Source organism: Cheilinus undulatus, linkage group 2 (genome assembly GCF_018320785.1).
Source record: "Cheilinus undulatus linkage group 2, ASM1832078v1, whole genome shotgun sequence".
NCBI classification, from domain to species: Eukaryota; Metazoa; Chordata; class Actinopteri; order Labriformes; family Labridae; genus Cheilinus; species Cheilinus undulatus.
In genome coordinates, this window is record NC_054866.1 from 11,169,887 (window position 1) to 11,241,975 (window position 72,089).

General features: G+C 39.7%; 5 protein-coding genes across 5 annotated transcripts in view; 3 read left to right on the forward strand and 2 right to left on the reverse strand.

Moving 5' to 3' along the window:
- Positions 1–10,168: 10,168 nt before the first annotated feature.
- On the reverse strand, positions 10,169–24,428 carry LOC121522267 (thymus-specific serine protease). The gene is made up of 13 exons (XM_041806440.1): positions 24,368–24,428; positions 21,774–21,940; positions 20,789–20,888; positions 18,337–18,466; positions 17,647–17,770; positions 17,478–17,555; positions 17,187–17,234; positions 16,982–17,101; positions 14,190–14,348; positions 13,373–13,514; positions 13,108–13,287; positions 11,091–11,245; positions 10,169–10,252 (listed from the first exon to the last, which is right to left on the reverse strand). Exons 1-13 carry the CDS (start codon positions 24,426–24,428, stop codon positions 10,169–10,171), a joined length of 1,548 nt encoding a protein of 515 aa, XP_041662374.1.
- Positions 24,429–28,960: 4,532 nt separating this feature from the next.
- LOC121526007 (lysophosphatidic acid receptor 6-like) lies at positions 28,961–30,058 on the forward strand. The gene has a single exon (XM_041812262.1). The coding sequence runs from the start codon at positions 28,964–28,966 to the stop codon at positions 29,804–29,806; it is 843 nt and encodes a 280-aa protein (XP_041668196.1). The 5' UTR covers positions 28,961–28,963; the 3' UTR covers positions 29,807–30,058.
- An 11,898-nt stretch (positions 30,059–41,956) lies between these two features.
- Positions 41,957–43,071, forward strand: LOC121525908 (lysophosphatidic acid receptor 6-like). Its single transcript, XM_041812121.1, has one exon. The coding sequence runs from the start codon at positions 41,967–41,969 to the stop codon at positions 42,807–42,809; it is 843 nt and encodes a 280-aa protein (XP_041668055.1). The 5' UTR covers positions 41,957–41,966; the 3' UTR covers positions 42,810–43,071.
- Positions 43,072–50,966: 7,895 nt separating this feature from the next.
- On the forward strand, positions 50,967–51,982 carry LOC121526659 (lysophosphatidic acid receptor 6-like). Its single transcript, XM_041813334.1, has one exon. The coding sequence runs from the start codon at positions 50,970–50,972 to the stop codon at positions 51,810–51,812; it is 843 nt and encodes a 280-aa protein (XP_041669268.1). The 5' UTR covers positions 50,967–50,969; the 3' UTR covers positions 51,813–51,982.
- A 10,150-nt stretch (positions 51,983–62,132) lies between these two features.
- Positions 62,133–72,089, reverse strand: part of LOC121516368 (integral membrane protein 2C-like) — a 13,179-nt gene continuing 3,222 nt past the window's right edge. The window contains exons 2-6 of the mRNA XM_041797632.1: positions 71,443–71,586; positions 67,102–67,290; positions 66,358–66,468; positions 63,404–63,554; positions 62,133–63,205 (exon numbers count right to left, since the gene is read on the reverse strand). Coding sequence (XP_041653566.1) covers positions 63,114–63,205; positions 63,404–63,554; positions 66,358–66,468; positions 67,102–67,290; positions 71,443–71,586 — 687 coding nt within the window. The 3' untranslated portion in view covers positions 62,133–63,113. The remainder of the gene's footprint in view (positions 63,206–63,403; positions 63,555–66,357; positions 66,469–67,101; positions 67,291–71,442; positions 71,587–72,089) is intronic.

Consider the following 72,089-nt stretch of genomic DNA (forward strand, 5'->3'; position numbering starts at 1 on the left):
ATAAATTAATCATTTAAACACCAATTTAAACCCAATAATAGCTTGCTATACTTTTCAGCTCTTAATGAGGTAAATGTTTGCCAGGATGCTAACACCAATGCTACTGATCCAACACACATACACTGATATCATCAATAAATCCAAACTGGGGGGGTCCCATTCTCTAGCCAGATCTGTGGGCAGGCCTAGTTACAGTACTTGCCATAAAGTTGTAATAACATGGTGTACAAATCCCCATGGCACACCGAGACTTGCCTAAAGGTACATCAGTGTGCCACACCATTTGAGAACCACTGGTATAATGATATAGATATGAAACAGTCATACCAATACTTTTAGTTACATTAAAATGTACTGAAGAAAATACTGACATTCCTTGAATGCTCTCTTTGTGCACCAAGTCTGGTTTTGTCATCCAAAATTTTCTAATGTAAAAAAAAAAAAGAAAAAAAGAAAAACTATTTCATGTTGTTCTGATCATCTTTGCACACTGAAGCCAAACTTCTCCATCATTATTTTTGTCAGAACAGGTAAATTTTTTTGTGCTAGTGCTGTTACTTGATTACAAAAATTAATCAAAATAATGACATCACTGTGCTGTGATTAATCATGATTAATCACAGCATTTTTTTTAGAACAGTTTAAGTATATTTTATGTTTCTAGATTTTTAAAGGTTGTTATTGTTAAATGTTTTATTTTTATTGTTTTATTTCTATGTACAGCACATTGAAAGTGCTGATCTGAGTCCTTATCAATACCACTATCTGTACTTTCTATGGTTTGGTGGAAAGACAAAATAAGGGCAAATATTTAGGCTACAAGTAGTTTTAGCTGAGTAGTGCTTGAGTTAAAAAGTTATGATTCAGTCTGTCACATCTATTGTATATCTCTCAAATATAAACACATATTCTTATTTTTTGAAGTTTCTCACCCAAAAACTGTATTATCTCATTTTTATGTGACATTTGAATACATCAAAAGTTATAGAATACAGTCATCTACTTTACTGAGGTTACCTGAATGCATCATATTTTCCATCTTCAGCTCATAAAGTTCGCTAATTAACTTCAACTTTGCCAATTCAACTGCAGATTTCTGCACTGGATTATTATTGTAAACAAACAGGACTCGCTCAAAGTTTTGGAGCACATTTCAGCATTTATCTAAGCAGCTGAAGAAGAAAACTGTCCTGAAGCACCTGAAGAGAGTGATATGACCATGGCTTGATCCCGTGTTGTTGTTAGCGTCTTTGCTAACATTAGCAAAGATGCGCTTTGCCAGAAGGTGGTATTTCAGACTCATGCTTCTGTGTAAAGACAGTTCATCACTGCAGCATGTACCCACAATTTTAGTTTTATCTTAACTAACATTCGCCAGCCTCTTAAAAAGAAAACTGCCATTAAGCAGACCTGGGTCTGTCTCCTCACTCATCACTGCTGGCTGTCTGACCCTTTCACCTCTTCATCCCCAGGCACGTAAACATCCGTGTTGGAGGACTGCGGGAGCAAACTGTGGTCAAACTTAGTCACATGATTAAATTGCATTATTTTTTAACCCGTTAAGGTTTCAAGATTAATCACAAGCGTTAACGCGTTAATGTTAACAGTCTTAGTTTTTTCACATCGAAGTCATTTCAATGGCTGATTGAAGATACAGAATGCCTCCTCTCACACTTTCTCATTTTAACTGACCTGAGGTGGAAAAAGTATCACACTACTGTACTCAAGTAAAAATAGAGTTACTGTGGTTATAATGTACTTGAGTAGAAGTGAAGTACTGGTCTATCACTTTACTCAAGTAAAATTTAAAGGTGAGCCATTTAAAATGAACCCAAAGTACTGAGTAGCTATTTTGACACCCAAGGGGCTTTCACAGAAATATGGCATGTCCTTAATGTGCAATAACATGAAAATATGGACCTCCAACCAGGTTATTTATTATAAGGTTTGATCTTAAGTTTTTTTGTGTTGACAGAAAGCTTGGACTTCCTTGTTGTGGCTTTCAGTGTTAATTTATTTACTCAGTGCTCAATGCTTTTTAAAATGTAATTAAGAACAATATCTCACTCAAAATTTACTTCAGTAAAAGTGAAAGCAGTGATTTAAAAAACTGTTAAAATAAAATAATAAAGAAAAAGCTACTCAGTTACAGTAATCTGAGTAAATTTAATTAATTACTCCCCCCATACTGACACTTCACTTTAAACTCTGTGAATTGCCCGTGTATTATGCGGATTTCAACTATTAAACATTACTGCTAGTGTGCTTAGTTTGTACTCACAGCCATGTAACAAAGACAGAATTAAAAAGTTGTTCTGTAGTGCAGGCTGGTGCCATATGAAGCTTTCAGTCAGGATGGATGGACCCTTTTAAAGGTCTTAGGCCCTGTCCACATGGAGATGAAATTCAGGAGTATACGCGAAAGTTTTTTGTCATATCAGCCTGCACATCCACACGGAAACGACGTTTTGGGTGACTGCAAACGATACTTTTTGAAAACGGGTCCCAGAGTGCATAAATCCATAAACAACTACCGTTTCGTCTCCGTGTGGACGGCTATCCGCATCTTTCTTGAAACGATTACGTCACACATAGCTTAGCTCTCTTAAGACGCCTGCATGGGTCCAACCAACACAACAATGGCCGATACATGGTTGTGTTTGTGATGCAGAAGCTACTGGGCTTGTTATGGCTTTTACAGTCAAATCTGATGCTCCTTTACCACCACCACAAAACGCACACACCAAATGATCTTTAATCCAATGCAGAGAGCAACCAGGAGGGCAACTAGAGGAAAGTTTGTGTCAGTTTTCTGTGATCTTCTTCTCTTGCTTGGTGCATTTCCATGGCAGCGTCACAGCGCCGAACAAGGCAAAGGACTCAGTGTGTAGGGTTTGAGTGCATGGCGTTTTTATCCTTTTACAGACTGAAGGGGGAAAAAAATCATCTGGAAATAACAGACTCAGTGTGCAAAGGCCTTTAGTCTCATCTTTATCATAGAAAATGTAAGTCTAATGAACATTTTAGTCGTAGTTTTTGTTGAATAAATTAACACTGCTGCCTTGTAGTCATAATGGCAGGGATATTGTTGCCAGAACTTCAACTTTACTCTGTCTCATAGTTTCTTCTCACAGCAGAAACTCTATAAATCTTTCACTTTACCATTTGGTTTGTTTGCATTCATGACTATTGCGTGTGCAGAGTTCACTGTGCTCTGATTGGCCAACTTCACTGACATGATGAACTAACTGTAAATCAAACATGCTGGACTTGGCTGTCTGTGAAGTGGCCTCGTGTGTCATTTAGTATGACATACTACATGGGATAAAATGGATAATTTTTGGAGCAGAAGGGCCCACAAAACCTACAGCTTCCATATGAGGCTATAATCATGCTTCAGACATGTCTGACCTCTGCATAAGAGCTGCATTTTAAATATAAATCTAACAATGTATGTACATTTATGTTTCTTTTTAAGTTATTTATTATTTCAGGGTACCACTAACAAAGATCACAGTCTTATGTGTCCTTCCTGTAAAAATATATCATACATTTATATATTTATGTATTAAAAATCAGCCTAAAGTGCCGTTGTGCTGCCGTGACCTGACTCATTTCAGATAGAGTGCTCCTCCACCCCCCTCCTCCTCTCCTTCTCAACCCTGCCACCATCACCCTCCCTCCCCCATGGCCTCCCCTCCATCCACCCGGGCCACATTTTTCATGGCCCAGCTGTCGGAGGGCCATGATTGGTTGGCTCTGCAGACAGATAGCCGATAGGCTCTGATTAATAGTTGAGGCCCAAGAACTTCCTCATTGATCAACAGGACAGGCTGAAGGAGGAGGAGGAGGAGGAGGAGGAGGGGAGAGAAAAAGCATGCCCTGTCGCTCTGCAAGTGCAGGCTGATAACCCTGATAGCAGCTCTCTGGTTGTGTGCGTGTGTTTGTGGGTGTGCTTGCCTTGTTTACAAAAGCAGAGGGATGAGCGGATGTTACAAACAGGATGAAATGAAGGCGCTGCAGTGAAAAAGTGTTGAAGGTTTAGCCACTTTCTTTACCTCTTCAAAGCTCTGTTGTGTTTGTGATAGCATCTGTGAGCCTTACATGAATAAGAAAGCTTGTGTGTTATCTAACTAAACACACTCACACAAACTGCCTACTTGGCTGGAAGCAAATGCTTGAGAATGCTTTAGGCATGTAATTGGCCCATAGTTGGCTCTGGTTGGTCCACTGGTCCACCAATGAGAGAGCCTCCTTTCTTGCGACCGTTGCTGGGCTACATCCAGGTAGACAAACTCTCACCTGGGTCAAGTCTTTACAGAACATCGCAGTTAAAATTTTACCTTAATTTTCTACTTCACCAAGGTTTAAAGGTGTTCTTTGGAGTGTCAATAAGCAACTGAACATACCCAAATTATAATTCAAGAGTATTTTTCATCCTATTTCCTATGCCGTAAGCTAATTGTGAAAAATACCCTCCTGGATTTGATTCTGTGGATGACCAGGCAGGTAAATTAACCAATCAACATTCACCACGCACACATGCCACACATGCTTGAAGGTAGGGAAAAAACATTGTTAATAGTGACTATGTTATGTTTTGGTATTGATGAGCAGGTAAAATCATATGTGATAGGGAACCTAAGTGCTACCTGGACATGATTAGTATTACCTAAGGACCTCTGATGATTTGTAATAAGCATGGGGGACGTCAGTGATTTTATTCTTGTGTGATTCGACCATGTCTGTAAACTGTAAAGCAAAACTTCCAGGACCAGTTATCCACCACATTTTATCACATACAGATGTCAACAGCTGGGACTGTCCTTGTTTTAAGAGACCTTTCCCAGCTTGTGTTTTCCCCAGAAATGCCCCGGATAAATTTGGGAAGAAAAGAGCTTCTTGTGAAAATGTTTGCAGTGAAGTACCAATGTTAAAATCAAGGACTTCCTGTAATCTAACATTCCTTCAAAATAAAGTCAACTTGCATTTTAAATGTTTTTAGTGGAAATGTTGAGTAGCGATAAGTTGATGTAGTGTGATCGCAGCTTTTTAACAGAAAATATTTTAACTGGCTCTTTAGTTCCAGTTTTTTTTTTTTAAATTGATGAATTCTTAACACAATACAGTCTCCAAATAAGGCTACAAAACTTTTGTCAAATACATGAAGCTTTAAGTGTTTCCATTTGGTATATTATCATGATAATATTTAGTGATTTTTGTCCCATTAATTGGAAACATCCTTAGTATTCACTTCATAAATCTCATCACCCTAGTCTACGGGTGATACTGATACTGTGCATAATGGCATATCAGTAATATGAGTTGGTAATTTTCTTTTTTTTTTAAGGTCCGAGGGATTTTTAGTGTAAAAAAAATACATAATAGAGGTTATGTTTGACATTAAAAACAAAGTGTTGAACGTCAAAGGCTTATTTGTTGTCTTTTGCTCTCATCTTCACAAATGACTTTAGGTCTCTAAATTTATTCATTTAAACTTCTTTATCCAAAGCATTATCCACACCTCTGCTCTCTTAATAGGCAGAGCATTTCCTCTGCATCCTACAGCTTTTTTTACTAATGCCTGATTTTATATCATTCATATTTAGCTTAACATTTCATGAATTACGTAACGTACCCCTCTGTATTAACTGGTCAAGCTACAACAGGTGATATGCGGGATAGTCGATGGTGCATAATGCAAAGTTTCAAGATAAGAGTGCAAAGCAACATCAGCCATATCAACTACAGAAAACAATGATGGAATAGGTTTATATTTATCCTGGCATATCTCACCTCTTTCACACAGGATGCTACAGCGCTGGTCTGTCTCTCTCTTTCTTTATGATCACCTGCAGTTAAACACAAGTGATGAACATAACCTCAAACTAGAGGGAAATAGTTATGCTAAGATTACAAGAATGTAAAAAAAAAGAAAAACTTTAGGTCATACTGTCTGTTTGAAACTCTGGTTATCAGCATGTGATGTCTCCATAAAGGAAATGCCACCAGCAAAACAGGATGTGACAGGGAGTCAAAAACAGTAATACCCCTTTTCACAGCTGCATCAAACACTTAACCTTGCAAAGCAGATGGATACGCCCATTTCTGTGTTTCTCTCTGGCAAATCCATCTTGCAAAGCTCCCGTCTGAACCGTTTGGGCCCGGTTAGAAAGTGACAGGACCAATCAGCATCGAGGGGCAGTAATTTTGGGCGCAGCGGAATCGTGACACAAGCAACAAGAGGCCGGTGCCGTTATGGCGGAAGACATTAGCATGGATGCTGCTAAAGCGCCAGTTTTATCAGAACTTGATGATATTTCTTTGTTTAAAGAAGAACGAAGAACAGCAGTGAGTTGTTTTTCTATCAAAAATGACAAAAGTCGTGTACTGACATGTCTACGGTTGTATATACATATCAAATTTACAAAACCACCTTGACAGCCCTTCAAATCAAAGATAAATAATGCTATGTTTCCTCTCAAAGTGATTAATCTGGGAGTATTTTATATCAAGCTAAGAAATGCATGACTCTTCCTAGCCTGTTGGCTAGTTAGCAGCTAGTTTGCTAACACAGGGGTTCTCAAACTTATCGGGGCTAAGGACCCCTTACAGGGCAGGAAATTATCCAAGGACTCCCAAATAACCCTCATGCTGATTAAACATATGTTAACTGCCATTTTCGTTGCTTTTTGTCAGAAAAATCTTTTGTTTTGTCTTTAAACTCTGCATGTTTTGTTGTCAGATGACGCTTTAGCTTAGTGGACTTCATGGCTTCATTTGCAAACACAGACACACAACACATTTTGGTCTTCCATCACTGTTTTCAATAAAAACCAAACTCCAGATAGCTGTCATCATATTCTCTCAGTTGAGCTGGTTTGGACCTAGCATGAATTTCTATCCATTGTTGCCAGCTGGACCTGCATACCAAATGTGTCCTGGCAAAGTGACTGATGTGTGATGAGTGATAGATTTAGGAGGTATGTCACAATCATATCTGAGTTTGTATTGGCCCAAAGCTGACTGATGTGGGAGTCATCGGTTTAGTACGATTTTTATATGGCGCTGTGGTCCCTATATGTATTTATTTGTTTTTTTAATGACATGGCAATACTTTAATAATTTATTTTGAATTAATTCACGGACCCCCAAACTTTCGCTCGTGGACCCCCAGGGGTCCTCGGACCCCTGTTTGAGAACCACTGTGCTAGCACACTGCCATATGGTCATTTATGAATTAGCATTTATTGCGGTTATTTATGTTTGGTGGTATGGCTGTTCTGGGATCCCCCTGCCCCTCAACAACCTACATGGACAGCAAGCAGGACCAGCACATGTTCCTGTTATTTCTATGCCAATAAGGAAAGCCTAAGGCAGGATCAGAAGCAGCATAAACCCAGAGTAGACCAGGCACCAAAGACAACAGAATGACATTGATTAAGTCAGGAGAAGAATGAAGGAGGTGCTGGGGTGGAGGAGGGTTGCAAGAGCAGCTTGCAGAGAGCGGCAGAGCATAGCCAGGCAAAAGCAGTTTTAATATTGCAGCATGAGAGCAATTAGCCAATAGTTTGAAGAGCAAATCAGCTGACCTTTAGTTGATGAGGGTGTGTGTGCCAGCTGATATCAGTTATGGCAGCGCTTAACTCGGTGGCATGCATGAACTAATGCAATATGCTTGATTTTTTCCAACATACTCACAGCACATTCTAGACCAAAATATGAAAGAGGGGAGGAGTTTTGCAGGCATGTTTGATCTCACAGAGCTTCCCTTAAGAATGAATGGACTTCTGGTTGGTTGGTCTATATGACCATAAATGGCGACCAGGTGTAAAGCACATCACATTTATTTTTACTTTTAAAAAACCTAACATGCCCCATTTTTGAACAGCCCCTGTAATAGTTTTTAGCCAGAGAAAATGCCAGAATGATGCACCATGCCTGCTACACTTTCTCTGTATTTGTCCTCATTTTTGTCCAGACTGTTGTAATTCAGCCAGTAGAAAAACATAACGAATGTACCGCACATCAAAGCTCACTTCTGATTAGTGGGTAGACTGGGTAGTGATGAATTTGCTTCATTTTTCATGCAGTTCAAGAGTATATTATTTTCAATATATTCCACCATACAGCGTAATATTAACTAGCAAACAAACACAGGATAAGAGCTGGAAATAACACTGTTGAGACCCACTTCAGCGAGGCAAATGCTGGTGAAATCTACCTTTAAAAGGGGAGAATCTTTGCATAGAATCTTAAGTTACATCACTTTACAGTTGGGACAGATAACATTCTGTGTAAAACTGATTTTTTTTTCTAAGTTCAAGACCATAAATTTTTGTGTTTTATGGTTCCGTTTAGGGCTGCACAGAAGCGCTGGGGTTAGCAAGAAGGTTCCTAGTTTGCTTCCCGGTCAGAGCTTTTGCATGTTCTTTTCATGCATGCAGGGGTTCTCTCCCGGTACTCAGTCTTCCTCCCACCACCAAAGACATGCTTGTCAGGTGAATTGTTGACTCTAAATTGGCCATAAGTGTGAGTGTGCCTGGTTGTTTGTCTCTTCAAGCCCTGCAATTGACTGGTGACCAGTCCAGGGTGTACCCCGCCTGTCGCCCAATGGCAGCTGGGATAGGCCCGAATGAGACAAGTGTTGTAGAAGATGGATGGATGTTTCAGTTGAAGTTAAAATGGCCACTATGTATTTCTAGGCCCACCTTGTTTCAGTAAAATAAGAATTTTTAAAAAGGTGGCTTATAGAATTGTCACAAGGCAAATCGCCAAACTCTTTTTAGAGAATAATTATTTAAGTACACAACCACAGTCTCTTTATATTGTTTCCTGGTGTTGTTTAGGCCTACAATTAACAAATAATTTTGGTTGATCTTGGGAGATGCTATTTCATCTGCTGAGGCACTTCTCATGATGTTAAACGGTGCACTGAAGAAAAATCACATTGTACCATGAGCTCATAATTGTGGGTTTGAGATAAAGTGTCCCTATAAATTTGGTCACCTTAAACCTACTTTATCTTTGTTCTTTCACTGAAGCTGAAGCTTGAGACAGATTGAAATCAGTTAGACACCTTATGTCCCGGTAAAAGTTGGTCAAATCATTGTATATTTTTTAATTGTTATAAATGAGAGGGAACCTGGCGACAAGAGATCATACCACAACCAAAGTAGTATTTGAGTTTATTCTAGCTAAAATATAAATATGATAATTGAATTCATTATATTAGGTGCAAATGGTCTTTTTTAGGATTTCATTTAAGTGTATTTGTTTCCCCATTTAAAGGCAGGGGGTGTGTGTGTGTGTGTGTGTGTGTGTGTGGGGGTGGGTGTGTGTGTGTTACAGTATCTATCTAGGTATGTGCGTGAGCGTGTTTCCCCTCCTGCTGCTCTGTCCAGCCCCCGGTTGATTGATGATCTCCACTCCCACAGGGTCAGAGGGGTCATGACCTCCCACTTTTGACCCCCTACCGAGAAGGTCACACACACTCTCTCTCTCTCTCCCTTGCACACACACATTGACATGAACACAGACACTAAGCAGAGGGCTCAGAAACAGATGGCCTTTGGACAACTGGAGCTTCGTCACCTCTCTCACACAAACACTCTCCATTTTGATTTCTTTTACTTTTATAAACACCACGGCACCGCAGCATCAGATAAATCAACACCTGCATTAAAGTAAAAGTCTAACTTTCTATGTTACATTATGGAAATCCATAACATTTAAAATAAAAAAACAAATTCAAGAAAGCACCTGTGCAGCAAACCACAAAAAAACAAACATTTGTTGGTGTTTCTTGGTCATCTCTATAAATATACACAAACATGACACACATGCATCACTAACGCCCCCTAGTGATATTACAAGGTTACAGCAAGTGTTAAATACTAAGGGCATCTACAGAACCATGCAATGGTGTATCTTTGTAAAATTATTAGTCCTTTAAACTCAAACCAAAGCGCACACACACTTGGATAAAGCCCAGATCTCCAGTGTGGGTCAGTTATAGATGGACGGATGGAGTGGAGGTGGAGAACAGGAAGGCCTCTCACAGGAAATGGAGGAAGATGAAGACAATGATGAAGCAGAGCAGTCAGGAACAGCGGCTTATTAACCACTGCTTATCAGTTTGGAGGAAAACTGATAAGGAATGATCAGGTTATAATGTGATCAGAGCCTTTTCTTTCTCAACCTGCTCCTGAGCAGCCGTCTTCAGCCAGCTGAACACATGTCGCTTTATCTCCTGAAAGACAAAAAGATGGGAAGCACTGCATTAAAGATCACCTGAATTAAACTGTTTTTGTCGTTAACACAAGAAGACATCTGTGTAGTTGTGAGGCTCCAGCTTGATCAGGAGGAGTAAAAAAAATTGTATTTACGTACACATTTAAGAATTATCCATGTTTTCATTGGAAGAGTCTTTAACTGAAATAAAACTATGCCTATGTGAGCCACAGAGTTGGCTTAACCCATTTTTATCCCTGTTTCCAACTATTTTCCCACATTTGTTTTCATGTTAATTTCATTTTTTGCTGCTTCTAACCCTTTTTACAGCTTAAGCTGCCCAGTTTTGCCCCAATCCACCACTATAACCCATTTTTAGCATCTTTTAACCACTTCTCACTACTTTCCCATGTCTCGACAATCATGGTCTAAGTCATAGTTTCAACATGACCACAAAGATTTTGTTCCTATTTTCATGTAAGAAACTTTTTTTGGTATTTGCTTTTTTTTATTCTTGCAGTGTTGCTATTTTGCTACAGTTGTAGATTTTCTTATTGGTCATATCCCTGCGTAATCCTTTCATGTTTTATTTGCCCCTTTTGGCAAACATTCTTCTTAAAATTGAAAAGGAGAATAAAAAAAGGGAGAATTCTTCCCCCGCTGCTGTCACAGCCATGGTCCACTTGTTACAGATAAAACACAACTGATGTTATTTGGAGATATGTCCAAAAAAAGTTTCCACAAAGTTTCATGTTAAGTGGGTTTTTCTGTTTGTTGTTTTTTTCACAGGTTTATGGTGTCTTATCTACCAATGTCTATGCAGATCATAGTTTCACATATTATCAAGAAAAGCAAACCTCTCTGGCTGTCCTGAGTGAGCAGCGGTCTGTGGCCCTGCTGTTCATCATGTCAGCACAGTGAGCCGTGTCCTTGATGAAAACAGTCTGAGCTTCATCCCCACTGCCTGTCCTGTCCCGGACCACTGACAGCTCTCTCCACGGGTCGACACCACCTGAAGCAACATGGACAAAAATGTTCAGGTTAGTTTGTGAAATATAGAAAGGTTATTTGGAATTCCCCTCTTATCACTCAGTACATTTACACGTGTAGTAAAGTTGAGCTACAGTTAGAGCTTATTTTAGACGGGCTTCTGTTCTTGTCCCAGGATATAGGCGCAGTGGGAGAATTAATTTATTGACAGCAGCGTGGTTTTACATTCCCCCATGCTTTACACACTATCCTTTGTGCTAATGGCGATATTCAGACACGGATGACAATTCTTCATCTGCTATTCTTATCAAACATCAACTTCCAGATCAAAGTCTAGAAAACTGAGAATGCTGAGGGTGCCCAGACCATTTTGGGTCTGACTGAGGTTTACACATGCATGAGTAAACCAATCTCCAATCTTATTATTCACGATGAGAAATTCGGTTTAGTATAATCTCAGAAATGGTTTGTGTGGCCTGATGTGGTTAATTAAGAAGAAGAATGTGCTCTTGGGCAGTGGTTCCCAGTGTGGGGTTGGGACCCTCTTAGGGTCACGTGACACTGAGAAGTGGGCATTCCAAAAAATTACTGTTTTTGATCATCAAAAAATGGTATATTCCAACCATTATTAAAAAAAAATATTAGGCCTTTCATATAATTAAAATGTTTAATTACAATTAATGTCAGAATTTCTGAGGTTAGTTGTGATCAATCAATTTTGAAATTCCACTATTTTGCAAAACTATGACCAAAACAATTTTGTTTCATTCTGAATATTAACACTGTAAGGATAATTAACTTCCTGGTTTGAAGGAAAATAAAAGAACTTCCAGTAGTTTAAAGATTATGACATTAACCTAAAAACAGAGAAAAAGGAACATGTTATGGAATGAAAAGGAAATATGGGAACAGTAAAATGTGAATGTTTCGATAACAGAAGGTTCAGATGAAGTTTGACTAGTCTACTGAGCTGTCTGTGACTTTTTAAAGTGAAATGAGACGTTACATAGCATTAGTGGAATTATTTTACATCAGGAAGACAATACAATTATGATTAATAAGATTTATGCACTAATGATGGACCTTAATTAATTGTGATTAATGCATTAAGGCTGACAGACCTAATAAAAACATTTACTTAGTTAAATTCAAAATAATCCTGACAGCATGTTTGAGTCAGATGTTCACTGGCATCACACACTCTTGCTGTCCATGTTGCATCCATTAAAAATGTAATTCTATGCCATGTAAATTTCACTTATCGCTTCTTAAAGATGTCACTTGGCCCTTTTATTTGAACGTGGACAAATAGAGGTATAGTGCTTTTTATGGAAGCTTTTAATGGCTGTGAGCTAAATAGTTTTGGCTTTATGTTGACACAAGTCAGTGCACAATGTTCACACAAAGATGTGGTATTATTGAGCTGACTAGCTTTGTTGAGTGGGAAAGTGAAAGAAAACCAAGAAAATAGTCCTCTCAGATACTCCAGATGCCTTGTCCATGTCTTTTGTTGTTCCTCACTGATCTCAGTGCAAATAAGGAAAATCGGAGCAGAGCAATACAGTAGGAATCAGTGCATTTAGGCTTTTTTTGTCACTGACACTTGCATCACATCCAGTTAGGATTCTGCTTTAACTACCCCTACTGACAGTTGGGGGTCTCCAGTCTCTGGCACCAATATTTTGGGGGTCATATGCTGAACATTTTGGGAACCCCTGCTCTAGGATACTGCTAACAGGAATCCTAACTAATAAACAAACTCATGTGTTCTTATGTCATATAAAAGTCCAGTTTCATATCAGATTAAAACAAAAACACTTCTTTTTCTAACCGTATGTCATGGTGATTTCCCCCCTCTTTTCTTTCACCGTTTCACTGACTCACCGTTGACATAGAGCACCCTGTGTGTTGGCAAATTGTTTCCTCCAAAGTACGTATTTGTGAAGGCAATGTGTCCAGGCAGGGAATGCTGGGAAATGCCAAACACCATGGGACAGACTTCAGTCAGGGTTTTCAGGGTCACCATCCCAGAGAACGGGCAAGTTGCATCCTCACAGGTCTGGTCTACACACAAAAATAAACACTGCCATCACATTTGGATCGAAAAATGGTGCTGATTAATTGCTGTTTGTGTGTGAGTGTTTGGTACAGAAGCCAAACTCAGAGCAGGTCTGGTAGGTCCACGCTCTCTCTCCTCTCCTGCTTAAGTGAAGGGATGTATTCATCAGGTCCTTTATTGATTTCTCATGAGAAATGTCCAGACATGGCTCCTCACTGGTCGAACGGTAGATCTGCAGAGATCACAAACACAACAAATCATATAAAACATCTGCCCCTCCAACTGCTGGCTACAGGATCAGGAAGCAAGGAAAACACTGAACGCTTGACCTCACAAACATGGCTCAATGGTGACATCTGGTGGCTGCAGTGAGGAACTACAATGGAAACTACGAGCACATGTTCAAAGGTAATCTGATTGGACTAAAAACATCAGATTGGATAAAATCCTGAAAATTGGTTGCTTAAGTCAGAATAATTACAACAATAATTCTAATCATTTTAAGCAGGATTGGATTTTATAAAAAACTAAAAATATGATTGCTGGATGTGCATCAGAAGATGTACAGTTTTTCCAGACTGTGAAGGTACGGCAGCGGGTAAAGAAGTTGTGGGTTCTGTGTTATTAGAATCAAATGCAAGCTAGTTTTTAGTTTAAGTGAGCTTAGGCACCACATGGACAAATATTTAATAAGATGCTTTGTGAAGAGCACAGGTAGCCAAGACTTGGATACTTTTAAAACTCTGTGTCTGTTTTTCTTTGAAAGAAGTAAACCAAACTACCTGATCCTCCTGCAAAAACTGCTAATTCACACGTTAGGATCATTGTTCCAATCCTCCAGATGAAACATGTGAAACAACAGGGCTAAGCAGGTGGCCCTCATACTTCCCAAGAGAGTTTTTCATACCTGTGCCAGTTTAACTAAGCGGCTGTAAGGCGCCAGATCCTCCTCATTTGTGTAATTGGTCATAACACTACAGAGCTCATTGATGGTCATGAGCACTCCTTCCTCATTGTACTGCACAGAGCCCATGAAAATGTCTGCCAGGTTTTGCATCAGCTCAATCTGAAAAGAAACCACGAAAGAGGGGTTAAACGAAGAGTTTTCACTTTTAAGTATTTGGGGGAAAAAAGTTAATGAAAAATTTGCAGAATGATGAGTGAAATGAACCTTCAGGAGGAATTTAGTTGCAGATCAATGAAACTACAGTAGTGGCTCAAGAAGAAGTGCTGGGGTTGTTTTTGTGGTATTATGATCGATAGAAATCTCACTTCTTTTATGTTGTAGGTTCATGTTATGTAAAAAAAACTTTGGATTGCAGCATTAGTTCAAAACATGGGGTCAAATTAATGCATAAAGAAATGACCAGTTCCCTCTAGGACCCAAAAGTGTCTCACTGAGCTGTTTCTAATGGTCATGAATTTGTGCCCTGGTAGAAAAAAAAAATTAACAATGGCAAAAAGCCTATGACGTATGGGCGTGCATTTTTATATTTTATTCTGTGTTACTGTGTTTACATGTAGGTTTCAGCTGTTTTGTCAAGATTTAAAATTATTCAGTTACTTCTCTAGGAACACCAAAGCTGGTCACAACATTCTGAGGTAAATCCTTGTGAGGTGACCAACGTTTTCTCTTTGGAAAAAAGAGAGAAATTACATGTATGCATGCACCACCTTCTGTAACAGTGCACTTTTTAAACTTTTGTCCTGTCTCTTTGTTTAATCATCCTGCAACATCTAAGATCCAAACTACAACATTTTTCATTAAAGAAATTTAAGGTTATTTTAAGGTTTTAATTTGGGTTGCAATTTCTCAGGAGGAGGCAGAGGTGGGTCCAGACACCACACAGTTGAGAACTGCTGCCTTAATCTCCAAGAGTAGAATAATGCCAAATTTGGCAAAATAACTTCGCAGTGCACTCTTACTCACAAGATTTGATGTTGACAGTGACCTTAATACTCAGGCCTGAACAACAAAAAAGTTACTTTGAACTTCTAAGAGACAAAAAGACCATATAAAAACATTACCATAAATTCAACATGTCATTGTATCAATGGACACAGTCCGGGACAGGTCGGTGATGAGCAGCAAAACTGATGAGTAGTTAAATTTTTCACAGTGTCTTATTTTTATAGAAAATCCCACTTGTTATGTTAAGGAACAAAAAAAAACATAAATTTTATATGACATACAATATTAATTTTTCTACTTTGAAAGTCTACCTTTCACCAGCTACAGTCTTGTGCTAAAAAAGAAAAACAAAAAAAAAATCAATAATGTTTTTTAGGATTTTATTCCTTACACAGTCCGGGACAGGTCACTGATGAACAGCAAAACTGATTTTGATGCGTAGTTAAATCTTTTCACAGTGTCCCTTTTTTTTGTTTTGTTTTTTTTTTTTTTTTTTTGTAAGATTTATTCTTTTGGCTTTTTTGTGCCTTTGTTGACAGAGCTGGAAACAGGGATGAGAGAGTGGGGGAAAGGGGCCACAAACTGACTTTGAATCCCAGGCCCCCCGCGTACCTGGGGCAAGCCTTAAACCACTAGGCCATCTGCACCCCTCAAAGTGTCTTATTTTGTTATAAAATCCCACTGGTTATGTTAAGGAACAAAAGAAGTCCACATAAAAAAAAAAAACACAAATTCATATTTACTCTACTTTTAAAGATTTATTTTTCTCCATCAGTTTCAGTTTTGTATATAAACCTAATTTTCTTTCTTTTTTTTTTTCAAAATGTTCTTTCTTTTAACCCTTAAAATGCCAATCTGGGGACTTTAATTTTAAAAAATGCACAAAGACTGTTTAATTTCCACATACTTAATGCTAGAAGTGAAATCTATTTATCAATCGATACATTCTCTTATGGTAAAATTGGCCTTTAGTAGTCTCAGAAATGCCCTGTAGTTACAAGTAAAATACCATGTATCTCTCTTATGGAGGAAAAAATGGTACCATCTGGTGAGAAACAGTAAAAACCGTTGAGCCTTAGCGTTGTATTAGAAGCTAAATATACCAGAGAAAATGATTTTTTGCCATAATATCAAGTTGGATCAATGGTGATGATTGATGTTGTGATGGAAGTTAACAGGACTTTTTGTCTTTAAAATTCAGAGTAGATTACACAGTATTGTAGGCATAATTTTAGGTTCAGTTTTCGAAATTTAGAGAAAAATCCACACCTTCACCACATGCCATGTCGTGCATATTAAGATGGCAACAATAATCCAAAACTGAAATAGACAAAGAAGTCCAGGGTGAGGCCTGAGGGTGAAGTCTGTACCTCTAAAATGTGTTCAGTTCATCCTTGGGTCAGAGCAAACATTTGCACAGAGTTTAAAGCCAATGCCTGTAAGTTCTTATTGTGTTCATATGAAAAAGATGAACAGTAGGCCAAAAAAATGACCTTAAGATTTGACCTTTGCCCTCCAAAATCTACTCAGTTCCAGTGAGTCACAGTGGGCATTTGTGGAAAGTTGCTAATGGTCTAAATGATTGGAATGGATAAGGAACTGAATGAATGCTAAAGCAACATAAAACCTAAACGGAAAAATAGTTAACTTACACACATTAATAATCCGATGATCTAAAACATTATTAAATCATTATAACACAACAGAGTTATTTGTCCCTCTAGGTTCACTCAAACTACCACTGCAGCATTTTTCATAAATCAGCTTATAAAAACTAAAGTTATCACCTTATCGCTCAGGTCCTTGGGGACCTGACAGCAGCCAAAGTCGACTGACACTTGGCTCACATTACCAGCCATCAGTGCAGCTTCTACTGCAGCAAACGCTCTCTGCACAGCAGCCAGGCACTACAGGAAGAGAAGAAGAGTGAAACTTTAACACAGGAAAGACTGTAGTTATGCCTGTTATCTGACAGGTAACTGACATTCACACCTTCTCTGAGCCTCCAACTGCCAAATTTGTAAGACTCAAGCCCACAGCCTGAAACAAAAACCACAAGAGAGAGAGTCTGGTTATCAAGGGACAAAAGAATGAAAAGGTTTGATAGCAGTATTTAGCAAATCTACATGTTTTATTTCAGAGTCATAGATTATACAGAGGATGGTAAAGTAGTATTGATATTTTACAGTTAAGGAGTGAAAACTGGTCTTAAAATCTCTCATTTTGCTACCTTGTACTTGTGCTGATACTGTGCTGATACAAACATTTAATGCTTTAGCTTACACTGCTGTACGCAGAAAAGTCCAGCCTTGCTATTACAGGAGCGGAGGAGGCCACGGCTCCAAACACCAGATGTGGAAACTGTGAAGGAAGTAGAATAATGTCCACATAAACATTTAAGAAAGGTCTCTGCATTAATTAAAGTCCCAGTCATGAAAAACAAGAAATGCACCTTTCCTCTGAACCAGGCAGACAGAGCTCCAGAGTACGAGCCTCCAAAGCTGATCCAGGTGTTCCTGTGGCTCAGGCCGAATCTTTGACTGATGAACTGGTGGAATACTGCCAAGTCAACTAGCCTGGATAGAAAATACACACCAAAAAATTAAGGTCTAACATCATTATGATCAAAGATTGTTAAATCTTTCACATAAACAAGCCATACAGACGCCTGATGGATGCAAGGATATTTATATTTATAAAAGGCATTCACAGGGAAAATGCCAAATCCTTACTTTTATTTGATTCTGTTGGAAAAAAAAAATCCCTTGGTATAAGATTTTTTGATTCAATATTTCTAAATATTTTTGATTATTTACTATATTATAATACTCTGTCCCCCCATAACAATGAGAGGGTCCTTGTAGTTTTTTCAGGGTTTTATCTTTTTATGTTTCAATTTCAGGAAAAAAAATGATGTTTTATTTTGTAATGACTCAGTAGATTCAGTCTTTTAACAAGATCTGGAGAAATTTGTCTTCTCTATTCTCTATGTACAGATGCATGTTGGCTCAAGGTTTCTGTAGTAGAAGGTGATCAGAGAGTCCAGTATTAATACTGGAAACCACAGAAGCCAGTGATTTGATGGTTGTAAATATAATGCATTGTAATGGAATAGAATTTTACACATAATTTCAACACTCACGCCTGCTGGCTGCTCAGGCACACCAGGTTCTCTGTTTTAAGGCCATCAGGGTTGATGCTGTCTCCATAGAAACGGTGCTCCAGAGTCAATATTAGAGCTCCATGTTCTTCAGCCATGTCGACATGGTGACCTGGGAAAGCATAGTTACATAAATACATGGTGTACCATGATCTAATAGATCTCTGAAGAAGAGAAGTGCAACAGCATAATCATTAAACATTTCAAGTGGCGTGTTTCTAGGAGTAATGACGCACGACTGCTTCATCCTCCTACAGGAGGTAAGAACCACTTGATCCTCATCATTAGGGTCCTAGACCCTATGAAAAGACATGATAGCTCTCAAAAAGTGAGGCCAGAACATTGTTGAGCACTTGCACACATGATTACTATGGCATCAGTAGCCACAGCAGTAATACCAGTGTTGTCATTTGGCTACTATATATTCTAGTCAACATCCAGCAATGAAAGTCTCCAGTAAACAGGGTCCCTCTTTTAACTATAATACTGTTATTTCTTAGTGTAAGCCTTAGCTATTCAGTGCTACTGTTGCAAACAAGACGTTGCGATGATAAAGCTGTTCTTTGTCTTATAGAATAATTTTCAGGTATCAAATACTGGCATTACTAGTTTTCTAAGCTTTCCGTCTATGAAATGTGCACTACACAGATAACTGCGTGATAACATAATTGCATAAAAGGCTGCAAGTGTTGTTGTAGTCATTTAAAGGTTTACAAAAATTCCTGCAGAAAGGCCTGTAAGTGCACAATAGTGTTACTGTTGCATTTTGCAGAAGTACTTTAATTTTCAAGAAAGGAAACATTTTTGTAAATGAGCTTATTTTGAAAGCAGTACTGTAAAATTTTCAGGTTTTGCATTTTTCATGCAACTTAATATTTGTTTATTTTGAGTCTAGAAATACACACTTCAAAACTGTCATTATTCACCGCATTTTCCTTGATAATCAAGCAAGTGGACTCCCAATACCAGTTATGTATTATATTATAATCATGATAGCAAATCACAGTCCAGTCCAGTCTGTCCAGTATAATTGTAATCACACATTATTACCAGATCATGCAGCATTAATCATGCTGATCAGCAGATGAAGTGCACTTCAAAGCAGATCAAAATACCACCTTTCTAGTCAGTCTGCAATTCCTCCACTCATGCACTGGTCTGGCTCTGGCATGTGCCAAAAGGGCCACCAGAGTCTGCTCTGCTCAAGATACCTGGATCCATGAGGCTATTTTAAGCAGAGCCCAATGCCAAAACAGGTTAACTCATGTTGAGAAGATCAACACAAAAAGGAACAAGAACACACAGAGCATTTGGTTGATTTTAAAACACAACACAGTGCTTGGACCCCTGAGTGGTCACAGAGGTAACACAATACCATGAATAGAAGCAGCTCATTTTCAGGTTAAAGATGACAGGATTTTATATGAAATGGCCCTTCCTTTCTGAAAATATAACCTTTTTAATTCCTGACTCACCCATGAAAGAAGTTAAAAGATTGGGAAAAATATAAGGATGAACAGCAAATCAACTTTCGAAAGACAAAGTAATCTATTGTTTAAATGCTACTCTCACAATGACCTTGATTGCCACCACATGATCCTGCATTTCCCCAAATGAACTTATAGTTCTCTTGTGATGATCTCCCATCACCAGATGCTCTGGGCCATGCCTCACTTCTGAAACAGATCCAGTGGGTGAGGGTGCCTGCCATTGGTCAGACTGAAACCATAGCAAGCATGCAATGCTGCAGACATGGAGTAAGTGGAATTTGTAAGTTACTAACATGCTTGTTTTGCTGTCTGGACTGGGTCTGGACAGATACTGTGAACAAATAGAAAGGGCTCTGCCTCCTCCAACAAAACACAATTATTTCAAGTGTGGCAACATGTTCTTTCACATCCTGCCTGCATGCACCCACACTAGTTACCCTGCATGTCCAATACATTTTTCTCAAACATGGTTTCTGTCTTTTCAGTCGGCTCTTGGATGGCTTTGCGAGGCTTTAATAGTTAGATTGACAGCTCTGTTGATGAATGCAGCTCATGCAGCGCTATGTTTGCTGGATTAGCAGGAGGATTTTAGCTTGTCTTTTGATCAACAGAAAGGAACTATGTGAACCTCAGCTTTAAACTGAAATTGCTGCTGCCTTACAAGAAATTTGAGAAAAGCCATTATTAAAAATCAAAGGTCAGCCAGTGACTCCATGGAGAGAATTATGAGCTAGGAGGTGGAGGGTGTAGAATTATGAGAAGCTGAACAGTACAGGGTAAGGAGCTTACAAGCAAGTGTCATCTTACTAACAACATGATGCTTCTTTCCACTTTCACTCCTTTGAATTTCTGTCAGCCAGTTGGATTCATAGATCATGCATTTTCTCTATTTTATGTCTATGTGCTGTTTAAAGACCTGCATAGATGAGAACATGTTAATCTACCTGCAAGAACATCAAACTCAAAGATGGGGCCTTCTCCTCCGATGAAGAGGAACACCGGACCGTCAGGATGCCGCCAAAACGCCTCATTCACAAAGAACCTCTGCAGAGAAAATGAATGTCTCATTTAAAGCAGCAGCACATTCAAAGCCTTTATTGAACTCTACAGTGGACTCATTTGCATATTGGCAGCCTGAAATCGTAGTGAGAGACAAATAAAGCTCTGCATTTCTGTTGGTTAACGCCATCCTGGCAGTGTTTGGTGGAGCAGGGGAGCCAAGCAGGTTCAGCCAGATTTTCTTCACATGAATGTCTTCATCAGTGCAGCTCTCAAAAACCTTTTTGTGTTGATTTTGGCAGCTGATTAACGTATACAAAAGCACTACACCTAGTATCATGAAGATCTTGACGTTATGTTGGGTGTGAATTTGCAAGGCCGCCCATAAGGAAGGCAAAAAAAGGAGGAACTTCTAGAGAAATCAGAGATAACGTTCCTTAGAAGCCATTACGAAACTGCATGTTCCTTTTACAGCTCGGTATCAGAAAGTGCATGCTGTTTTTTTCTTACGGCCTTGGCAGATAAAATCTGATGCAAAGAAGTTTGCATAAGTCATAATTGTCCAGAACCAGAAAAAAAAACTGATCTGCATGGAGGACATTTTCCTAAAAAGTCATCATTAACAGACGGTAAAACAGCAAATTAATCTTGATTCCTCAACATCATACAACAAACTCTGTCCTCTTTGGTGGCGTTAAACTTTATAGTATGGCTTCTGAGCCGACTGATCTCATATTACATCTAAATTATACAGCATAGGTCAGCTGTTATATTAGCTTTCCATAAGTTAGCCTAGCTGTTTCAGAACACTGAGCAATCCAAGAACATGAGTGGGCCTTTTCATGTTACTGCCCTCATGCACTCACTCTGCAGTGAGTTATAAAAGACTGTTATGAGAGAGTAATCACTGAGGCACTGCTCAGTGTCTACCTGTGAGAAGGTGCGGAGGTCTTGTCGGTTGAAGTGGTCGAGCCGCTGCTGAATCCGGCCCTCCTTCACATGTTGGAGACCTCTGGTTGTCTGCCTCAAGAGATGCTGCTTGGCTCTCTGCAGCTGCAGGTGACGTACACGCTCCTTTATCTTCCACAGTATTCCTCCTGGCATTAAAAAACAGAGAGGAAAAGGAAAAACGTGGATGAAATATTGAAAATAATGCAAACCTTAATTTTTCTACGGTTGTTTTGGTGGTTTTTTTGCAGGAAGTTCATGCCTTATATTCAGAAAAATAAGAGACGAACATAATTGCATACAGGCATCCTGTTAAAACTACAGAAAATAGTTGGTTATATTCTGAATATTTTATTTTTTATTTTCCAATAATTTTCAGTGATTGTTAACATGCAGAATTGTTTGCTTTTTCCCACTCAGTTGACTCCTTTAAAAATATTTGTTAGCATTTGTTCCATCAATTTGGGGCATTTAATTTCGGATCACTCACAGTCGCACTTTTTCCAAATCAAGGCTTCACAGAATGTTTCCAGACTTATCTTCAAAATGTGATAAATGTAACTGACAAATCTCCTCCACAGCTTTGTTCTGTGCCCCAGGATAGAGAGATACTGGATACAAATTTTTGAAGCCTTCACGGATATCTAATACTCATATTGAACCCAAGCCCGCTTTAATATTGATAGGAACCTTGGATAAAAAATCTGAGAATGAATTTTAAGCTTCTGGAAGAAAACAAGAGGCCGCCACCTTAAGAGTGTTGCCCAAAGAACTGACTTTGTGTCTCTAAAGGGACAAAGATTCACTACTTAACAAGAGTCTGTCACCCCTCGTCTGTTACCTAAAGAGCGATTCTTAATAGACTCAGTAAAGTTGACTGTCTGTTTATGGGGCTTTTTTATTTTTCATTGCAATTCCATCTTATTACTTAGTACCTGGGGGTCTGGACCACCCTGGGGGTTGTGACACAGTGAGAGGGGGTTGCCAGATGCCTTCTAAAACAAGGAATATTTCAAAAATTATTTCAAATTGTATATTTTATCCATTTTTAATAAAAATATATGCATGAAATTAGTTAAATTTAATATAAAACATGTTAATTTGGTGAGATTTATGCTGAAATCAAAATAATGTTTTTTAAAAAAAGTTAAAATGTAAGTCTGCACATGACTATGCCTCAACCACCTTCAGGCACAGTGGGGTCCCTGGTCTCTCGCACCTCTATTTTGGGGGTCACCGGTGAAAAGGTTGGGAACCTCTGACTTAGCACATTGCAGAAGGGGTGTGGGGTGTTGTGTTTATGTTTATGTTTTATTTTTATTTTTATGTTGAAATTGTTTGCTGTCTTTGTTTTTTGTTATTTTTTTTCCTAAATGAAAACTTAAATGGCGTTTTTCTGTCCAGCATTATTTACCCTGTCTTCAATAAGACCAGGCCCAGATTAAGAATACAGAGGCCCCTGGGCACAAAATCCTTACTTGTTTTCTCATTTTGAAATCCTATCCTGTTAAATAAATTGAAATAATTTTGTGGTTTTATGTAAATAAAAATAAGGGTTTGAACCTGGTAAAATTCTGGATTTCTGTGGTTAATTATCAATAATCTTCAATTTTAACACACTTTAAAATACCATTATTTTGGATTTAAAATAATTTTTGCTAAATTTTGGATTCTTTTACTGTCATAAACCAATAGTACTCTATTTGGATACACACCTGCTTTTATTTTGAAAGAAAATAAGGAACCAGGGTTCTTAAAGATGAACGTAACCACAGAAAGGAACTGATTTGTCCACTGAACCGTATATTTTGGGGGGGGTTGTTTGTTTTTTTTTCTTTTTGCTAAAATGAGACACTAAGGAGACGTGGTGGACTTGTGTGCTGAAAGGAGACATTCAGCATGGGATTTTTCCTTTATTTAAATGGATGCACTAATTATGGACCTTAATCGCATTGCAATTAATGCCTTCATGCAAAAAAAAAAAAAAAAAAAAAAAAAAGCTGGCGAACCAAATTTGATCTATTAACACACTGGGGTTTAAGTCCATATCACTGACAAGATGAGCTGACAGAAATATCAGAAACTCCATATCTTGGCACCAGTGGCCTGGTGGTTGTATCACATTCCCCATGTACAGAGGCTGTCGTTCTCGATGCAGGTGGCAAGGGTTCGAAGCCTGTGGTTCCTTTCTGCACATTCCCCTCTCTCTCTCTTCCCCTGACTCGATCTACAGTTCTGTCTGAATAAATGCAATTTTAAAGGTTTGAATTTCCTTGAATTAATTATTTAAAGCCACAGGCTCAGAATCTGTGATCTATTTCAGGAACAGTCAACACTCAACAATCTCTTGATATCTACTGTCATCATCGGGCACGTGAATCTGTTGCTCAGAAAGTCTTCCGGAAATCCCCATCAGAGAGTGTTTGATCACGTCAGTGCCACATATGTGCTGCTGGAAGTCTGACTTCAACTTTACAGAGCCATTACCCAAACACAACAGAAGCTATAAGACTCAAAAGTCAATTTTAAAACAATGAACAGATTAAAAATCAGGGTAAAACATATTTTTAACTTACCAGCATCAACAGAGTTTAAGAGCAGTAGGAGGATGAGACAGCGGGCTGGTGAGAAGATCATCTTTACTATCAGCTAAACTGACTGAGGAGGATGACCTCTCAGGGGCTCCCTTTAAACCCTCAGAAAGACGCTGGAGACCATGAAAAATGAGACAGTGTTTGATATTAGATATCTGTAGTGTGTTATAATCTCCATCCATCTTGTGAAGATAGCAGAGTAAGAAAAGCAGAAGACAGAGAGTGTTTGCATGTGTACGCAGAGTATATGACCACTCAGCAAAACAACATAGTGATGTAAAGATTTTTCTGCATGTGTTGGCTTTCTCAGACTCCTCTGGTTACAGAAGCATTTTTCATTCACAGCAACAACTGGATAAAGTTTTAAACATATGTATTAGTATCAAATTAAATTTAAGGTTCAAAATAAATATCATTTAGTTTCCTTCAAAGCCACATCCTGAGCTCAATAAGGGTCTGGAGTCATCTCAGTTTCCTGCAAACATTTGGAATATGTTATCAACATTTTAATTCGTGACAAAGTTCAGAAAATATGACTCATGTTTTTTCCACTTTTCTCAGTACAAACATTTTTAGATGCACAAAGCCTTGAGATGTTAAAGATATAATTGTTCATAAGAAAGCAGAGTTTAAAAAACAAATAAATAAAACACGGGTCACACTGATGCTGATCTAATACATCATTAAGTTGTTAATGTAAACCATTTACCCAGCAGCTTCCTTTGAAATTTCCAGGTGTGATTGAGAAGTATTAACACTTAGTGTTCATAAAAATGCAGCATTCAGCTTTTTAAAAGAAACCTGCATATTAAGGCATGTCACCTTGATCAAATTAACATTAATACCTTCTGTATGGATGTTGTGTACAAAAACACACTTAGTTTCTACATTCTGGGGAAATTTCAAGGACTAGATTCACCTGTAGGCTGCCATTTTTATGTAATGCATTCTGGGTAGTGATGTTATTGGGCAGATTTCTTATTCACATCTATTTGACATTTACTTTTTCCTCAAAGTCTTCTTTGCTAAGTCAAGTTCTTCACATCACACCACGTCTTTATAAACTTTGCTTTGTGCACTCGGGTACAGTCATGTTGGACCATCCCCAAACTGTTGCCAAAAAGTTGGAAGCATAGCATTGTCCAAAATGTCTTGGTATGCTGAAGCATTAAGATTGGCCTTCACTGGAGATAAGTAGCCTAGCCCAAACCCTGAAAAACAGCCTCAAACCATTATCCCTCTTCCTCTATGTATGTACTCTGCCAAGCTCTAGTGACATTCACACACCATGCACAGCTTCTACTTTTAGAAAGAGACAACCACATCCTGCTAGTTGTCCAAGATATCTGCACAAGCACTTCTGTAGCAGGCAAATATGTTGGTTCCTGTTGCGCCTGGTTCAAGTGACAACCAGACATGCATTCCAGATACTTTTAATGTTCTGTAAGTCAATGTGGCTGGTGGGCTGTGCAAACTTGCCCCCACACTTAGCAATGATCCTGTTGTTATTTGGCTGCTAATTTCCATTGAAGGTGCCTTACCTTGCAAAGCAGATGGATTTGCCAGACTGTCTGGCCAGTATCATTTGAGGAAAACGAGGCAGTAGCCAAGGTGGGGTTAAGATGTTCAGTGAACCAACAGCAATGGCTGCCTCCAGTGTAGCTGTTGGCTTGGATGTAGTTTAGTATAGTAGTGTCAAGACCACACTATCCAAGAACAAGACTTGCCCTAGACCAGAGTGCACAGAGACCAAGACAAGGCCAAGACTCTTGGGGGTCGAGACCGAGTCAAGACCGACACAAGACTAAGACCAAGACAAGACTAAGACCAGACCCGGCAGCATGGGCAGGCATTGGGGGCCGTGCCCCCAGCCGTGCCCCCAGCCATGCCCGCCCTGGGACTTGGAGCAGTCCATATTTGGGTTTTGTTTTTTCGTCGGAGTAGCCATCTTCTATCATTCCTATCTCGATTTGTCGAACCTACAATTCAACCAATCCGACCCAGGAATGAAGGCAACATTCTAACAAATAGAGGGGGCGGGTCGCTGAGTCATAGCGAGTCATATGTTCATGGCGTTCACCATCGCTAGTGCGCAGTGAACTGAACATGGATATCTGGAATTCTTTCCAAAAAATACAAAAGTACCAAGGACAAGTGACGATGCGGACAGGAGCGAGCAGGAAGCAGCGCCATACAGCTTCACTTCTATTGAAAACATAAGCACCAAAGTCGACAGCCGCACTGGAGTAAACATTCGTGGCAGGAGGGTTAGCTACAGCAGCTAGGGAGTATACGGAGCAGCACCAAGCAGCGTAACTCATCTGCATGGAAGAAACGTGAGTGACGACGTCAACAACAAAAACACCACCAAGGTTCACGGTAACATTACAGCCGTGAGGAACAGTAACATGCCATTGCAGTCTAGTGACCTTGACACAGAAAAGCCCCAAAGACCATTCATGCAGAGCTTTCCTCCACGCCTTTTCTCTGGGAAAAAGTCTGTGCTGGCCTGTTGCTGTTCCTCGCGGCTGTAATGTTACCATGAACCTCGGTGGTGTTGTTGTTGTTGACGTCGTCACTCACGTTTCTTCCATGCAGATGAGCTACGCTGCTTGTCGCTGCTCCTTGTGCTCCCTAGCTGCTGTAGCTAACCCTCCTAGCATGAATGTTTACCCCAGTGTGCAGTTTGACATCAGTGCTTATGTTTCTAATAGAAGTGAAGCTGTATGGTGCTGCTCTCTGCACGCTGCAGCCCTTGTTGCTGTACTTCTTGACATAAATGCTTGACTTTTGAGTTTTATAAATCGAATAAATAAAAATTGAATAAATGTTTTTTTAGATTATGGGATGAACTGCCCCTTTTTAGTGAGATAAAAATGATTTCTCAGCACTGTACTACTCAGCACTGCCACTATTTAGCCTGACGCAAATAAAATTTAGGTTGAAAAGGTGTGCCCCCCCCCCAAAAAATGTAATGCCCCCCCCTCTAATTTGTTTCTGCAGCCGGGTCTGACTAACACCATAAAAATAAATATTTCTTTAGACCATGACAAGGTTGAACAGTTGAAGAGCATTCTCTCTTTAATTTTAGTTTTCTTTTTGATGAATTTGACAGATAAAAACAAGGTGTCTGCAACTCTATCAAGGCAAAACATGCAAAAAATCTCAAATCTGAACAAATTTGTTCAACTTACTTCTTGCAAGAAAATAAATCCTTGCATGTAACTGACAAGTCTGTAATTATTTTAAATATCTGAAAAGGAGATGTGTATCTAGATTTATCAGTGTTCAGAGAGATTTCTGACTAGAAATCAGATGCTCTGATGTCCAAGTTTTTGCAGGTGTAGCTTTTTGTTGTTTTAGTAAGTGCTTCTCCTTATTATCACATTAATGAAGTCAAAAAATAGTAAATCAGCACGTCCCCATGGAAAATCCCAAGTCTGGCCAGTCCAAGACGGAGACAAGCTCAAGTAAAAATGCTCTTGAGTCTGTGACAAGACCAAGACAATCAAAATGTGGTCTTGAGACCGGTCTCAAGACCAAGACTGTTATCGAGTACTACAACACTAGGGCAGTTTTTTCAGAAATGAACCACATTTTATTATTAAAACAGCAGCAAAGAGCCACACTTAAAGCTTTAAATGAGAGAAAAAAATGTCTTTTTGGTGAGATTGCGTTTGGTACAGGCAGGGTTGAGTTACACTGTAAGCCAGTATACACAATGGCTACAACAATGGTAGCGATTAGCTTGGACGTAGCTGTAGAATAGTGGCAGTTTAATCAGACCTTGACCACATTTCTGTAATAAAACGAGCCACACTCAAAGCTCTCAGCAGAGAATTTTTTTCATGTCTCCTGATAGATTTCAGGCGTGAATTTTAGTAACAGATAAGTTCACTGTTCAAACACTAAGGTAGAGATAGCCTGGATAACGCCAGCTAGCATTGTAGCTGTGTGTGTCTACTACCTCATTTTGTCTTGTTGCTCTGATTGGCTCGTTATGAGTGTGACAGGCAGAACATTCATCCAATCACTAACACTTTAGACTGATAGGGTGATGCACTGTAATTCTCTGCCAGGATGCTCAAGGCCTGACTGAACTCCATGTCTTTGATTGTGACTAGGTTGAGGAAGTGTCTTCAACATGCTATGTGCCATTATTGAATTCAAACCCAAAGATAACAGCATTAAGGAAATGTCCATGTTTTAAATACAGTAGTCTATGGTTGAAGCTCATCTGCACTGTATATTCAAGAGAAGAAGCATAATTCAATGATCAACAATCAATTCAAATTTCAGCTATTGCCACAAAACAAAAATGTAATTTGTGTTGTAACAATTTCAAAGTTTTGCAATGCTTGAACTGGTGGAAAGCTCATGAACGTCACAGTGACAAGTATTTCTAGGCCAAGGGAACTAAGGCGGTGTGAGTTTCCTGTCTTATAATCTATCACCTCTATCTGTCCTTCTCTAACCTCAGACTTGTAAAGTTCAGGAAGAGGAAATTAAGCGCCGTGTATTTTATTGCCACATTTATTTCAGCGCACAGAAACGCTGCCATTCTCATTGTGTCGAGACATGAACGCCACACTGGAAGAGGGACCAGAGCCGGCTTATGCTGCGTTCTTTGGCTGTATTTTGGCTGTGGGTCTGCCTCTCAATGCTGTGTCACTGTGGATTCTGCTGAGACACCACAGTCTCAAATCCCCCAGTGCTGTCTACATGGTCAACCTGGCAATCTCAGACCTGCTGCTTGCTATATCTTTACCCTTGAGGGTCTACTTTTACGCCATGGGAACCTGGCCACTGAGCACTTTGGCCTGCCACTCCGTTTCGATGCTGTTTCGGAACAACATTCGCTCCAGCGCTTTATTCATCACCATCATCAGCGTGGACCGTCTGCTGGCTGTGGTTTATCCTCTGAGATCACGGCACCTTCGGACCTCGTCTAACGCCTGGAAAGCTGCAGCGCTCATTTGGCTGTTTGTGATTGTGACGAATGTTCCAGAGAGTGTTAAATACTTCATCTATTTAAACAATACAAATGAATCTTCCTGTTTCAAAGGTGAAAGAAATTCTAAATCAATAATGATTTATCTACAGCTGGCTCTCGTGCTCAGCATGCTGGCAGTCAACATTGTGTGCACTGCTCTGGTGTCCTGGACTCTAAACAGACACCTGAATGACTCTACAAGGATCAACAACAAGGTGAACGTCATGCTGATCTTTGTTATGAGCCTGGTGATGTTCATCGTATGTTTCTTACCTCTGTGTGTTGGTTTACTTGTAAAAACAACAAGTGAAGAGATAATACCTTTAGTATGTCTCACTAGTGTGAACTGCTGCCTGGATCCTCTGCTGTATTACTTTTCCTTTGATGCTTTCTGGAAGAAAAAAGACAATGCAGATCTTCCTGGATAACAGAAGTCAAAGGACATATTAGATTTATGTGTTGGCATCATGTCTGTAATGTAACAATGAATTTTTGCAGTTATGTGTGATGCTCATTTAGATCACAAACCTATCCTCTCATAAATGTCCTTAAATGTAAAGATTTAACATGAGGCCAGGCAAATATGTTCCTATTAAAATCTGCATAAATGTTCTCAAGTACATTCTACATATGCTGTGTGATTTACTGTTTTTAATTGTATATTGCTTGTCTTTTTGTTACAAAATACTGTTGTACATCCTGTCAGTAACTGATTAAAATTGTTCCAAAAACCCGTTTGAAAAAAAATTGCCTTTGAATATATATATAGCACAAATAAATTTAAGATATATAGATAGGTACAATGCCAATTCCAAAAAAGTTGGGATGTAAAATGTAAAAAAAAAAAACAGAGTACACAGCAACAACAGCAGTAGAGTTGATTTTACATTGATTTTTATGTTGCAGTCTGATGCTACAGTTGAAAAAAAAACAAACATTTTTATTCTCATTAATCTACACTCAGTAACCAATCATGACAAAATGTAAAACAGAATTTTAGAATTTTTGTAAATTTATAAAAATAAAAAAAATAGATATCACATTGACATAAGTGTTCAGACCCCTTGCAAAACCTCTTGAAATCTAGCTCCATTTCTCTGTATCTTTCTGAGATGTTTCTACACCTCGATTGCAGTCAACATGTCATAAATTAAATTAATCGGACATGATTTGTACAGGTCTCTCGAGGAGTCGTAACAACTGACAATGCATATAAGAGCAAAAATCAGGCTATAAGTTTAAAGGACAAAGTGGCCTCCATGATTCTCAAATGGAAAAAGCACAACCAGGACTCTACCAAGAGTTGGTCACCCAGCCAAACTGAGCAATCGGGGGAGAATGGCCGTAGTAAGAGAACATGATGGTCACTCTGACTAAGCACCAGAGATCCTGTGTAGAGGTGGGACATAGATCCAGAAGGACAGTCATTACTGCAGTCCTACACTCAGTGGCAGCTGGCCAATAGAGGGCGCTGGGGCACAGCCCCTCCTGAGCCGGACACACATAAAACAGTAAGTATGAATTAGAAAATATAATCCTTTAAATTAAAAAAGATCCATATGTGAGTACGTTATGATATAGACCCAGCAATATGTGATTTTAATGTAAAACAAGTCACCTACGTGGAGAAATCTGCATCTATTTAGTGTTTTCTTCTCTTTTCTGTATGCTTTTCCTGCTCTGGGGGAAAATTTCAAGTAGCCCCGAGGAGGCGGGTTTAAGACGCAGTTTCACCGATGACTCATTGACTATATATGTGAGTGACACACAGATTAACCAATCAGCACGCTTATAATGAATCCGTTTGGGGCAGTCCAGGGCAACTTTCAAGTAGCCCATCATTCAGTCGTTGGCTAAAGTCAAAAATGGTCTCTTCTCGCGTAATTGAACGGGAACTGGATGGTAATGAACTATAAACTTTCCTGGAGCGGCTGCCTCAGAAACTCTTCGAGACCGCGGTGAATGGAGACCTGACAGAGAAACCATAGGAAGCAGAGCTAGGTCTGGATCAACCTGGTTGTGACTGAACAGGCGGAAAAGGACAGTGCTATGTGCGGGGCTTCAGTAGCGGATTCACCCGCGAGGCTAGCGGGCTAATGTTGCTAATGCTAATGCTTTCCTGTTTACTGAGTCAGTGCGATCATATCAGCCTGTCAGAAACGGGACAGTGAATATGAAGCGCTCCTGAGAAAGTGAAGAGACTCCAAGATGCCTCTCAAGAAACGGGATAGACAGGGTTAGGGTGGTCGTCTGAATCAGGTAAATGAATATTAGTCTGTTTACAGTAAAATGGCTGTTTGATAACGTTAGTTATGACGGCGTCTTAAAACTTTATTGAGTCCTGTCATTTAGGTTGAAGCTGGTCAAAAGAAGATCATCACAGTTAAACCAGTTTTAGTATTTTAAGTACTAGATATCGATGATAAGGCTATCAGATATTGATGATAATCAATATGTTTTGTATTGTCAAATTGGAATCATTTCCAGTATGAGTAAACCCCAGGAAGAATAGCTGCTGCAATATAAGTTAATGAGGGTCTAAACAAATGTACAAAAAAGATAAATTGTTATTACTGAATGCAATGTTGAATATAAGGGGAATATTGTGGTGCCCATCAGATCCACCTGTGGGGACTAGTTGGTGTCTTAAACTTAGTTTTGCTATGGAGTATACACAGGATATTCACTGTAAAATGAAAGAATAATACATCTGCCTTTGAGTAAAATGAGAATATGTTCAAATGTTAAAATTTAACACAGTATAAAAAATAGAAGCATACTCATTATTTTGACAATATAACTGCACTTAAAAGATGAAAAGGCTACTTATGAATAAAAGTCAGTTGTGTTTTTTCTTCGAGTTAATTAAGTCAAGTAGTTTGATCACAAGATAGTCACTCTCCTCTGCTCTCTTCTTCTCTCTTCTCTTTGGGACAGTACATCTGAACAACAGCCAATCAGACTACAGAGGACACGAACACAAAATGATTGCTGTATGTTAAAATGCAAAGAAGAATGGTTGTCTTTTGACTTTTGACTTTAAAAAACAGACAATGTGCCCTGTAGTTGAACAGATTTAGGACAGCCCCACCAATGAAATTTTTCACCAGCCGCCACTGCCTACACTGATCTGGGCTTCATGGCAGTGTGGCTGGACGGAAGCCTCTCCTCAGTGAAAAACACATGAAACCCAGTGAGATTTTACAAAAAACTCCAAATGAAAGCCAAAAGTAGTATCAGTGGCCTCTGGTTTTGCACAGCTGATAAAGCAGGTGCCCGTTAACAGAGGCTACAGTCTTTGATTCAGTACTAGCAGGATCAATCCCCACTAAATGTATCGTGTTTGAAATTCAGCCACCAGGGGGCTCTCAACCAAAACAATATCACAACATGCTGAGCAAAGACCAGCGCTGCCTGATCATCTCTGCTGTTTTTTATACCGAGGACTGTTCAATAGAACAGGTCCTTAAAAGGCCTATTTACTCAACAGAAAACCCATGTTTTGTTTTCATTCATAAATTTCTCACTATGAGGGAAGCATGCACTTAAAAAAAGCCCTTCCAGGTTTGTGCTGGAAGCAGATATACACTATAGTGCCAAAAGTATTCACTCACCCATCCAACTAATTGAAATCAGGTGTTACAATCACTTCCATGGCCACAGGTGTATAAAATCAAGCACCTCGGCATGCAGACTGTTTCTACAAACATTTGTGAAAGAATGGGTCGTTCTCAGGAGCTCAAAGAATTCCAGCATGGTACTGTGATAGGATGCAACCTGTGCAACAAGTCCAGTCGTGAAATTTTCTCACTCCTAAATAATCCACAGTCAACTGTCAGTGGTATTATAACAAAGTGGAAGCAATTGGGAAAGACAGCAACTCAGCCACGAAGTGGAAGGCCACGTAAAATGAAAGAGAATGGTCAGTGGATGCTGAGGCACATAGTGCGCAGAGGTCACCATCTTTCTGAAGAGTCAATCACTACAGACCTCCAAATTTCATGTGGCCTTCAGATTAACTCAAGAAGAGTGCGTAGAGAGCTTCATGGAATGGGTTTCTGTAGCTGAGCAGCTGCATCCAAGCCATACATCACCAAGTGTAATGCAAAGCGTCGGATGCAGTGGTGTAAAGCATGCCACCACTGGACTGGACTCGCCGGATTTTTGGAGGGATGATGGAGAATTTTTAAGGCTGTCATTTTGACGGACTGGAATGATGAGGATGAGCCTCCATTTCAGCGCACACACACAGACAGATGAACCTTTTCCATTTAGCACACATGGACTATCAAGGAGGTTATTTAATCTATTAAAAATCTTGTAGCCAGTGGGCTCTATCACTGACCTTGACACCGTATTTGTAAAAGCACGTTGGTCTCCATGCTGACAGTGCACTGAGAGGCTGCTGCAGGTGTCTCAGTACACAGGTCAGCATGCAGAGTGTTAAGGCCTTTGCACAATGAGTCCGTTTCATGTTGTTCTAATCATGTCTGTGCACTGGTGCTGAAATTGATGTTATATTTGTTCCGGTTTTTTTTTTTCGGAACAGGTTCAATTTTATGTGAAATTTCGTATTTCATATTGTGTCCAAGGTGACTGATAATTCAAAACAGTTCCTGCTGCTTCCACCTCGCTTTCTCACCACCGAAACCTCACTTTAAACACCAAAGTTTGCTCATTTATCATGTGGATATCTCTCTTTCTCTCTCTGAAACCTCTCTTTAAACACTGTAGTTTTCCCGTGTATTATGTGGATATCAACCATGAAAATATAACAGATAAAGGCATATTTTTGTAGCCTACTCACAGGTCATAACAGAGACAGAATTAAAAAGTTGTTCTCCGTCTCTCCAGCTTGTTTCTGCGCTATGATGCATGAATGGGTGCTGTATGAAGCTTTGTGTCAGGATGTATCCAGCTGGATTTTAAAGGAGTGACAGAGACACAGGCTCGTAGTACGAAACTATTTTCCACATTCTACAAATGCGCATGGCTCCACAGTGCAGCCTTTTAACTTGTTACCAGTTATGGTCATCAAACTACAACATCTTGACATTAAAAATATCCTCAAAACTGTGCGTGATATCTTAAATGGGTCAGTTCATAGTTGCTTGCTTAAAGACAGGGATTGTTGCTCCACCGTCACTGCGTAAAAATGACGAGCAGTAAACGCTGTGCTGCTGTGTTCATCTTTCTCTCAGTCCCATTAAAATGCAGAACCTCAAAGATTGTTTTTTTTAATAAAAGTTTAGAAATGGTGCTTCATTAATTAAACACTACAAATGAAGCCACATTGAGTTATATTACATTACAGATATTAAAGAGAAAATTATAATGACGGATTGTAAAATGGCATGACGGAATTTTTACGATCCTGCTCTGTGAGCATGTTTTGTTGCTGTTTCAGTACTGATGTAAAAAAAAAAAAAGTGATATTTCACTTAAAACATGAAATAAGACTACGCCGCGGATGCATTTTGTAGTAGACTTACCTAAAGTAAAACCAATTATAGTCATCGTCCCCAGCACTTCTCAAAAGTCACTTTTGCTAATAGTTATTGTTCCCCCCACACAAAACAAACTGACGCCCTTGCTCAAAGCCACATCCTGAGCTCAATAAGGGTCTTGAGTGTTCTCAGTTCCTGCAAACATTTGGTAAAGGTTATCAACATTTGATTTCCCTTTCAAATTGAATCAAAGTTCAGAAAATATGACTCATGTTTTTTCCACTTTTCTTAGTACAAACATTTTTTGATGCACAAAGCCTTGAGATGTTAAAGATATCATTGTTCATAAGAAAGCAGAGTTTAAAAAACAAATAAATAAAACACAAGTCACACTGATGCTGATCTAATACATCATTAAGTTGTTAATGTAAACCATTTACCCAACAGCTTCCTTTGAAATTTCCAGGTGTGATTGAGAAGTATTAACACTTAGTGTTCATAAAAATGCAGCATTCAGCTTTTTAAAAGAAACCTGCATATTAAGGCATGTCACCTTGATCAAATTAACATTAATACCTTCTGTATGGATGTTGTATACAAAAACACACTTAGTTTCTACATTCTGGGGAAATTTTAAGGAATAGATTCACCTGTAGGCTGCCATTTTTATGTAATGCATTTGGGTAGTGATGTTATTGGGCGGATTTCTTATTCACATCTATATGACATTTACTTTTTCCTCAAAGTCTTCTTTGCTAAGTCAAGTTCTTCACATCACACCACGTCTTTATAAACTTTGCTTTGTGCACTGGGTTACAGTCATGTTGGACCATCCCCAAACTGTTGCCAAAAAGTTGGAAGCATAGTATTGTCCAAAATATCTTGGAACGCTGAAGCATTAAGATTGGCCTTCACTGGAGATAAGTAGCCTAGCCCAAACCCTGAAAAACAGCCTCAAACCATTATCCCTCTTCTTCTATGTATGTACTCTGCCTAGTGCTAGTGACATTCACACACCATGCACAGCTTCTGCTTTTAGGACCTGTCCACATGGAGACGAAAACAATATATTGCCATTTCATTTTGAAAAAGTTTTTCATAAAGACGGGATTGTTTCAGGAAATATCCCTGTGAGCATGAAACCACTGAAAACACTGTAGTGCATATGCCAAGCCTGTATGTGGCGCTGTGTTGCTGCCACAGAAATGCACTAAAAGAGGAGAAGAACATCACAGAAAACTGACACAAACTTTCTTCTAGTTGCCCTTCTGGTTGTTCTCGAAGTTGGATTTCAGAACATATGGTGTGTTCGTTTTGCGGTGGTGGTAAAGGAGCATCAGATTTTTCTGTAAAAGCCATAACAAGCTCAGTAGCTTCTGCAGCACGAACACAACCGTGTAGTCCACTATTATTGTTTTGGCTGGACCTGTGCAGGCGCCTTAAGGGAGCTACAATGTGTGTGACACAATCGCTTCAAGAAAGATGTGGGTAGCCATCCACACGGGAGACGAAATGGTAGTCGTTTATGGATTTATGCTTTCTGGGACCCGTTTTAAGAAAGTATTGTTTACAGTCACCCAAAACACCATTTCTGTGTTGATGAAATGCCGATACGACAAAAAAACTTTTGCGTATACGCCTGAATTCATCTCTGTATGGACGGGGCCTTAGAAAGAGACAACCACATCCTGCTAGTTGCCCAAGATATCTGCAAAAGCACTTCTGTAGCAGGCAAATATGTTGGTTCCTACTGCGCCTGGTTCAAGTGACAACCAGACATGCATTCCAGATACTTTTAATGTTCTGCAAATCAATGTGGCTGGTGGGCTGTGCAAACTTGCCCCACACTTAGCAATAACCCGGTTGTTATTTGGCTGCTAATTTCCATTGAAGGTGCCTAACCATGCAAAGCAGGATTCGCCAGATTTCATGTCTGTCAACAGGCAAATCTGTCTTGCAAAGCTCCAATCTGCACTGTCTGGCCAGTCAGCATCATTTGAGGAGAACGAGGCAGTAGCTACAGGCGGGGTTAAGATGTTCAGTGAACCATTAGCAATGGCTGCCTCCAGTGTAGCTGTTGGCTTGGATGTAGTTTAGTATAGTAGAGTTGTACTCAAGACCACACTATCCAAGAACAAGACTTGCCCAAGACCAGAGTGCACCGAGACCAAGACAAGGCCAAGACTTTTGGGGGTCGAGGCCGAGTCAAGACCGAGACAAGACTAAGACATTCAAAATGTGGTCTTGAGACCGGTCTCAAGACCAAGACTGTTATCCAGTACTACAACACTAGGGCAGTTTTTTCAGAAATGAACCACATTTTATCATTAAAACAGCAGCAAAGAGCCACACTTAAAGCTTTAAATGAGAGAAAAAAAATGTTTTTTGGTGAGATTGCGTTTGGTACAGGCAGGGTTGAGTTGCACTGTAAGCCAGTATACACAATGGCTACAACAATGGTAGCGATTAGCTTGGACGTACCTGTAGAATAGTGGCAGTTTAATCAGACCTTGACCACATTTCTGTAATAAAACGAGCCACACTGAAAGCTCTCAGCAGAGAATTTTTTTCATGTCTCCTGATGGATTTCAGGCGTGAATTTTAGTAACGGTTAAGTTCACTGTTCAAACATTAAGGTAGAGATAGCCTGGATAACACCAGCTAGCTTTGTAGCTGTGTATGTCTACTACCTCATTTTGTCTTCTTGCTCTGATTGGCTCGTTATGAATGTGACAGGCAGAACATTCATCCAATCACTAACCCTTTAGACAGATAGGGTGATGCATTGTAATTCTTTGCCAGGATGCTCAAGGCTTGAACTGAACTCCATGTCTTTGCTTGTGACTAGATTAAGGAAGCGTCTTCGAAAAAGCAAAAAAAGGAGCACCCTCCTGACTTTCAGCAGAAAAATAGATGCACGACCACAAAGGTAAACTAGAAGCAGGAAAAGTCAGCACTCAAAATGTCCTTTTACCATTTATTAAGGCATAACAGGCCACAACGGACACGTTTCGACACGTAGGTCTTCTTCAGCATTGTAAACAAAGAGTGGAAGGGCACCTTATATACAGGAAGTAGCACTAACAGTACAGGTACATCCTTCAAAATAAGACTCTTAGTTTAAGCAATGACTAGTAGTAATTTCTATCTTCAACTAAATCCATCAAGTTCAATAGAAACATCAAATAGCTTTAAAAAGCTCCAGGAAGGAGCTAGTTATCCAAGAGAAGAACAATGTTATTTAAGTCTTGAATAAGTACACACTCCACCTAGTGGCCAGAAGCCTGATATGATAATAAATAAGATATCAGGTATCCGGGTATCTATCCTAAACTGGAGAGTCATGTGTCAGACAATCTGTATTTAAAACACTGTAAATACTATAACACTTTACAAAAAACAGTGTTGCTCAAAAAGTGTCTCAAAATTACCTGTAATAAATTCCCCAGGAATTTTATATAGAAAATACTCTTAGGCATATAGTTAGGGATCTAGAGTAGAAAAAGTTAACCAAATCAGGATAATAAACAGAGAAAAAATGAAAAAATCAAAAACAAAGCAATTGATGGGGATGACGACACTTCAAATAAGGGAAAAATGTAAATAATAAACAATTAACTGAAAGACAATTCTACTAAGTTTAGATAAATAGACATAAACAGCAACAAACAGGAGTCCCTTTCCAGAGCTAACTTGCCTAATTGCAGACAGGACACATAGAAAATGTCTAAAAAGGCCTGCTTCCTCACCTAGACCCAACAAGCAGCACAGATGTGGTGCACAAGACACAGAAACAAGTACTAAACAGTCTTACAGAAAACAACCAAGTAAAAGCTCCTCATTAAGACCTTTAGGGTGTTTAGTTTGAAGTGTATGTATCCAATACTCTTCCCTTTGGAGCAATAACTTATCTCGGTTCCCCCCTCTCTTAGGGATCTTTACCACTTCAATACCTTGGAATCTTAACGCGCATACGTCATGGCCTACTTCATTAAAATGTCTAGCTACTGAAGATTTCTCATCCTTATTTCTGATGGTGCTTTTATGTTCAGAGATACGGACTTTAAGTTCTCTAGTAGTTTTTCCGACTTAACAAAGTAGCGAAAACAGGTGGTTTCTTAAAAATGTGGCCTACCTGAGGATCGCTCGATAAGATGTACCAGTGCTTTTTTATGCATTTTTTATAGTGTCAGAAGCTGGTAAGAAAGTTAAGGCGCCGACTAAGTTATTCTTATCGGATTCAGAGGATCTAGGGGACAGTACGGTGAGCCTGTCAGTGTTTCTGGCTTTTTGTAAGCAGCTCTCCAGAGTTCTTTTATCATAACCTTTTGCAAATAATCGTGTATATAAGTCTGCTGCTTGTTCCTCAAAAGCGTCAGAAATGCTACATATTCTTTTGATCCTTAGGAATTGACTGTAAGGAAGGCTATTTTTAAGAGAAGGGGGGTGGTAACTCTTATACTCCAAGGAGCTATTTGTATCTGTCTTTTTCCTAAAAACCCATGCCTGTAGCTGTTCAGACTTACTAACAAGAACATCAAGAAAGGACACCGACCGTTAATTGAACTCTAAACAGAATTTTATCGTAGGCATCCTAGAATCAATGCACTTACTTAACTCTTCTAGTTGGGCTTGAGTTCCACTAAAAATAAAAAACACATCATCAATAAACCGGAACCAACATCTCAGAAAAGAAGAAAAGAGATTATTATTATATACAAAGTCCTCCTCAAACTTACCCATAAACAAGTTCGCATAGTTAGGAGAGCAAGGGCTCCCCATGCTGACTCCTTGACACTGTAGGTAAACGGCATTTTCAAACCTGATGTAGTTTTTATGCAATATCAAATCGACCATTTCTACTAGAAATTTAGTAGGAGTGGGGTTTTGCCTTTTCTCTAAATAAAAATTAAGAGCTTCAACACCTTCTTTATGAGGCACATTAGTGTATAAGCTGGTGGCATCCATTATAAAAAGCCAATCATCTTCATGAATATCTCTGATGTCATTTATTTTATTCAAAAAATCAGTAGTGTCTTTTAAATAGGAAGGAAGTTGAGACACTAACGGTTTAATATGCAAGTCAACATACTGAGACAAAGGTGCCGTTACAGACTGAGTTCCAGCTACAATAGGGCGCCCTGGTACAGGATTAACCATACTTTTATGAATTTTGGGTAGTGTATAAAACACAGGGCGGACAGGATACTTCTGTTCGTTACTAGAAATAAAGGAATCATCAAATGCCTCATTTAAAAAGGAGGTAAGTTCATAAGAAAATTTCACCGTAGGATCAGAAGGAAGAGGAGTATAGAAATCACTGTCACTTAGATGTCTCAAAATTTCAGTTCTATAACACTCTTTATTTTGTATCACCACTGCTCCACCCTTATCTGTTTTCCGAATCACAATAGAGTCATCACTGGAAAGCTCTAACAGTGCCTTTTCTTCATCATGGCTAATGTTAGAATAATGTCTTTTTTTATTTTGTGTGAATACCTCATTATAAGACTCCTGTTCCACCAGCCTGCAAAAGGTGGAAACGGATGAGTTCAGAGCAGGAGGGGTAAAGGTGGAAGCTGCAAAGTCCTCTCTCTCTCGTCCGCAGTGGTGGTATCTGGCGCCGTCAGCCGACAACCACGGATAAACACGGCCATTTTTGTAGTCCAGAGTGTCTCTTATATTTCTGCATCTTCATTTCTAATGTTTTCTTCTCAAAAGGCACCTTAGCACTGGCGCACTTCTCCTCCGCCTCCTGGATCTGCTCAGTTTTCAATTTTTTCTTCATTTCGTCTTTTAGTTCAGTGATCTCAGTCCTTGTTTTTGTAAGTTCATCATTGGCGTGTTGTATGACAAGTATCATGAGATCAAAAGAGTACTTGTTCAATATTTCGCATCACTTTCTACAAAACTCACTGTTGTTTCTCCCCAGCACCAGTTCTTTGTTGATGTGCAGGCCTCTCGGTATTCGTTTGTTGCGCCAGTACTGTGATAAAGTGGAGCCATGCAGGTTGGTTCGAGTCTCTCTCTTCATCAGATACTCCAAGGGGTTTGTGAAAGACAAAACAGAGTCCGACATTAGAGCCGAAGCTGCAGGCATTTCTTGAGGAAACAGACTTAAAATGGTGTCAGAGTCCGAGTCTGAGAGGGCCAGCATAGTGGCTCATTTGTCTGTAAGTAGATCTAGTTCTTTGTACAGGTCCACCATGTTAGCCTGAGGTGGAGGTGCAACACTCAAGAGAATCCACGAAAAAGCAAAAAAAGGAGCACCCTCCCGACTTTCAACAGAAAAATAGGGGCACAACCACAAAGGTAAACTAGAGGCAGGAAAGGTCAGCACTCAAAATGTCCTTTTACCGTTTATTAAGGCATAACAGGCCACAACGGACACGTTTCGACACGTAGGTCTTCTTCAGCGTTGTAGACAAAGAGCGGAAGGGCACCTTATGTACAGGAAGTAACACTAACAGTACAGGTACATCCTTCAAAATAAGACTCTTCGTTTAAGCAGGGTAAAACAAAACCACTCAATGAAACCTAGCACAAAGATTCAAATGTACATAAAAATATGAGTTTAACCAGTGTAAAGACTCACAAAAAGACCACTGTTAGAGGGCTCAAGATGACTCTTTAGAAACAAATTTATCATTTGAAATATTATTAAATATTTATCAATATATTGTAAAATAATATATTGAGAAAGCGTCTTCAACATGCTATGTGCCATTATTGAGCTCAAACCCAAAGATAACAGCATTAAGGAAATGTCCATGTTTTATATAGTCTATGCTTAAAGCTCATCTGCACTGTATATTCAAATGAAAATGCATAATTCAATGATCTACAGTCAATTCAAATTTCAACTATTGCCACAGACCAAAATATAATTTGTGTTGTAACAATTTCAAAGTTGTGCAATGCTTGAACTGGTGGAAAGCTCATGAACGTCACAGTGACAAGAATTTCTAGGCTAAGGAAACTAAAGTGCTGAGAGTTTCCTGTCTAATAAGCTATCATCTCTATCTGTCCATCTCTAACCTCACACTTATAAAGTTCAGGAAGAGGAAATTATGCGCCGTGTATTTTATTGCCACATTTATTTCAGCACACAGAAACACTGCTGTTCTCATCGTGTCGAGACATGAACACCACACTGGAAGAGGGACCAGAGCCGGCTTATGCTGCAATCTTTGGCTGTATTTTGGCTGTGGGTCTGCCTCTCAATGCTGTGTCACTGTGGATTCTGCTGAGACACCACAGTCTCAAATCCCCCAGTGCTGTCTACATGGTCAACCTGGCAATCTCAGACCTGCTGCTTGCTATATCTTTACCCTTGAGAGTCTACTTTTACGCCACCGGAACCTGGCCACTGAGCGTTTTGGCCTGCCACTCCGTTTCGATGCTGTTTCGGAACAACATACGCTCCAGCGCTTTATTCATCACCATCATCAGCGTGGACCGTCTGCTGGCTGTGGTTTATCCTCTGAGATCACGGCACCGTCGGACCTCGTCTAACGCCTGGAAAGCTGCAGCGCTCATTTGGCTGTTTGTGATTGTGACGAATGTTCCGGAGAGTGTTAAATACTTCATCTATTTAAACAATACAAATCAATCTTCCTGTTTCAAAAATGATGGAAATTCTAAATCAATAATGATTTATCTTCAGCCGGTGCTTGTGTTCAGCATGCTGGCAGTCAACATTGTGTGCACTGCTCTGGTGTCCTGGACTCTAAACAGACACCTGAATGACTCTACAAGGATCAACAACAAGGTTTATGTCATGCTGATATTTGTTATGAGCCTGGTCATGTTCATCGTATGTTTCTTACCTCTGTATGGGGGTTTACTTGTAAAAACAACAAGTGAAGAGATAAAACCTTTAGTATGTCTCGCTAGTGTGAACTGCTGCCTGGATCCTCTGCTGTATTACTTTTCCTTTGATGCTTTCTGGAAGAAAAAAGACAATGCAGATCTTCCTGGATAACAGAAGTCAAAGGACATATTAGATTTATGTGTTGGCATCATGTCTGTAATGTAACAATGAATTTTTGCAGTTATGTGTGATGCTCATTTAGATCACAAACCTATCCTCTCATAAATGTCCTTAAATGTAAAGATTTAACATGAGGCCAGGCAAATATGTTCCTATTAAAAGCTGCATAAATGTTCTCAAGTACATTCTACATATGCTGTGTGATTTACTGTTTTTAATTGTATATTGCTTGTCTTTTTGTTACAAAATACTGTTGTACATCCTATCAATATCTGATTAAAAAATTGTTCCAAAAACTTTTTTGCAGTCAGATGCTACAGTTGAAAAAAATCATTTTTATTCTCATTAGTCTACACTCAGTAACCAATCATGACAAAATGTAAAACAGAATTTTAGAATTTTTGTAAATTTATAAAAATAAAAAAATGAAATATCACATTGACGTAAGTGTTCAGACCCCTTGCAAAACCACTTGAAATTTAGCTCCCATTTCTCTGGATCTTTTCTGAGATGTTTCTACACCTCGATTGCAGTCAACATGTCATAAATTAATCGGACATGATTTGGACAGGTCTCTCGAGGAGTCGTAACAACTGACAATGCATATAAGAGCAAAAATCAGGCTATAAGTTTAAAGGACACAGTGGCCTCCATGATTCTCAAATGGAAAAAGCACAACCAGGACTCTACCAAGAGTTGGTCACCCAGCCAAACTGAGCAATCAGGGGAGAATGGCCGTAGTAAGAGAACATGATGGTCACTCTGACTAAGCACCAGACATCCTGTGTAGAGGTGGGACATAGTTCCAGAAGGACAGTTATTACTGTTGAGAAATAAAATGTATTAATTTTATTATCATTACTGCATTCCTACACTGACCTGGGCTTCATGGCAGTATGGCTGGACGGAAGCCTCTCCTCAGTGAAAAACACATGAAACCCAGTTAGTAGGCCTATTTACTCAGTAGAAAACCCATGTTTTGTTTTCATTCAGTGTGTGAACTGGCCCAGAGCTGTTAAAAAGCGAGAATGGGAAATGGTTAACAACGACCTGACAATACTCCTGGAGCAACAGGCAGGCACAGCAGAGAAAAAGCTTGAAAGGATGGGCAACATTATCTACCACTATAGAAAAGAACGATTTGGGGAAAAAATAAGTGGCAAGGCAACACCACCGTTCACCAAATCTAGAAGGCAGCAAGAGATTAAAAGACTGGTCAAAGAGAGAAGGCAGAAGAAGGCCTCTGATGCAGAGAGAGAAGGTCTCATACTACTCCAGGGGGACATCAAATCTTGGCTGGCAACCCTGAGAAGAGCAGAAAACTTGAGGAAACTTCGCAGGAAGAAGGAACACAAAAGAACATGGTTCTATAAAAACCCCTTCAAGTTTGTCAAAGACCTTTTCACAAAGGAAAAAAGCGGAATCCTGAAGACTCCAAAGCAGAAGCCGGAAGAACATCTGGAAAAGGTCCACCAGGACACACAAAGGCACAAACAGATAGTTATTCCACATCCCACCTATTTAACCTCCTGAATTTGACCTGGAGACTGGTCCTCCAAAATGGAAGGAAGTAGAGAATACAGTACAGCACACAAGATCAGCAATGGCCCCTGGGCCTAATGGAGTACTGTACAAGCTCTACAAGAATGCACCTGATGTTCTACACTTTCTTTGGAGGCTCATGAGGATAGTGTGGCAGAAAAGAACAATACCTAAAGCATGGCGAAGGGCTGGAGGAGTGCTGATTCCCAAGGAGAAGGATGTGACAGAAATCAGCCAATTCCGGCCAATCTGCCTTCTGAACATTGAGGGAAAAATCTTTTTCAGCGTATTAGCAAAGAGGCTGTCCACCTACTTGGAGAAGAATAAGTACGTTGACACATTCGTACAGAAAGCTGGCATTCCTGGTTTCTCTGGTTGCTTGGAGCACACCAGTATGATCTGGCACCAGATCCAAGCTGCAAAGAGGGAGAAAAGAGATCTCCATGTCATCTTCCTTGACCTGGCCAATGCCTTTGGTTCAGTTCCCCATAACCTACTCTGGGAATCCTCCAACAGCAGCCCTGAAGCACAAAGACATCATGGGCATGTACAGCTGGGAAGAGGAGGCTTTGGCCTGGTGGTGAGCAAGCCAACTTGGCATAAGGCCTCAGCAGTTGAGAGGAGGAAGCTGGTGGTGGATGAGGTATGCAGACAAGAGGAAACTGCAATAAGTGCAAAGGCTGTCTCACTTGCTAAGCAGGGGCAGTGGATGCGGTGGGAAGGCCTGCAGAAGAGGAACCTCAGCTGGAGGGAGCTTTGGGAAATGGAGGCAGGCAACATCAGCTTTATCATAAGAGCCACCTACAATGTGCTCCCATCACCAAAGAATCTCCACCAGTGGTATGGTGAAGATCCAACCTGCGCCCTCTGCCCAAGTCCAGCATCTCTAAAGCACATCATGACCGGTTGCAAGACCAGCCTCACACAAGGCTGCTACACCTGGAGGCACAACCAGGTCCTCGAGAGCCTGGCAGCGGCACTTGAGATCAGGAGGGGTACAACCAACTCCCTGCCCCTGAGAGCAAACAATGCCATCAAGGCACCAGCATTTGTCAGGGAGGGACAGGAAAAGCCCAAACATCCCGCCACCAATCCAGAAACTTGACAACTAGCCTTGGCCCGTGACTGGAAGATGCTTGTGGACATTGGCCAACAGTTAGTATTTCCACCTGAGATTGCATCCACCACCCTTAGACCAGACATGGTCCTCTGGTTCCCTTCACTCAAGTCTGTGTACATCATAGAACTCACAGTACCATGGGAGGACTCAGTGGAAGAGGCCTAAGAGCGGAAAAAACTATGGTACACAGAACTAGCAGCCAATGCAGAACAACGAGGATGGAAGACAAAACTCTATCCAGTCAAAGTGGGATGCAGAGGATTTGTCGCTACTTCCACCATCAGACTGTTAAAGGACCTGGGAAGCCATGGACAGGCTTTCCGGCAGATCATTAGATCTGTGTCCGAAGCAGCCGAAAGGAGTAGCCAGTGGATATGGCTCAAGGGGAAGGACCCATGTTGGGCTCCAACAACAGCAAGAGGAGCAACTCATTAACACTACCACCTCCTTCCCCACTTGAGAACCCAGAGCAGAACCCCCCCACAAACAACATCTGTGCATCTCATGATAGGGCATGGCACACAAGCTCAGGCTTGATCACCCTGTAGCTGGCCGCCTTTGATGAGGGTGTCTAGTGTTTGAAAGGCCAAAACACCCTATGACTCATAGGTACACTACTGATGATGTGCCCTAAAGTTACATCTGTCCATATCCGAGATACACCTCCGATGGAGCTGTTAACCACCAGGAGGAACTACTAGGAGGATTCTGCTCTTAGGTATTGTTGCACTGCAATCACGAGTGGTGTTAAAGAAGGTAGTATCGGCATCATCACTACCTGGAGCTCGCATCAACAAAACCTGGGTCTGTTGAAGGTGGCATGCTGTTGAGGCTGTGTGGGCCATGTGATAAGATAGGTAAGAGGATGTCTGCGTGTATGCATGGTGGGTCTTGAGAGCCGGCATGGAGGGGGGTGGCTCTGGGACGCTAGGGATCACTGTTCAGACCTTTGGAGGTGTCCGCTCTTAACATCGGGAAACCACCAGGAGGACCTACTAGGAGGACTCCCAGTCACTCTTAACATCAAGGAAACCCTCAGGTAAGTTAGGTGCATCTCTGGTGACGCTCTTGATGTTGGGAGCGTCATTGGAGATGCACCTCCAGTGATGCTCTTGGCATTGAGGAACTATCAGGAGGAGCCACCAGGAGGAATCACAAGGAAGAATCCCAATCACTCTTAACATTAAGGAAACCCTCAGGTAAAGTGCATACCACCTATTGGCACAATGGACAGTTTAACATCACATCCCATGTCTCATGATTCTGCTGTTTTTTATACTGAGGACTGTTCAATAGAACAGGTCCTCATAAGGCCTATTTACTCAACAGAAAACCCATGTTTTGTTTTCATTCATAAATTTCTCACTATGAGGGAAGCATGCACTTAAAAAAGCCCTTCCAGGTTTGTGCTGGAAGCAGATATACACTATATTGCCAAAAGTATTCACTCACCCATCCAAATAATTGAAATCAGGTGTTACAATCACTTCCATGGCCACAGGTGTATAAAATCAAGCACCTAGGCATGCAGACTGTTTCTACAAACATTTGTGAAAGAATGGGTCGTTCTCAGGAGCTCAATGAATTCCAGCATGGTACTGTGATAGGATGCCACCTGTGCAACAAGTCCAGTCATGAAATTTCCTCGTTCCTAAATAATCCACAGTCAACTGTCAGTGGTATTATAACAAAGTGAAAGCAATTGGGAACGACAGCAACTCAGCCACGAAGTGGTAGGCCACGTAAAATGACGGAGCGGGGTCAGCGGATGCTGAGGCGCATAGTGCACAGAGGTCACCATCTTTCTGAAGAGTCAATCACTACAGACCTCCAAACTTCATATTGCCTTCAGATTAGCTCAAGAAGAGTGCATAGAGAGCTTCATGGAATGGGTTTCCATGGCCGAGCAGCTGCATCCAAGCCATACATCAACGAGTGCAATACAAAGTGTGGGATGCAGTGGTGTAAAGCATGCCACCACTGGACTGGACTCGCCGGATTTTTGGAGGGATAATGGAGAATTTTGAAGGCTGTCCGTCATTTTGACAGACTGGAATGATGAGGATGAGCCTGCATTTCAGCGCACACACACAGACAGATAAACCTTTTCCATTTAGCACACACGGACTATGAAGGAGGTTATTTAATCTATTAAAAATCTTGTAGCCAGTGGGCTCTATCACTGACCTTGACACCGTATTTGTAAAAGCACGTTGGTCTCCATGCTGACAGTGCACTGAGAGGCTGCTGCAGGTGTCTCAGTACACAGGTCAGCATGCAGAGTGTTAAGGCCTTTGCACAATGAGTCCGTTTCATGTTGTTCTAATCATGTCTGTGCACTGGTGCTGAAATTGATGTTTTATTTGTTCCGGTTTTTTTTTTTCGGAACAGGTTCAATTTTATGTGAAATTTCGTATTTCATATTGTGTCCAAGGTGACTGATAATTCAAAACAGTTCCTGCTGCTTCCACCTCGCTTTCTCACCACCGAAACCTCACTTTAAACACTAAAGTTTGCTCATTTATCATGTGGATATCTCTCTTTCTCTTTCTGAAACCTCTCTTTAAACACTGTAGTTTTCCCGTGTATTATGTGGATATCAACCATGAAAATATAACAGATAAAGGCATATTTTTGTAGCCTACTCACAGGTCATAACAGAGACAGAATTAAAAAGTTGTTCTACGTCTCTCCAGCTTGTTTCTGCGCTATGATGCATGAATGGGTGCTGTATGAAGCTTTGTGTCAGGATGTATCCAGCTGGATTTTAAAGGAGTGACAGAGACACAGGCTTGCAGTACGAAACTATTTTCCACATTCTACAAATTTTCGCAGTCAAGGCAAATACAATCACGCCTAAATCAGTGTGCAAGGTCCGAGTGTGCGACATTTTTTTCGGATTACGACTCCTGTGGAGCAGACAAATGCGCACAGCTCCACAGTGCAGCCTTTTTTTTTTTTAAGATGTATTTTTGGGCTTTTTCATGCCTTTATTTGACAGAGGAAGGACAGTGGATAGATAGGGAAACAGGGAAGAGTGTGGTGAGAGACATGTGATAAAGGGCCGCAGGCCGTATTCGAACCCTCACCACCCGCATACATGGGTAGCGCCTTAAACTACTCGACCATCTGCGTTCCCGTCAATGCAGCCTTTTAACAACTTGTTACCAGTTATGGTCATCAAACTACAACATCTTGACATTAAAAATATCCTCAAAACTGTGCGTGATATCTTAAATGGGTCAGTTCATAGTTGCTTGCTTAAAGACAGGGATTGTTGCTCCACCGTCACTGCGTAAAAATGACGAGCAGTAAACGCTGTGCTGCTGTGTTCATCTTTCTCTCAGTCCCATTAAAATGCAGAACCTCAAAGATTGTTTTTTTAATAAAAGTTTAGAGCTTCATTAGTGCTTCATTAATTAAACACTACAAATAAAGCCATATTGAGTTATATTACATTACAGATATTAAAGAGAAAATTATAATGACGGATTGTAAAATGGCATGATGGAATTTTTACGATCTTGCTCTGTGAGCATGTTTTGTTGCTGTTTCAGTACTGGTGTAAAAAAAAAACAAAAAAAGTGATATTTTACTTAAAACATGAAACAAGACTATGCCTCAGATGCATTTTATAGTAGACTTACCTAAAGTAAAACCAGTCATAGTCAGCATTTCTCAAAAGTCACTTTTGTTATTGCCCCCCCACACACACACACACACAAAACAAACTGACGCTCTTGCTCAAAACCACATCCTGAGCTCAATAAGGGTCTCGAGTGTTCTCAGTTCCAACATTATCAACATTTTATTTCCCTTTCAAATTGAATCAAAGTTCAGAAAATATGACTTATGTTTTTTCCACTTTTCTCAGTACAAACATGTTAAGATGCACAAAGCCTTGAGGTGTGGAAGATATTATTGTTCATAAGAAAGCAGAGTTTAGTAAAACAAATAAATAAAACACGGGTCACACTGATGCTGATCTAATACATCATTAAGTTGTTAATGTAAACCATTTACCCAACAGCTTCCTTTGAAATTTCCAGGTGTGATTGAGAAGTATTAACACTTAGTGTTCATAAAAATGCAGCATTCAGCTTTTTAAAAGAAACCTGCATATTAAGGCATGTCACCTTGATCAAATTAACATTAATACCTTCTGTATGGATGTTGTATACAAAAACACACTTAGTTTCTACATTCTGGGGAAATTTTAAGGAATAGATTCACCTGTAGGCTGCCATTTTTATGTAATGCATTCGGGTAATGATGTTATTGGGCGGATTTCTTATTCACATCTATATGACATTTACTTTTTCCTCAAAGTCTTCTTTGCTAAGTCAAGTTCTTCACATCACACCACGTCTTTATAAACTTTGCTTTGTGCACTGGGTTACAGTCATGTTGGAAATATGGCAAATATGTTGGTTCCTACTGCGCCTGGTTCAAGTGACAACCAGACATGCATTCCAGATACTTTTAATGTTCTGCAAGTCACTGTGGCTGGTGGGCTGTGCAAACTTGCCCCACACTTAGCAATAACCCGGTTGTCATTTGGCTGCTAATTTCCATTGAAGGTTTGCGTTTGGTACAGGCAGGGTTGAGTTGCACTGTAAGCCAGTATACACAATGGCTACAACAATGGTAGCGATTAGCTTGGACGTACCTGTAGAATAGTGGCAGTTTAATCAGACCTTGACCACATTTCTGTAATAAAACGAGCCACACTGAAAGCTCTCAGAAGAGAATTTTTTTCATGTCTCCTGATAGATTTCAGGCATGAACTTTAGTAACAGATAAGTTCACTGTTCAAACACAAACGTAGAGATCACCTGGATAACGCCAGCTAGCATTGTAGCTGTGTGTGTCTACTACCTCATTTTGTCTTGTTGCTCTGATTGGCTTGTTATGAATGTGACAGGCAGAACATTCGTCCAATCACTAACACTTTAGACAGATAGGGTGATGCCTTGTAATTCTTTGCCAGGATGCTCAAGGCCTGACTGAACTCCATGTCTTTGCTTGTGACTAGGTTGAGGAAGTGTCTTCAACATGCTATGTGCCATTATTGAGTTCAAACCCAAAGATAACAGCATTAAGGAAATGTCCATGTTTTAAATACAGTCGTCTATGGTTGAAGCTCATCTGCATTGTATATTCAAGTGAAGAAGCATAATTCAATGATCAACAATCAATTCAAATTTCAACTATTGCCACAAAACAAAAATATAATTTGTCTTGTAACAATTTCAAAGTTTTGCAATGCTTGAACTGGTGGAAAGCTCATGAATGTCACAGTGACAAGAATTTCTAGGCCAAGGGAACTAAGGCGGTGTGAGTTTCCTGTCTTATAATCTATCACCTCTATCTGTCCTTCTTTAACCTCAGACTTATAAAGTTCAGGAAGAGGAAACCACACATGATGTGTTTTATTGCCACATTTATTTCAGTGCACAGAAACACTGCTGTTCTCATTGTGTCGAGACATGAACGCCACACTGGAAGAGGGACCAGAGCCGGCTTATGCTGCGTTCTTTGGCTGTATTTTGGCTGTGGGTCTGCCTCTCAATGCTGTGTCACTGTGGATTCTGCTGAGACACCACAGTCTCAAATCCCCCAGTGCTGTCTACATGGTCAACCTGGCAATCTCAGACCTGCTGCTTGCTATATCTTTACCCTTGAGGGTCTACTTTTACGCCACGGGAACCTGGCCACTGAGCACTTTGGCCTGCTTCTTGGTTTTATTGCTGTTTTGGAAAAACATTCGCTCCAGCGCTTTATTCATCACCATCATCAGCGTGGACCGTCTGCTGGCTGTGGTTTATCCTCTGAGATCACGGCACCTTCGGACCTCGTCTAACGCCTGGAAAGCTGCAGCGCTCATTTGGCTGTTTGTGATTGCGACAAGTGTTGAGAATAGCGTTAACTACTTCATCTCTTTAAACAATACAAATCAATCTTCCTGTTTCAAAAATGATGGAAATTCTAAATCAATAACGACTTATCTTCAGCTGGCTCTCATGCTCAGCATGCTGGCAGTCAACATTGTGTGCACTGCTCTGGTGTCCTGGACTCTAAACAGACGCCTGAATGACTCTACAAGGATCAACAACAAGGTGAACGTCATGCTGATCTTTGTTATGAGCCTGGTGATGTTCATCGTATGTTTCTTACCTCTGTATGGGGGTTTACTTGTAAAAACAACAAGTGAAGAGATAAAACCTTTCATATGTCTTGCTAGTGTGAACTGCTGCCTGGATCCTCTGCTGTATTACTTTTCCTTTGATGCTTTCTGGAAGAAACAAGACAATGCAGATCTTCCTGGATAACAGAAGTCAAAGGACATATTAGATTTATGTGTTGGCATCATGTCTGTAATGTAACAATGAATTTTTGCAGTTATGTGTGATGCTCATTTAGATCAAAAACCTATCCTCTCATAAATGTCCTTAAATGTAAAGATTTAACATGAGGCCAGGCAAATATGTTCCTATTAAAAGCTGCATAAATGTTCTCAAGTACATTCTACATATGCTGTGTGATTTATTGTTTTTAATTGTATATTGCTTGTCTTTTTGTTACAAAATACTGTTGTACATCCTATCAATATCTGATTAAAAAATTGTTCCAAAAACTTTTTTGCAGTCAGATGCTACAGTTGAAAAAAATCATTTTTATTCTCATTAGTCTACACTCAGTAACCAATCATGACAAAATGAAAACAGAATTTTAGAATTTTTTGTAAATTCATAAAAATATAAAAATGAAATATCACATTGACATACAGTCATGGATGTAAGTATTGGCATCCCTGGAATTTTTCCAGAAAATACATCATTTCTACCAGAAATTGTTGCAATTACAAATGTTTTGGTATACATGTGTTTATTGCCTTTATGTGCATTGGAGCAACACAAAAAATCAGAAGGAAAAAAGACACAATTGACATAATTTACACAAAACTCAAAGACAAAACTATTCACACCATTTTAAAATTGTGGGTAAATCATTTTATTTCAAGCATGTGATGCTCATTTAAGCTCACCTGTGGCAGAAACAGGTGCTGGCAATCTAGAAATCACACCTGAAGCCAGTTAGAATGTATAAAAGTTAATTTTGTGTTGTGTGCCTGTGTGTGTCCCATCAAGCATGAAGAGAAAGAAGAGCCCAGAATTGTCTGAGGACTTAAGAAGCAAAATTTTGGAAAAATGTGAACAATCTCAAGGTTTCAAGACCATCTCCAGAGATCCTAAAATTCCTTTGTCCAATGTGTGTAATATAATCAAGAAGTTTATAACCATGGAGCTGTGGCTAATCCCGGACGTGGCCAGAAGAGAAAAATGGACAAAAGAATGCAACGCATGATAGTTGGAATGGTGGATAAAAATCCTCAGTCAACTTCCACACAAATTCAGACTGTCCTGCAGACTCAGGTAGAGCTTTTTGGAAAAGCACGTCATTCTACTGTTTACAGAAAACAGAACGAGGCCTACAAAGAAAAGAACACAGTACAGTCAAACATGATGGAGGTTCAAGGATGTTTTGGGGTTATTTTGCTACCTCTCTTGCACTGGGTGCCTTGACTGTGTGCAAGGAATCATGAAATCTGGAGACTATCAAAAAAATTTTGGGCTGCAATGTAAGGCCTAGTGTCAGAAAGCTGGGTCTGGGTCAGAGGTCATGGGTGTTCCAGCAGGACAATGACCCCAAACATACCACAAAAAGCACCAAGAAATGGTTGGAGACAAAGCTGGAGAGTTCTGAAGTGGCCAGTAATGAGTCTGGTCTAAATCCCATTGAACACCTATGGAGAGATCTCAAAATTGCTGTTGCAAGAAGCACCCTTCAAATCTGAGAGACCTGGAGCAGTTTGCAAAAGAAGAGTGGTCCAAAATTCCTATTAAGAGGTGTAGGAAGCTTGTTGATGGTTATAGGAAGTGATTGGTTTCAGTAATTTTTTTTTTCCAAGGGTGTGCAACCAAATATTAAGTTGAGGGTGCCAACAATTTTGTCTGGCCCATTTTTTGAGTTTTGTGTAAAATTGTGTCAATTTTGTCTTTTTTCTTTGGATTTTTTTGTGTTGTTCCAATGCACATAAAGGCAATAAACACATGTATACCAAAACATTTGTAATTGCAACAATTTCTGGTAGAAATGGTGTATTTTCTGGAAAAATTCCAGGGGTGCCAATACTTTCGTCCATGACTGTAAGTGTTCAGACCCCTTGCAAAACCACTTGAAATGTAGCTCCCATTTCTCTGGATCTTTTGAGATGTTTCGGTACATCGATTAGAGTCAGTCAACATGTCATAAATTAAATTAATCGGACGTGATTTGGACAGGTCTCTCGAGGAGTCGTAACAACTGACAATGCATATATGAGCAAAAATCAGGCCATAAGTTTAAAGGACACAGTGGCCTCCATGATTCTCAAATGGAAAAAGCACAACCAGGACTCTACCAAGAGTTGGTCACCCAGCCAAATTGAGCAGGCGGAGGAGAATGGCCATAGTAAGAGAACATGATGGTCACTCTGACTAAGCACCAGAAATCCTGCGTAGAGGTGGGACATAGTTCCAGAAGGACAGTCATTACTGTTGAGAAATAAAATGTATTATTATTATTAGTACTTCTGCAGTCCTACACTGATCTGGGCTTCATGGCAGTGTGGCTGGATGGAAGCCTCTCCTCAGTGAAAAACACATGAAACCCAATTAGATTTTGCAAAAAGCTCCAAATGAAAGCCAAAAGTAGTATCAGTGGCCTCTGGTTTTGCTCAGCTGATAAAGCAGGCACCCGTAAACAGAGGCTACAGTCCTTGATTCAGTACTAGCAGGATCAATCCCCACTAAATGTACCGTGTTTGAAATTCAGCCACCAGGGGGCTCTCAACCAAAACAATATCACAACATGCTGAGCAAAGACCAGCGCTGCCTGATCATCTCTGCTTTTTTTTATACTGAGGACTCTGTTCAATAGAACAGGTCCTCATAAGGCCTATTTACTCAACAGAAAACCCATGTTTTGTTTTCATTCATAAATTTCTCACTATGAGGGAAGCATGCACTTAAAAAAGCCCTTCCAGGTTTGTGCTGGAAGCAGATATACACTATAGTGCCAAAAGTATTCACTCACCCATCCAAATAATTGAAATCAGGTGCTCCAATCACTTCCATGGCCACATGTGTATAAAATCAAGCACCTAGGCATGCAGACTGTTTCTACAAACATTTGGGAAGGAATGGCTCGCTCTCAGGAGCTCAGTGAATTCCAGTGTGTTACTGTGATAGGATGCCACCTGTGCAACAAGTCCAGTCGTGAAATTTCCTCGCTCCTAAATAATCCACAGTCAACTGTCAGTGGTATTATAACAAAGTGGAAGAGATTGGGAATGAAAGCAACTCAGCCACGGAGTGGTAGGCCACGTAAAATGACAGAGCGGAGTCAGTGGATGCTGAGGCGCATAGTGGGCAGACGTCGACAATTTTCTGAAGAGTCAATCACTGCAGACCTCCAAACTTCATGTGGCCTTCAGATTAGCTCAAGAAGAGTGCATAGAGAGCTTCATGGAATGGGTTTCCATGGCCGAGCAGCTGCATCCAAGCCATACATCAACGAGTGCAATACAAAGTGTGGGATGCAGTGGTGTAAAGCACGCCGCCACCGGACTCTAAAGCAGTGGAGACGCATTCTCTGGAGTGACAAATTGCGCTTCTCCATCTGGCAATCTGAATGACGAGTCTGGGTTTGGCGGTCGCCAGGAGAACAGTACTTGTCTGACTGCATTGTGTCAAGTGTAAAGTTTGGTGGAGGGGGGTTTAAGGTGTGTGGTTGTCAGGATTGGTAAAAACTCAAAAGGGAAGGACTCAAATGCAAAGGCACAAAAAACTATTTAATTAACTAAAAATGCAAAAACTACAACAAGGTGCTAACAAAATCAAAATGCACAAAAAGGCCAAAATACTAAACCTAAAGATCACCAAAAGAACACGAGGGAACACTGGATGAAAATCACAAGAGGTTACACACAGGGGAGTCACAGGCAGGATATGCAGACGAACTGACACAGACACAGGGAGACCCAGAAACTAAATAGACAGGGGGTGATTAGACACTGGGAGACAGGTGAGGCCAATGACACAGGTGAGGGAGAACAAGACACAGGTGAAGGCAATCAGGGTGGAGGGAAAAACACAAGGGCAGGAAGAAAGCCAGAGGACACACACGAGGAGAAGAAAACTACAAAATAAAACAGGAAACACTGAACAGGAGCACGTGGAACACATGGAGGGAAACTGACACAACTTGAAACTAAAGACAAGGGAACACAGGAGGTAGAAAAACAAACATAAGGAGCACCAGAAACCCAAGTAACTAAAAATTAACACAACTAAACCCAAACCATGACAGTGGTTGTTTTTCAGGAGCTGGGCTTGGCCCCTTAGTTCCAGTGAAAGGAACTCTGAATGCTTCAGCATACCAAGAGATTTCGGACAATTCCATGCTCCCAACCTTGTGGGAACAGTTTGGGGATGGCCCCTTCCTGTTCCAACATGACTGTGCACCAGTGCACAAAGCAAGGTCCATAAAGACATGGATGATAGAGTTTGGTGTGGATGAACTTGACTGGCCTGCACAGAGTCCTGACCTCAACCTGATAGAACACCTTTGGGATGAATTAGAGCAGAGACTGAGAGCCAGGCCTTCTCATCCAACATCAGTGTGTGACCTCATAAATGCGCTTCTGGAAAAATGGCCAAAAATTACCATAAACACACTCATAAACCTTGTGGAAAGCCTTCCGGGAAGAGTTGAAGCTGTTATAGCTGCAAAGGGTGGACCGACATCGTATTAAACCCTATGGATTAAGAATGGGATGTCACTTAAGTTCATATGCGAGTCAAGGCAGGTGAGCAAATACTTTTGGCAATAAGGTGTAGAACGTGCATGTGCACTGGAATGTGCCACACACACAGGTGTGCAATTTCAGAGTATTTCCACCTCACTGTAAGACAAATCAGTAAAAAAGTAGTTTAAAAGAGTGAGTTGTGTTAATTTAAAAATCCATGCATAGACACATCTATGCAATCATACCAGCACTTTAAATAAACAGCTCAAGGGCTTTTTTTATTAAATTGCGCTGTTTATGTTGTTTGGTCTCTTGGTGTCTGATTTTATGTACATTTTCATTTTCATTATGTACATGCTTGATGTACACCTTATGTACAGTGGCTTGCAAAAGTATATCTCTTGAACTTTTTCACATTTCTTCATGTTACAACCACAAACACAAATATATTTCATTGGGACTTGATGTGATGGACCAACATAAAGCAGTGCATAATTATGAAGTAAAAGGAAAATTATACATGGCTTTCAAAATGTTTTACAAATAAAAATCTGAAAAGTGTGGTGTGCAAAAGAATTCAGCCCCCTGGAGTCAATACTTTGTAGAGCCTTTCGCTGCAGTTACAGCTGCAAGTCTTTTGGGGTATGTCTCTATCAACTGTGCACATCTAGAGGCTGAAATTTTTGCCTATCCTCTTTGAAAAATAGCTAAAGCTCAGTCAGATTTGATAGAGAGCGTCTGTGAACAGCAACTTTTAAGTCTTGCCACCGATCCTCAATAGGATTTAGCTCTGGACTTTGACTGGGCCATTTTAATGTGTGAATATGCTTCAATCTAAACCATTCCATTGTAGCTCTGGCTGTATGTTTAAGTCGTTGTCCTGCTGGAAGGTCAACCTCTGCCCCAGTCTCAAGTCTTTTGCTGACTCTAACAGGTTTTCCTCCAAGATTTCCCTGTATTTGGCGCCATCCATCTTGCCATCAACTCTGATGAGCTTCCCTGTCCTGGCTGAAGAAAAGCATCCCCACAGCATGACGCTGCCACCCCCATGTTTCACGGTGGGGATGGTGTGTTCAGGGTGATGTGCAGTGTTAGTTTTCTGTGCCTCATGTTTAGGCCAAAAAGTTCAGTTTTGGTCTCATCTGACCAAAGCACCTTCTTCCACATGTTTGGTGTGCCCCCCACATGTCATGGCAAACCACAAACGAGACTCCTTATGGCTTTTTTTCAACAATGGCTTTCTTCTTGCAGCTCCTCCAGAGTTCCCATTGACCTCTTTGTTGCTTCTCTGATCAATGCTCTCCTTACCCGGCCTGTAAGTTTAGGTGGATGACCATTTCTCTGTAGGTTTGTAGTTGCATCATACTCTTTATATTTTGGGATGATGGATTGAATAGTGCTCCATGAGATGTTCAAAGCTTGGGACATGTTTCTATAACCTAATCCTGCTTTAAACTTCTCCACAACTTTCTCCCTGATTTGTCTGGTGTGCTGCTTGGTCTTCATGGTGCTGTTTGTTTACTGATGTTCTCTAACATAAGTCTGAGGCCTTCACAGAACAGCTGTATTTATACTGAGATTAGATTACACACAGGTGGACTCTATTTACTTATTAAAAGACTTCTGAAGGCAATCGCACTGGATTTTATTCACTAGTGTCAGACTCCAGGGGGCTGAATACGTTTGCACACCACACTTTTCAGATTCTCCATTTGTAAAAAATTTTGAAAGCCATGTATAATTTTCCTTCCACTTCACAATTATGTGCCACTCTGTGTTCATCAATCACACAAATCTGAATAAAAAATATCTATGTTTGTGGTTGTAATGTGAAGAAATGTGGAAAAGTTCAAAGGGTATGAAAACTTCTGCAAGCCACTCTATACACCATCAACCTGTTGGGGGACTATGGATGGAAATTAGCCTATGGCTACACATTTACATGTCCATGTTCATTTATGTGCGCTGTCCCCTACAATAAGGATATTAAAGAAAAGATAATTCAGCTCTTTTTTTCTGAGGTAATAGAACACAATTTTAGTTTGAAGTTAACAGTACTCGATCTAGATTTTTTTTTCATTGTACTGGAATTGACAATCATCCCTTAATCTGTATGGTTTCCCAGAATGCCTTTGAGCATTTGACACTTTTGCACCATGAGTGAAGTTACTTCCTCAGTCAGAGAATTCCTGTCCTTGCATGAACTTAAGCACAGCAAGGATGATGCACTGAACTCCATGGAAGAGCACTTTCTAATTCTAACTGCATCTTCAGCCATAGTTAGTCATAGCCAATTAGATTGGCTTACTTTGGGTAGCATGATTATTGAAAATTAAATGACATGCAACATATGGAAAATTGCAGTGGATGATAAACATGTAAATAATTTTATATTTCAACTTGAGTCATACAAAAAAAGAGTATGTCATTAAAATTTTAATGCAGTCAGTTTTGACTTTTTTTTTAACATTTTCAATTTGTTCAGTTTTACAGTGCTCATTATAAGAAGTATGTGAACGTAGCCATTAATATTAATCATGTTGTTTGATCAGTTCAGAAAGCATAAAGAGCTAAGCTTCATGGCTTGCCTCATACCACTCCCATTTGATGGTTTGATGTCACTTTATGACTCCTCTATGGTTTTTAAGACAGTCCGTCGATTTGATTCATGCTTTCAGCCTTTTGAGAGCATCTCTGTCACACCGCCAGCAGCTCTGCGGTCCTAAACCACACCAGATGGACCAGCAGCCGTATCATCATCCAGCAGACTGTGGGGATCTAGACGACCTCATGTGAAGATTTGAAATGATCCCGAAGTAAACAGTATAACATCTACTTGGTTCTGACATTACACACTACTGTCAAATGAGGCTACAAGGGGTACATTTTCCTCATCTTTTTTAATCTTTGGTCAAAGAAATGTAGAGAAAGGAATTCTCATAAAAATATTGAGTTATTCTCAAATGTGATGGAGCTGTGATGTAAGATCTCCCCTACAATGATGACATTTGGGAAAAATTGTGAAAATTGATGCAATACTTCACCTCAGATCACTTCACTGTACAGAGAAAACACCGTAGTTCACCTGGGAAGAAGGAAACATGTTTTGAATGCACCTGAAGGTCCTCAGGAGTAGGAAAAGCATTTGGTTTGTTTCATTTGTCTTGTAAATGTGACAGCTTACAAACTCTTTTAGGGATCTTCTACAAACAAGGTCTACAAGGTCAACATAACATCTTTGAAGGATCTTTCTCTACCTTTGCACAAATACCCACTCTGACTCAAGGATGAACAGATCAGTTATTAGAGGTTACAAGTCAGAGGTCAAGGTTCTCAGTCCTTATGTTTGTCACCTGATGGTGAATGCCATATCTGCCTCCCAGCCTTTTTCTTGACTCATTATTTATATTCACTACTTACTGTATACATTACAGAGAAATATGACTTCACAGCAGTAGAGTTAGTTTATTTTACATGAGAATTTGGCACAGTTATCACCAGACTATTACGATCTGACATGAGTCAATCTCAAGATGCTGCTGTTGAAAGCTCTAAAGCAGTGATCCAAAGTGTGGGCCGGGGCCCACTGGTGGGCTCTGGGGGTACTGCATGCAGTTGGGTCACAAGAGGCCTTTTACCTCAAAAGCCATAAACATAATTTTGATAATTAGAATCAAGTTTAAAATGCTCATGAACTACTTGAAGGCATATTGAAATACTTCCAAGCAGTATTCTGTCCAATGTACAGAGCAGATGTCATGGTTTCATCGGTGTTGAATCAACTGGTGGAACTCCATTAAACATTTGACTTTGCTGCATTAAAGTCTCTGTGAAAAAAAACAATCTTTATTTTAGGTATGTTGTATGATAGGCCACTTTGTTATGAACCACCAGGCTGAATTGAGTAATGAAAAACATTTGAGTTTATAAAATGTAGCTTCAAACTCATGACAAATGAGGCAGTAAAATGCACTGGGAGGGTGTGGGCGTGTCAGCTGAATGAGGTGAAGCCACGCCCACTAATGAGAAATAGGATCCTTTCAAATTCTAAAAAAATGCTTCTGATCAGAGCGCAGCTCCCTGGCTCAGAAGAAACAGAAGTTGGGGAATAAATGTAATGTTTTATGGCACAAATCTTTCTGTTTCTATTTTTATTTAATGACCCGTACGCCACTGTTAACCTTTTTGTCATGGTTGTGCATTTTTGCCACTATTTTGTCCCTTAACCCCATTATTGCTATTCGATCTGAGGACAGAAGTTTTAGGTCTGAACTACATTTTAATTATTTGTATTGGTTAAAATTAATTTATAAATATTGTACATCAAATAGCCACAAAAATCCAATAACATACATCTCTAAATCCTGTATGTATGATTATTAGGGAAGAACAGGGTTGGTGGTCACACTTTTTACTCCATTGTGAACTGCTCATCATCAAAGCATCTTTTAATCATCATTCCTACATTAAATGGAAGCTTAAGGTGTTGGCTTGAAATGTGCATCCTTCTCATTTTCCAACTTGTTGTCACAAAGAGGTAATTAACTATCAAAGATACTCTCACAAATTGTGAAAACCAACCCCATCATGGGCATGGTTGTCAAACATGGGGTTGTTTGTCACAATTTTATTTTAATGGGAAAAACCTAAAAAAAAATGGCAGGAAGGCAGAGCTAAACTTGAGACCTTAATTGCATTGAAAAGTTGACAAATACATAACTTCATCCATCTTAACTATGGCTGTCAAGATAAATCAAATTAATCACAATTTATCATGGTCCACAATTAGTGCATTATTTTTTTAAAAATTGCAATTAATCACATGCTTTCTTGTCATTTTCAGTACACTTCGGTTAAGGCATGTGAGTCTCTCCCTGCAGCCACAGTGCTGTAAATTAAATCCACCACTGCTCTTTTATTTCTCATGTATCTTTAAAAAAAACATGTATGGATAGCCCAGTGGACAAGTGAGTCATCTGAACCTTTTTCATTTTCTTTTTAATGTTCTCTTATTTTATTTCTAATCCCTAACAAGTTCCTTTTTCCACATTTAAGTTCATGTTAACATCTTTGATTTTACAATTAAAGTAGCTCTGTATCTAAACGGGAAGTCAATTACCCCTGGTGTAAGACAATAGAGAAATGACACAAATACAGTTTTTATGCAAAATAGAGGAATTGAAAAATGCAATAAAAGAAGGGTGCAATTAACGACAGAAATCTGTGATTACAAATCTTAATTTTGTGGCATCTCTAATCTCAGCATAAAATGAGCAAGGAGCATGAACAGGAACATCTTTAGGCCAGCCTATAGGCCTACAGCAACATAAAGAACCAAACAAATGATAGCCTACTTTACTAGACTACACACAGACAACAAACCCCAAGTGGGATGTCTTGCTAGCATCAAGGCTAACGATCATCTAACGACTGGCTAGCTAGCTAACAAAAATCAAAACTGTCACTTTCTCCTCACACTTTTTACGAGTAACTATTATTTTGTTATAAACCCACTGTGTAAAAGTCTAGAAGAAAAACACTGAGGAGATGAATATCTAAAGGTGACTTAAAACACAAAAAGTCCTCTCACCTCGAGTTCAGCTGTCCTATTCCAGAAAAGACTATATCTGTGAGCTCTGATCCCAATTCTGGAAATTTCCATACCAAATTCTGGCAGACAGCACCTTCTGGTGGCGAGATATGGGTGTGACAACCAACCTGTGTGACAACCAACACCATTGTCCCTTCTGCATAATGTTGATGATTAATTTCACACAATGATTGAGTGATGAAACCAAACTAAGTTATTTCCACTACTTTATTCACAGACAGATTTCATTGGCAGACAAAATATACAGCTGAAAGTTGGTTTTGTTTAACTAACATACCATGTTTTACACTACCATTACAGTAGCATTGACTTTAATCCATAGTCTGGACTAAGGCTTTAACGTAGTTTTACAAAACATTCTAACAGTGCCGTTTTTCTCATATAGATAACACATGCAAGGGAAACAAGGATGTTGTTTAAAAGGATTCACAAAGGCAATGATTTAAAGTGAGTAAAAAAGCTCATGACAGTAAAAAGAGAAAAGCTGATGAGGCTTTAAAAGTAACTACAATCTTCACTCATTTCAATAAGATACCAACATGTGAGTGCAATCAAATGCCTGATGCAACCTGTTCTTACACCTACTTAGAGACGCAGGGAGTGATGCAAGGATGCCACAGGCAGGCAAGAGAATAAATATGCAAGCAAGCAATGAGCCATTAGCAGTTAATATTAAAAAGAATATAAGGTAAACTTAATCTGAGAGTAAGGTTAGCTCAAGAAGTTCATGCTCTGTACAGATGACTGATACTAAGAGACACCTCCTGTACAGGAGAAACTACACAAGTACAGTCAACTTGGCAACACATGGAGATAGTCATCTCCCTAAACGACAGCAACAGATCCCCAGAGGAGGAGCAGAGGCGTTAAAACTGTGTTCATTATTGGCTTAAAGACTGTGCTACAAGGAAAATCCCGTGATAAAACCAGCAGCTTAGTATTGCATCACATGTCAGAGAAAATATCACCTACGGGAGATAGAAACTAAAAACAACAACGCATCAAGAAGGCAGGGAATACATAAAAAAAACCCTTTTACAAAAAGACAAACTAAAAGAAGTAAAGTGCGACTCAGACAAGATCAGATCCACAGGAGGATGCTACAGTGGCTGGGGTAGTGACGGAGATGTGCCTTTTGGGTGGGTGGGGTGACACGGGTGACCGCCGTGTTTACGCTTCATCGCAGATAACCGTCTCCACCACAAATGTATTCTCAAAGTGACGGATGTGGTGGCAGTCCTTCGTCTCGCGCTTGTTGATGCCTGCGAGGGAGATGGAGTGAGAAAAAGGGTAGATCAGTACCGTGACTTTGGTGCTCGCTGACCTGCAGATTTTACCACAACTATTTTAACACATCCTCGCCCCTTTAACCCCCAAATAAAAACAAAGGGGCCTAGTCAGTCAGGACAATTGTTTTCCTTTTATTGTTACCATTGATCCCTTCATCAGACATGACTTACGTCTACGGGTGACACGGCGGCTCAGGCGGTACGTGTCTTTCCCATTGCACAGGCGGTAGATAAATGGTCCCAGCTGACGCATGTTGTGCACTTTGCCAGTCACGACCATCTCCTCATGGATGATGTAGGTCTGAGGCAAGTATGTTCCCTTCTGTGGGAGACAGGAGAGCAACAACAACAAGCTCAGAGGGCAGCATTTAACAACAGAACACTAAAGGGCAGAGCTGCTTAAAAAGGAACTACACATGCTAGTTTATACATCGACTGCACAATGTCAAACTCTGTGGGAAATAAGGAATAGAGAGGAAGCTTTAAACCTTATCTTTTGTGCTTGATCCTCCCTGTGAGAGTGCATCGTATGATGCAAAAGATTTTTCTTTTTCAACACAAATGACTCAGCAATTCAACAAGCAGACAAGCAAGCTCACTCAGAGAGTATATTTCCAGTCATAATAAGCTATACTTAATCTAATTATGAACAAGTCAAGGGAGAGGATGCTGTGTACATCACAAAGACAAAAAGGAACTACAGGGAGTGCAAATACCAGCTCTGTTACACAATAGCTTGACAGTGTTGACCTTTGTGGGAAAGTAGAGCTAGAAAGTACAAAAAAGGAAGCTATGATTAATCTTTGTGATGTGAAATCCATTTTTGTTTAACCCTCCACTATTAGACTGTATATCCTCCTTCACAGAGCATTTTTACACTCAGTTGATGGTGAACAAAGTTAAGGCTTTTAATTAAGTAGAAACAAAAACTATCAGAGCAAGCATGCCATCATATTAACTGTATCATATCAAATACAACCCAAATTCCAAAATAGTTGGGGCACTGTGAAAAATGTTAATAAGGACAAACTGCAAAGATTAGCAAATCTCATGAACCCATATTTTTTATCCACAATAGAACATAAACAACATATCAGATGTTAAAACTGAGACATTTTACAATTTCATGAAAAATATTTGCTCATTTCAAAGGTGATGGCATCAACACATCCCAAAAAAGTAGGGGCAGGGCAACAAAAGGCTGGAAAAGTACATGGTTCTTATGACAAACAGCTGGAGGAGCATTTTGCAACTAATTATCAAATAAATCTGCAAAGGGTCAGTTACATGAATGGGTATAAAATGAGTATTTTAGAGGGGCAGAGTCTCTCAGGAGTAAGGCTGCACCAATCTGCAAAAAAAACTGCATCTAAAAATTGTGGAACAATTTCAGAAATTTGAAATTGACTGAGACAGAATGGAAAACTGTTCTGTGGTCAGATGAATCAGAGTGTGCAATTTGCGGGTAAAACCATGAACACTGTAGAAGAGAGGAGAGTCTGGTTTTTTTTAGATTATTTAGTTTTGTTTTTTTTTTTTACTTTTATTGGACAGGACAGCTGACGAAAGACAGGAAATATAGGGAGATAGAGGGGGAAGACATGTATCAAACATGCACCAAGACCAGGACTCGATCCGGCAACCAGTGAAGATTAGAGCTAAATTGGCGCTGAGAAAGTACTCTGTTCTGAACAAGCATTTGTGGATGTTAATAGCCTATAAAAATGAGATCTCCACATCTTTATTACCTGCCTGAGACATCCAAAAACCAGCTGCCTGTGATCTGATGAACTGAATCACAGGCAACATCATTAGATAGTCAGTTTAGAAAGCTGCAAGTGTTTGAGTCTTAGGGCTAAACTAACGTCAAACAGAATGATCTGTTTAATGATACTGAAGTGAACAACTTTGTGTTTGTTGACCAATTAACAGACTCTCAGTTTGCACTGATTTATAGCTTAGTGTTTTACTGACATCTACCCCATGGCAGTGGTTTAGTAATTCGTTAAAAAACATCAGACATAAATCAGTCTTGTTGCTGCTAGACTTCTTTGCTCTGCTGGGTCGTATTAAGATCTCAGTAGTAATTGATCTCAATATGGTACCATTGATCATACCATCTTAATAAGTTGTTTTTCTAATTAGGTTGTCATCCCTGGCACAGCACTTAAATGGTTTCTCTACTATTGCCTCTGACAGAAATTTAAGTGTTCATTTAGACAACAATGCGTCTTCCTCTGCTCCCGTTTTATGTGGCGTTCCACAAGGGTCTTTACTGTGCCCGATCCTTTTCTCCTTGTACATGTTACCTCTGGGTAATCTTCAGTCTGTTTGTACTACATCATACCATTGTTATGCAGATGATACGCAGCTTGTTTTTTTCCCTTCAAACCAAATAATCTCAACAGTCTTAGCACCCTTCATGACTGATTATCCCCAGTTTCTAATTGGATGCCACATAACATCCTTCATTACAACCCAGATAAAACAGAGATCCTCATTATCAGCCTTTGTTATGTTAGCAAGAAAATCACCCAGCATCTCAGTCTCTATGCCAGCAACAGTAAGTCCACCTCCAAGAATCCTGACATCCAGATTGATAAAACCTTTAACTTTGATTCTAATATCACCAAACTAGTTCAATCCTGTGTTTTTCAGCTAAGAAGTAAAGCCAAAATCAAATGCATGCTTACAGCTAAACATACTGAACTTCTAACTAAATCTTCTTTTAGTTAGCCTACTGTAACTCCCTCGTCTGTGGCATAACTCAGTCCTAACTTAGCAGGTCTACAATTAGTGCAAATGCTGCTGCTAGGTTACTGTCCAAGTGGTCACACTCTCAGATCACTCTTCCTCAGAATATCAAGTCTGCAGATTTCATTGTTTCTTTAAAACTCTTTTTATAGGTCAGCATTTTTTTATAAAGGTTGGAGGTTATGTATTTATGTATTACTTATTGTTTGGATGTTTGTATGAATCTAGTGTTTGTCAGACTTTTATATGTTGATTTCCTTATCTTTTTACTCCTTCCTTGAAAAATATTCAGCTCTACATTGGCAAACTAAAATGTCACTATCTTTACCAGTTTAAAGCAGAAGATGTCTTTAAGGCTGCAGTCGTCTTACCTTGACATTGATTAGAAGCTCCCAAAGGTTGCGTGGAGGCATCACGATGGTGGTGTTGAGCTCTATAACGTAGCACTTGTCCAGAGCGATGTCATGGTAGGCAGTTAGCCCCTGGAAAATAAAACAGTTTATTAAAAATGCATTAAACCCACTTTGTTCTGTTTTTAATGTTTCAATTTTTCTTATTTGGCTGATGCTTCTTGCAGTAAAACTGGAATCATTTACGCAAAATAAATGGAGGGGGTATTGGAAAAATCATACGTCCATATTTGTGGTTTGTCCTGAAATATTTCTCTGAATACTGTTTTAACTGCCATAGGAGTTTGCAGGGATCTTTAAACAAATCATGCAGCATTTCAGTGTGCTGCCATCTTCAAATACAGGGACATCAGGAAACATATAATCATTTTAAAATATTTTTTAATAAAACCTTGGTAGCAAGAGACATTCTTAAAATGGTGCTGATAAAGTAAACATTAAATTTTATCTATAAGCAAGATGAAACCGTTACAGCATTTCAGCATGCTGGTGAAAGCAGTGGCCATGATTACAGCCTCAAAAGCCTTAAATCATGGCTGTAAATAGTGGCATAACACTGCATTTAATTTTTCCCTTTCCTTCATTTTGACAGCCATTTTAAACCAACCCCGTGGTGTGTTATTTTTAGGAAAGATTGCCCTGTTTACTGCATTCTGACTTCTCCGTTCAGGCTGTGTAAGTCAATGTGTGTGTTTTGGTCCTCACTCTGTGGAAGTCATGGATTATATCAGCAGGGTCACTGCCTCCGAAGTGAGGCACAGGCACAGTGATTTTCTCGTAGTTTTCAGCCAAGTAGATGCCAACGTTCTCCTCCAGCTCCTGACGCCCACGCAGGGGGGCGTACACAGAGTCCTCGTACCGCACCCTGCAGTGGAAAAGGTTCTCCTCGGGGATCTGCACGCACACATACGAACAAGAATCCAGATCAGCACAGCAGCTGCAACAATAAAAACAATTCTGCAGAGATAGCCTTCATATACAGCTTCGACCTCAACAAATCAGGGGACTTTATTTTTTGGTTTGGATGTTGACAAATCTGAGACTAAGGCTGAATAATGTACAGATCAGATTTATGATAAATCAGTTATTGGATTAGTCTCTTAGCTGTTAGCTACTGTAAAACTTTAATTAATAGTGTTGACTTTAATTAATTTCAGTCTATGGGGGTTTAGCACAAACTGAAGCTTGGTCTGTTGGGTCTAAACTCAGAATTATAGTCTTTAATCTTTTTATCTGCACGGATCCTTTTTCTCCTATTATTAGACTGATCCATGTTCTTATTCTGTTATTAATTTTTCAGGCCTAATTATACCAGTATTTATTTTTGATCTTGTTTTTTTTTAGCTTGTAACTGTATCACTGTGTTTTTCAATTATGTTTTTATGCACAAGCTACCCAAACCAATTGTCTTGAGAGGGATTAATAAAGATGTTTGAAAGTAACTGGGCTGAGAAGCTGCCTATCTTAATGTGGATAGCAAACCATGAAAACTGACTCTAAAGTCATAACCTGGTTCAGACTAGATTTTGCTCAGAGTTACAGCTTAAAATCAGCTGAACAATATATGCAATAACTGTAACCTGGGAGCATACTGCAAATATTCATTTTAAGAAATGTGTTTATGAAAGCTCTGAGAATCATAACATTGCATTTGTAATATCACAGAATGGAGGCATGCATCGACAGAAACACGAATGGAACATACGTTACTTATATAACATTGCAAAGCCTGATCTATGCCCTCTATGCAAGATTTACACTTTTAATTTCAGCTGATAAAGACACAGCATCATAAGAAAATAACAAAATGTGGAAATCTATTTTTGGTCCTATTTTCCTGTAAAGTGCATCTACCATGGCTCCATTTACATTGAAAAGCCCACAGTATCAAAACATCAGCATTGCACAGCATCCAAACTGCTGTATTGACAATGTCCTGCAAAAGTTTTTCCTTTATGCTGTGACAATCTGTGATGCCCCTATTTACAATTGCTTGCAAGCTGAAATAGGGACTTTCCTTTTTGTTTGACGGCCTTTATAAAATTTGATTAGTCATATATTTTTAAATTTGCAAAGTTAGTGGATAGGTCAGATTCCATTGTTTTTTACAACAGTTGGATTCATCTTGCAAAGCTTCAATTTGAAATGTTTTTTTCTCCATCAGGGAATGATCAGACCAATCAGCACCATTTCATTAGGACTAGGCGGTAGCTACGGGTGTGGTTCAGTTTTACTGCAAGCCTCTTAACAACGGCAACTTGTGAAGAGATAAGCTTGTATGCACCTATAGCCGTGGTTTTATCAGAGTTGGACTGCATTCCTTTATTGGAAGAAGAGCAAACAACCAAACTAAAAGCTTTTCTTGTAGTTTTAGCTTCTCTGGCTCCACTGATAGTGAAAAGCTATAACACCCGCCAGTTAAGCTTGTGTTAACTTCACTCCCCAAGGTAGCACCAGCCTACTACTTGATGTGTTTTGTCACTCTGATTGGCTCAAAAGTAATGAAATTTGTCACCCTCTTAATGTTTTACATAGGTTCTGTCCTTTCCAAACACGGACATCTGTTACCTAGATGGATGTGAAATTTATAACCCATGTAATAAATATGTGAAACAGTCAATCTGAAGTGCCAGGTTAATGTATTACGGTAAAAAAAATATTGAATTAATATGACAGTTTGCCTAAATGCAACAGTTATTTCCACAGTTTTTTATGAAGTAAAGGGCCATCAGACCTAATCATAGCCCCTGACTCTACTTCTTATTCAGCATCTGTATAATTTTGAAGTGTAAAAGTTATACTCTGTGCTGTTGTCGTGTTAGAAATAAATGAGAGGCATTAATGGTTTAGAGAATGATAAAACCAGCTTATTGATACAAATATGCATAAAGACTAAAGTAATTATCTGCAGTGTCTCTCTTCTTTAGTGCAGCAGTGGGGGCAATCTTTCCTGTAATTAATGTTGTGTAGGCCTATTAATCATCCACTCTCATTGTTTTATTCTGACAAACAGCTGGTGGTCATCGTTTTTAAGAGGTAGGAGAATCTAATGATGCACTAAGCACCCACGCTTATGTGAGAATGCACACAGCTTAAAGCAGAGAGCCTGAGTTAATAGATAAAGTTAACAGCTAGGGATGTTCCTATGTGTCTAGTTCCACATTTGGATAAATGCTCATCTAAACTGTGTTTAACTGACTAGTCTAAAGAGATTAAAATACTTAGAAAACAGTCAAATTCATCTCAGGGTCACTGTGTTAACCACACTGTACAGAGTTTAGCAGGCTCACATCACACTCGCTAACATTAGCAGCTTGCTCTGCCAGTCTTTGTTCCGCTTTGTAGATTGATATTGTGCTTTGATACATGGCCTCTTTCTCACTCTTTCTCTTTCACTGCAGTTGAGTGAACATGAGTTCAACCCTCAACAGCCTACATACCACTTTATTTCCATTTATTACTTAGAGCTCAGACAGAGGCAGCGGCAAGCAGCAACCTCCGGTCCTGAAAAATGAAGCTAATGCGGAAGTGCAAAAATTGCAATACAGCACGTGTCCACTTGAGGCTGGCTGCAGGAACACCATACAACACGTTAGAAAGCTGTTTTTAAACTAGAAATAACTGGTTTACAGCCTGGTTCAAAAAAACAAACATGTCTCATTAGCTAATGTCTTCATGTGCTCTCACTGTATGGGGGTGAATTTTTTTTGTACCATAGTCATTTCCATTTTATTTAGGAAAAACCTTACTGCGCAATTATTGGCGCATCTCATTTGACTGACAGATAGCTCGACAGGCAGACGCTACACTTCTGTCTACCAGAATGCTAGCTAGCTAGCTAGCTGACAGGAAGTCGAGCTTAGTGGGCGGGCCGTTAGGTTAGTCCAAATTTTGGTTGAGACAGTGATTTCAATACGTAAGCCGCTTATTGTAATCAAACGGCTGATGTCACACAGGCTTTGTCCAGTTCTTTTTACAGTCTATGGGCAGCGGCCATTCACTGAAGCTACAGCAGCCTCTAGAGGCGGAAGGTTTATCACAGTTTACAAGAGCACTATAGGGATTTCAAGCCCATTTTTATATAAAAAAATAAAGACAATTAGTCTAACCGACTCGTAAATCTCACACCTTAATTTGATAAATCAATTCAACCCTTTAACAGTGTGCATCCCTATTCATAACCAGCTTCATAGTAACAGTTATCCCTAAATTTTTTTTTCGAGCCAGCAGACTCAAAAAAGACTGGTTCTTCAGACCTCAATTATCCAGTCCATAAAACAAGAGTCAATGGCAGAACAAGCTGTTTTGCCAAAATTTGGCTAATTTTTCATTGGTGAAACCCACACACTCAGCTCTGCTGCTCATCCAACAAATGCATGCTCCTTACAAATGTGGCACCATTTAAAAAGGAAATAAACAGTCTCTCCAGCAGTATAAGATTATTTAGCAAGAAGCACTGTTACAACAAAGACATAATCTAGCAAACACATATTTTCTTACTTTTTGTGTTAAGTTTATAATAATTTTTCAAAGCTCAAGACATGATTTTATTGTACAAATTATTTTAAATATTCTACACATATTTGAAGGTGTTTACAGCCCATCAAAATTAGATTTCTATTTCACATTTATCTGCTTGCAATATCCAAAACCCAGAAATTTGCAATTTGATTAACTGAACTGCTGGTAACATTATCAAGCTGCTACAGCTCAGTTGAGACAGCTGCAACCTTCATCAGTGATGTTATAAAAACAGTTTTGTTGCATTGCATCTTTGGTCTCAGCTGGACTTGACATCCAATCTGCACCATTTTTTATATGATGTGCATGGTTTGTGGAAATTCTATAAATGATATTATCTTTAATGCTGTATGAGTCAATGATTGATTGGGTTAAAAAAAGTAAAGATAACTGCAATAATTGACACTATCAAATTGTAAAACTTGAAGTATAGCAAAACAAATGCAACTAAAAGCATACTGTCTCAGCCCTAATGCTGGCCTACATCAATCACTTGATATAATTGTGGTTATAATCGGCTCTTACATGAGGTATAAAGTAGTAGTGGTAGACATAAATGGAGGCAAGGACCAGACCAGCCATGAACACAACAAGGCCGAATGTCAGGCAGCACAGGCCGTTCAGGGGGGACTTTTTGGGCCGGAGCGGCAGGACCAGCTCATCCTCATCCTGGAAAACAGACATAATGTACATATTACTCCTGTGAACAGGCAAAGAAAAGCAATAAGAGCATCAAATCCATCTTGATTGTGAAGATCTGCTATAAAGACCTGAATTGACTTACTGCATAAACTACTTACATAGATGCTCACAGATATAGAAATTACTCATTTTAAACATGAACTAGCAGCATGAGGCCAAGCTAGAGGAAGCACTTTGATAGTGAAAGCTCGTCTGAGAATGTGGGTGAGTAATCTTCCCGAACGCCTCCAGTCTCACGGCCCATCTGACGGTGCCACGCGTCCAACCTGTGTTGGCAGGGTGGCACTACACACAGACAGCCGCTACTCACTGACTGCTGTGAGCTTCCATTTATTATAATAATGACTAACAGAGAGAGTGTCAGTGTGTACTGTAGCTGTGTGGAGGAGTGGTTCCTGCAGGTAAAATTATCTCTTGAGAAGGAGGCTCTATAAAGAAACAATGGACGCTATTCTTAGCAGGAAATAGGA

Excerpts from the sequence above, each read along its gene's own strand:
- LOC121522267 (XM_041806440.1), bottom strand. The coding sequence starts at position 24,428 with ATGATCTTCTCACCAGCCCGCTGTCTCATCCTCCTACTGCTCTTAAAC. Across the intron at positions 17,556-17,646 it reads CTGCCTGGTTCAGAGGAAAG|TTTCCACATCTGGTGTTTGG; the intron begins GTGCATTTCTTG and ends CTTCCTTCACAG. Across the intron at positions 13,288-13,372 it reads CTGCTCTGAGTTTGGCTTCT|ACCAGACCTGTGAGGATGCA; the intron begins GTACCAAACACT and ends TTTTGTGTGTAG.
- LOC121526007 (XM_041812262.1), top strand. The coding sequence starts at position 28,964 with ATGAACGCCACACTGGAAGAGGGACCAGAGCCGGCTTATGCTGCGTTC.
- LOC121525908 (XM_041812121.1), top strand. The coding sequence starts at position 41,967 with ATGAACACCACACTGGAAGAGGGACCAGAGCCGGCTTATGCTGCAATC.
- LOC121526659 (XM_041813334.1), top strand. The coding sequence starts at position 50,970 with ATGAACGCCACACTGGAAGAGGGACCAGAGCCGGCTTATGCTGCGTTC.